We start from the raw sequence: 61632 nt of genomic DNA on the forward strand, positions 1-61632 counted from the left end.
ACAAAAAGAAGTTTTTTGTTTTTTTTTTAAATCCGGTATGTATTCAGACGGACCCATACAAAGATCATACTGTGTGAGATTGTGCCATAGATTCTCCATTGAAATCTGGTTCCACCACCTGGAGGTCACTTTCTATATACACACGTCAATTCCTCAAGTGATTCTTTGCCACCTGTGTCATCACTTCTTCTGGTTGTGAACTACTTATCGAATAAACGTTTCCTCCTTCCTTTTGCCATCTAACTCTGGTCATTTATTTATTTATTTTATCTTTGCCTTGTAAAGAAGAATGAGGCTTTGACAATAGTAGAAGTAGACGATGTGTCAGAATGTGAAACCACCTCAATCTTGACATATCTTGGACTAGATCTGTGACAAAAGGGGATAAAGATTCCAATCCTTAACAAAAGAAATTGCTTAACTTGAAGTACAAGTTCGTGGGGTTAGGAAGCTGATAGGGGAGTTTTTGATTTCCTCCCTGCTCCCCCCCAAAAAAGAGTATTTCTTGAAATCCAAAATGTGAACAATTCACAAAAATTTTAACGGTTTTTCTTCATGATCTATAATGTAATTCAAGATATGTGAGAAGATACATTATTTTTTCTTAAAATATGCTGGTCTTATCATATAAACACGTGTATATTTATTTGCTAGTTTTTCTTTAAATATGTTTGCTTAGATCTAAGTCCTAAGATTTCAGAATTTTCCTTGGAGACTGAGATTGAATACAGTAATAGCCCCATGCTATCTGACTAATTTTTCTAATGCATTACTGTGATTAGAAACTACTCAGAAACTGTTAAAAGCTCCCCATTGGCTTTTGAATGAAGTGTAAATGACTGACAGGCATTTAAAGTCCTGGTCAATCTGGCTCTAGCTTACAAGTCCAGCTTTATTTTATTCTACTCCCTTTCAAATATTCTACATTCTGGCTGAAGTAGAATATTCTCTTTTCTCTATTGTCCTTCCCTCTTCCACCTCCTTTTTGCTTATCCTGTCCCCTTTGCCTAGACTGGACTTTCCAGATGTCTCTCCCCTAAAATCTCCCCTTTCTTCAAGCACCAACTCTCCAAAGTATTCTTTCTCCCCCTCCCCAGATGAGTCATCTCTCCCTCTTCAAATTTTTCATAGCACTTTGCCCAGACCTCTCCGAAGTTAATAATAATTTATTAAGCACACATTATGTGCTGGGAACTGTGCAGGGAGGCCCTGCCCTCAAGGAGCTTACATTCTACCAATTCATAATATTGAGAGCCACTAGAGACCTCAGAAGCCATCTGGTTCAGACCCCTCATTTAACAGATGAGGAAACTGTACTCAAAAACGTTAAGAGACTTGCCTATGGTCACATGACTAATAAATTCCAGTCGTTGTTCTTCCTTTTCCAAGAAGACCAATGGCATCATGGAGCTATGTCTTGACTTCTCATGAATTGTATTTAAGTGAGGCAGAGTTGCACAAAGTCATCAGCCTCACTCTCTCTTTCAGAGTCATCAAAGTACAGCAGCAAAACAGAAGTCAAAATGACTGGTGATGGCCCAGGATGCATTTTGGCATCTTCGATGTCTGACTAAGCTCTAAGAGCTCTGCAGTGCGTGCTTCAGTCATTTTCATGACTGTTGAAACAAGTTCATCTCATTCCCTCATTCCATCAGGGGATGTCTTCGAATGCGTGGGCTAGTCATCCCCCTACCTCACCAATGGGTATGAGGCTTATCAGTTTCCCTCAACCTGATTTAGTCCATCTACCAAGACAGTTTTATAGGATAAGGCTGCTGTGTGTGCTACAGCTTCTTGGGGCACAGGTGGGGAGTAAAAATAGAGAGAAAGGGACAAGATAGTCTCCAGGGAAATGGGAGAAGGTTCTTGTGTAAGCAGTAGAAAGGCCCTATATAACACCCAAATGTTTATAGCAACACTTTTTGTGGTATTGAGGAACTGGAAGCAAAATAGATATCCATCCTGGAGGTGATAATGGGGTGATGGGAATTGGATCCCAAAAGGCAAATACCTTCTCTCCGGAAGCACCCCCAATCTCAGTAGACTCCTGTGAGAAAATTTTCTCCTTGTTATAGGCACATACAGAGTTGACCCTATAATTCCTCAGATAAAGGCTAGCAGTACAGGTACAAGGATGCCTGACCCAAGGACTCTGTGGTGCCTGAAACAGAATCAACTTATCCCATTAGCAAAGCTATCTCTGTTGACTCCCTGAATTTTCCCATACATTTCAGCAGCCCAGACCACTGGAGCCTCCATCCCAGGCACTGGCCCATCCCAGACTACTTGCATATACTTACCACTCCTTAATCCCACCCAGATACTTTCATTGTCCCTTTTGTACATAAGCATCAGCATCTTCCTCATTAGTTTGCCAAGTTCCCTAAGGAACTTTGCCGGCTTCTATTGACTGTCACAATAAAACTTTGCCACTTGACTGGAAGATGGTTTGAGTGTGTGAATTCAAGCCAGATGACACCACCCTGTACCTGACATTTTGGGGTTCCCAGCACCCCTAAACCATGTCAGTGGGACATGAAGCCAGGTCTTCCTGATGAGTCCAGCATAATTTCTCTCTTGTATCATTCTATGTACTTATCCTTTCTTCCATTAAGTTTTAAACACGTTCAGAGCATAGGTAGTCAGATCTAATTTTATATTCCCAACAACCAACATGGGGTTTTATCCATAGTGAGCACTTAATAAATATTTATTGAATGACTGAATGAAGACTAAATAGAAAAGGTTTTCAGATTGTCTTTTCCACTTACTTTCAAAATGAAACCAAATCAAACATACAAAGATTTATTTCTAATGATATCAAATTGTTTTGTCTGCCAAGCGATCTTGGCTAGTTTAATATTTGCCAATAAGATAATCCCAGAAATATTCTGGTGATAATATTTTAGTGGGTTTGCTTAAAAAGAAATAGTTGTTTAAGTGGCTTTCAATGTTATTTTTCTTATCCTGAAGGATTACTTTAAATCATTGCTGCTCAGGTGAGATTTAAAACCCAAAAGGGAGAACCTCCAAAAATGGCTGCACGGTAGGTAATATGTCTCTATCACCCCAATACATACATGCTGCTGATAAAGGTCTCCTCTCATAAGTGAAATTATATGATTTGTCTTTATGCTGCTATGCTTGGCACTGTGCTACAGATTCCCTCAGGGTCTCCACCCCAAAGATACTCTTGATGGAATCCTAATAAAGCTGGCCCCAGCCTCAATATTCTAGCTTCCTAACAGCAGGCATGTCCTGATTTGACCACATAATCTGGCTTTAACCATGCCACAGGCCCCCTAGACCCAATATCCCAAATATGCCCCAGTAGAACAGGAGGCATGTCCATGTGATGGAATTCTAGCCACTGCCCAAAGACCCAATTCTCATATTTCTCACAGAAACAGCAGGTGTGTCCATGCACTCAACCACAACCAAATCCATCTAATCTCACACAAGATCACAATAGCCAGGCAATCAGAAAGCAGCACCACCAGGATGCCCAAACAGGATGTGGACCCCAAAACAATGGAAGGGACTTTCCCTAAGTAGACACCTGTGCAGTAATAGCAAAAGCTGTCCTTTGGGTGAACTTATGGCCTAGAGAGGCTTATTATAGTATCATTATCATATATACATGCCCCTCCAATGGATTTTTTTTCCTATATGCATTATGGGTAATCACATGAGTAGTTCTATCAAGGCTGGGACCCTTTCCCTAATACCTAATCCCTTGACAAACCCCTCTTGCCTTTTTAATGTTACTATTTTCTGTTGTGTAACCAGCACTATTGCACTATAAAATTGCCTGTCTTGTCTTATCAAAGTTGTAGCTTCCTTCTTGGAATTCAGCCTGCTGGAGAGTGTTATTCTCAATAAATGTCTTTGCTTGTGTTGGAGATGGTCTGAGTCTGTGAATTCTTTCGAGACCACTCCCACAACACACCATGAAACCATAACTCTTAAAGACTTGGTCTACATCCTTGCAGAAGAGAAAGTCAGGTTCATATTGGATATGATTTGCAATGTGTTCTCCAATGGTCTTCATGCTCATCATACTAATGTCTTCCTATTGATCTTCTTGAATAATTTTAAATACTTTGAATTTCTGAAGAGGAACCATACTTACCCAGGGCATCCTGGAGGAATTGTTTTTTCCTATATGTCTGTGAGCTTTTAAAAATATATTTCAATAACTATTTCAATATAATTTGTTTCCTTTGTAATTTTATCGATCATATTTTATGCATTTAAAAACATTATTCTGAGAAGAGGTCTATACGTTTCGTCAGACTGCCAAAGAAGTCCATGGGAGAAAAAGGTTAAGAACTCCTGACTTGTAGAGTTTATTTCTATAGATCTCAATCATGAGAATGTTATATGTATAATTTACTAAATTTCAGTAAAAGTTTGACAAAGTTTCTCACTTTATCTTTGTGAGTGAGGTAAAGAAATGTGGGCTAGATAAGAGTATAATTATGTGAATACAGATTTAGTTGAACGACTCAATTCCAGGGGTAACTATGAATGGCTTGATGTCATCTTATAAGGCAGCTACTACTATAGTGTCCCTAGGATTAGTATGTGCCCCTGTACTATTCTGTGTTCCATGTTCATGAACTCTGAATTTTCTTTATCTGATGATAAAAGAGGTAGGGGCAAGTGAAAGTATTTCCATTTTACAGATGAGGAAAGTTCCTGAGGCATAAAGCACCTTTGCCAATCCACAGCAGGTTTGTCCAGAGTCAATTACTTGTGCTGAGTCAGTCAAAGTGACTCCATTTTAAAACTTTGTTTAGGCTTTGAATGGCAGCTAGACTGCATAAGATGGCACATGTGCACTAATCCCATCTCCCTACGATACTGTAATGAGGGAAGAGCTGAGGTGGCACTAACCCGACCTCCTCATAATTATGTGTATTAATAAAAAATACTTTTGCCTTTATATGGAAGTTGTTTTTGTTGTTGAGTTGTGTCTGACTTTTCATGACCCCATTTGGGTTTTTCTTGGCAAAGATACTAGAATGGTTTGCCATTTCCTTCTCCAGCTCATTTTACAGATGATGAAATGGAGGCAAACAGGGTTAAGTGACTTGTCCAGGGTCAACACAGCTAGTAAGATGAGTCTTCCTGACTTCAGGCCCAATCCTCTATCCACTATACCCCCTAATTGCCCCCTTGGAAGTTGTTTACTCCCATCAAGAGAAGCGTGGAGCACTTTGAATTCCCAGGCCAGCCTCACCCAACTGCAAGCTGCCTTGGTGTGCTAAATAAAATCCTTTTAACTTTCTTTTGCTGCATTTGCCTTATTGACCAGGGCAGGGCCCAAACCAAGATTTCTTTTAACAGATTGAATGCACAGAAATGGCACAAGTGCTCTCTCCAGATTCACAGAGCAGTCAGGAAGGACCTTAGAAGTCATCTGGTCCACCCCATTTGTTTTATAGTTGAGGAAACTGAGGTTTCAAGAAGAGAAATGACTTGCCCAAAGTCAGCTAGTCTAGACTTCTTTGTCGGAGGCCTTTATTGCTTGGGCTTAAAGCAATAAAGGCCCCTTTGCCCATTTTGTAGGTGAAGTTAGGTCTCCTTTGCTAGTTGGGTGGAAGGCTACAGAGGGACTTCCTCTTCTTAGGTGAAGAACCATTTCCACCTGAAGCCACAAGCCCAAGTAATGTGTACTTTGGTCATTTCCTTTTAGAGTAATTTGGGTGATGCAGCGTTTTCCTTATTGTTAAATTGCTTCCTTAAAGAAAATTGTCACACAGGATGAGGTGGGGCAGATCATCTTACTCAGTCCTCCTTATCCAAGAAGAGAAAATTCTCTTCCATGTAAAGCCAGAAGATTTCTTCTTTCAGAAGAGATTAGGTAACTCCCACACAAGTTGCAGCAGGCTGCAAGCCTTCCACTAATTTTTTTTGTCAAAAAGGTATGATTATGCTGGAGTGTGTTTCCCACTTTCTTGGTTGTGACCAGGACCCATCTGTAGTGATTTCAGGATCTGGGAAGGAAGACCATCAATCCTCCAAGGTACCCAGCTCTACCGCAGCCTCTCCAGCTCATCTGGAAAGAATGCAATTAGAGATAATCAAGGCCTTCCAGACCTGGAGGATTGGGTGAAGGAATACTTAGCCTGGAGAAGTCTGGGGGAGGGGGAGGAGTGGATACATGATGGCTGACTTCAAGGATCTCAAGGGTCTGAGGGCAGAACTAAGAGCAGTGTGGGACGATGACAAAGAAGCAAATTCAGTCTTACTGTAAGACAAAACTTGCTGGTAATTAGAGCTTACCTACTATGGAGGATGGCTGAACAGCCTCCAGAGGTAGATTTCCCCTCCCTGGAGTTCTTCAAGCAAGGGCTGGATGAATACTTATTCAGTGTGCTGCACAGGGGATTTGTGTTCAGGTACCAGTTGGACTGAATAATCCCTGGGGTCCCTTCCAGTTCTGGGATTCTGTGATTCACCCCTTTGTTCCCTATTAAAATTCAGGTGCTCCTTGTCGATGGAATGATAAGATAATCATAGTTCTCATTTCCACCCATGACTCAATCATTTCATGCACTATGCTAGGTCCTAGGATACAAATACAAGGAATGAATCCCTCATAGTCTTCGGGAATTTGAATTTAATATCATTTTAAACTTTATAAAACTCTTTTTCTCACTGTCAAAATATTAGGAGACACCCTGTTTTCCAGAGCTAAGGCCCAGCAAGCAATCTGTGCCCTGAGTTTGGTATAACAACAATCCTTTGCGCTCACCCTCTGGATGATCTCAGAAATAGCTAAATCCCAGAATCATTTTATATAACTATTGTATTGCTTTGACTAGTACCAAGTGTTCTCTGAGCTTGGACAAACACTTGCTGTACCCATGAATCAAACTTGTCACACCGTTGCTGTTACCACTCATTGTCAGGCTAGAGATCACTGTGCAGCCATTGGTATAAGTACTGAGATCTCCTCACACTAAAGTGGGTCCCCCCAAATAGGGATGGGCTCCAGCACCTGTGTCCTTGCTTGCAAGCTGTTTCCCTCACTTTGAAATTAAACTTTTGTTTGATTCCTGACTCTCCTGTCTCTAGGCTGCTCTGTTTGGCTCGGGGGGCTCATAGGTTAGAGGCTGATTCCTGTCCAGCTGACATCACTGTAACCCAGGAAGAGAAGTCTTATATTTTACATATGAGAAAACTGAAACTCAATTGAGCAAATTGCCTTATCTGCTGTCATGGGGGCTAACAAGTGTCAGAGTCAGGATTTGAACTCATGTCCTCTGATTCCTAGGCTGGCTGTCTTCCCACTAGACCCTGGAAAATGTAAAGGACAGAGTAATTTCTGATACCTTTGGTTCAACTAACATTTAGCTCTTGCTATGTGTCAGGTCTTTCTCTTGGCACTGGGGTTGGAGGAGATATAATATGTAAACAGATAAATATAATGCAGGGAATGTGATAGGGGTTAAGGAGAAATCCAAAGTGTCCTAGGAAATTTTATTTTATTTTATTTTTTTTTGTGAGGCAATCGGGGTTAAGTGACTTGCCCAAGGTCACACAGCTAGTAAGTGTCAAGTGTTTGGTCTGAGGCCGAATTTGAACTCAGGTCCTCCTGACTTCAGGGCCGGTGCTCTATCTACTGTGCTACCTAGCTGCCCCTCCTAGGAAATTTTAAAGAAAGAAGGGCAACAGAGTTCTCTCTTCTCTATTTCATTTTCTCCTCTTAACACTCCAATTATTTATCACCTAATGCCCGTACTATTTCAATAGACCTCTGGTTGATCTCCCTGCCTCCACTCTCTCCCCATTTCAGTTTGATCTCCACTCAGCTACTAAAGTGATCTTCCTAAAGCCCATGTCTGCCCATATCATTCCCCTATTCAATAAACTCTAGTGGCCGCCTATTACTTCTAGGAGGTCAGTTAGGTGGCACATAGGATAGAGTACATGCCCTGGAGTTAGGATGACTTGAGTTCAAATGCAGCCTCAAGCACTAGCTGTGTGACCCTGGGTAAGTTACTTAACTCTGTTAGCATTAGTTTCCTCATCTATAAATGAGCTGAAAAAGGAAATGGCAAACCACTCCAGTTTCTCTGCCAAGAAAACACTGAATGGAGTCATGAAGAGTCATACCTGACGGAAAAACAGTTTCTAGGATTGCTTCTAAGATCAAATATAACATCCTATGCTTGGTTTCATAACATGCCCCCTTCCTACCTTTCCATTCTTCTTAATCATTACTCCTTTCCACATACTCTATAATTAAGTGACCCTGGTCTTCTTGCTGTTTATTGGACAAGGCAAACCATTTCCCACCTCCAGGCATTCTCTCTGGCTGTCCCCCATATCTGGAATGCTCTTTCTCCTCATCTCCACCTCCTGGTTTCCCTAGCTTCCTTCCAGTTTCAACTAAAGTCTCACTTTCTACAAGAAGACTTTTCCAGTTCCTCCTTGATCTTAGTACCTTCCCTTTGTGATTATTCCCAATTTATCCTGTAGATCGCCTTTTCGTATATAGTCATCTCTGTGTTGTCTTCCCCATTAGATTGGGAGCTCCCTGAGGTCAGCGACTGTGTTTCGGCCTTTCTTTGTATCCCCAGTGCTTACCACACTGTAAGTGTGCTATATATATAGCACATGTAAGTGCTGGTACACATATATGTGTGGCACATATAAGTGCTTAGGGAATTCTTGTTGACTTGACTTTTTAATCAATATCTTGTTGACTCAGCTTTTTTTTTTTTTATCAATTATTTAGTTAAAGGTGTAGATAGCATTGTACCAAATTTTCAGATGACAGAAAAAGAGAGGTAACTAAGATCATAGATATAGTTATAGCTAGAGGGGAACTCAGGCTATCCAATCCAACACCCTCATTTTATAAATGAAAATGTTGAGGAGGTTAAGTGATTTACTTCAAATTACAAAGATAGTAAGGCAGCAGAAATGGGATCTGAACTCAGGTTCTTTGACTTTAAAACCAGTACTTTTTCCACTGTAACATAAGCTAATGAATAAAAATGATCTTCTTCCTATTACATTGGACTCTATCCAACGAGATTAATATTAATTGTTTCACTCTGTCTTTTTGTAGGTTCTGTTGCTCCAGAATTTGTTTAGAGGCTTGATTTAATGTTGTTTCCGAGGGAAACTGGGGAGAGCTCAGGCAACTTCCTGGCTTCTCTCTGTCATCGTTCAAGATGAATTTTAATAAAGATAAATGTATAATGTTACACTTGGATTCAGATATTCAAATACACAAGTATAAGATATAGGAGGCAGAGCTAGGCAACAGTTTGTCTGAAATAGATTTGGGGAATTTCAATGTACTGCACACTCACCAAAGGTGTAAATATGACAACCAAAAAATCTGAATGCAATGTTAGACTTTGTTGAAAGTCCTTGTGTCCAGAGCAAAGGGAGAGAAGAAAGGTCTGCTGTACTTGGTTCTGGTGAAATCGTATTTGCACTGTTGTACCCAGCTCTCATGCCTCATTTAGGAAGGCCATTGATAATCTAGGGATGGCCCAGAGAAGAGTGACCAGGATAGTAAAGGGCCTCAAGTTTGTGCTATTGGATGATCAGGTTGAAGGAATGGGGTGGGGGTGGCATTTAGCTTAAGGAAGAGAAGACTCAAGGTGGACATGTTCACTATTTTCAAGTGTACGAAGGATTGTCAGGGGAAGAAAGTTTAGATTTGTTTTGCCTGAACTGGGAAGAAATTCAGAAGCAGATCTCAATTTGTTGGAAAGAAAAACTTCCTAATGATTAGGTCTATTAAAAGGAGTAATAAAAGCTGTTTCATGAAATTGTTCTCTCTCACTAGAAGTCTTAGATTCTAGTCAGCAATCTTACAGTAGAAATTTTTTGAGGGGATATAGGTGGAATAGGTGGCCTCCAAAAAAAATCTGTCCTGATTCTTTATCATTGGCAAGCATTTATTAAGCTCCTACTATGTGCCAAGCACTATGCTAAGCTTTGGGAATACAAAGAAAGGTTATAGCATGAACCTTGCCCTCAGAGCTCACATTCTAATAGGAGAGAAAAAAGATGTATATAGTGTATATACAGTATAAAAGAGAGATCATCCCAGGAGGAAGGTGCTAACCTGGGGAAGCCTCTTTTTAAATTTTTAAAAATTCCCCCCCACTTAATAGTATTTTATTTTTTCCAATTACATTCCATCATGAGTCTTTTGGAATTGTCTTGGATCATTGTATTGCTGAGAAAAGCTGAATCTATCAAAGTTGGTCATCATACAATATGACTGTTACTGTGTACAATGTTCTCCTGGTTCTGCTCACTTCACTCAGCATCAGTTCATATAAGTCTTTCCAGGTTTTTTCTGAAATTTGCCTACTCATCATTTCTTATAGCAAAACAATATTCTATTACATTCACGTACCACAACTTGTTCTGGCCATTCCCCAATTGATGGGCATCCTCTCAATTTCCAATTCTTTGCCACCACAGAAAGAGCTGATATAAATATTTTTGTACATGTGGGTCCTTTTCCCATTTGTATGATCTCTTTGGGATACAGACCTAGAAGTGGTTTTGCTGGGTTAAAGGATATGCAGTTTCATAGCCCTTCGGGCATAGTCAGGAAAGGCTTCTTGCAGAAGGTGGAGTTGTGAGTCTGTGGAATCAGCAGAGTGCAGCATTCACATCCTGTGTCTGACAGCTACTAGCTCTGTGACCCTTGGGCAAATAATTTAGAGCCTGTTTCCTTATCTGTAAAATGGGGAATATAAAGATATATAGTACCACCTTCACAGGGTAGTTTTGAGAATCAAATAACATAATGTATATAAAGAACTTCATCGACCTTAACTGCCATATAAATGCCAGTTATTATTTTTATTGTTCTTCCAAGATTCTCTGAAATCAATTCTTAGAGAAACTTGAGCCTTGCACTCACATACAGACAGCAGCCCTTTGCTGCCCCCTTGTGGTCTTCTGCTCTGTGCCTGATAATTTGTAGCTTTCAAAAAATGGGGTTGACATCCTAACATCTTATCTTCATTGAGATTTGCTGTTTACAAAGCATTTTCTTTACAACAATCTCGTGATCTAGGTAATGCAAATATTTTAATATTTATTTGAATATGAAGAACTGAGCATTAGAGCAGTTAAGTGACTGGCCCATAGTCACACAAGTTACTAGGCCTCTGAACTCAGTATAGGTTGGTCTCACTCAGTCCTATACTTCCATGAACCCGGCTTATTTGTGAGAAAGCAATTGAGTTAATAAAATCATATACTTTTGGCATGAAGTCAGACAGGGCTGCTGCTAGAGGGAGTGAGATTTAGTAAACTATTCCAGGCCCATATATTTTTAGGGTCTGTGACCTCAAAAGCTGCCTGCTTAGTACATTAATTAGGAGGTTCAGTGAAGGTATATATGCCTAAGATGGAATGATAAGAAGAGAGTTTTGTCTAATAGAGACAGTAGAGCCCTGACTAGAAATTGTTGCTTCCGGGACAAATTTGGTAGAACATTTATATGGACGAGCAGTGGCAGATGGCCTAGAGGACAATCCAACCCCAGAGGCAATTGTGCTAGGAGAAGGAGTGGGAACATGTCCTCCTTATTATTATTATTATTATTATTTTTGGCGAGGGCACTTGGGGTTAAGTGACTTGCCCAGAGTCACACAGCCAGTGAGTGTTATGTGTCTGAGGGTGGATTTGAACTCAGGTCCTCCTGACTCCAGGGTCGGTGCACTATCCACTGTGCCACCTAGCTGCCTCGGTCCTCCTTATTCTTATGGGAGAAGTTGAGTCCCAGGGGTGAGACCCTGGGGGTGGTTGATGGTTGACCTGTTCACAGGGATGCAGGGATGGTGGTTTCTGTGGAGAGAAGTATCTTTCTTTCTCCCAATTCTAGCTTCATGCTTTGTTACTCTGGGGCAAAGAAAGCCTGTATTATCTGAGAGGCTACAGTCAAAGACAAGTTGAGTATCTATACCATGTGTGTTATAAGAAAAGCCCACTTTATTTTTTAGCCCATTGTATAGAGAGTTCATTACTAAATGCAGAAAATTAGAATTCTGGAACTAATTTATCCAGATTATTGCTGTTTGGGAGTTTGAACAGTTTATTTTTAGAGCAGAGTCCCTAAGAGGAGCAGGTTAAACTTAGCTATCATTCTGTGTTTTTGCAAACATATGAATAAAGCAGGTGAAATTCAAATCTGTGCCTTTGAATGAAAATTAAGATAATGCACTGGGTTGAAGAGTCTTAGGAAGATGTAGCAAGAGAAGCCATTCTACAAATCTGGAACACAGCTCTGTGATATGAAAGAGTAAGTGTGATTTAGTGGAAAGAGTGTTGGATTTGGGGTTGGAAAACCTGAGTTTAAAACCTAGGTCTGATACTATCTATGTGACCACAGGCAAATTACTTGACCTTCCTAAGCCTGTTTTCTTGCCTGTACATATGGAAGTAATACTACTCATAGAACCTAATGTATAGGGTTGTCAGGAGCAAAGTATTATGTAAGTAAGCGTGAGCCATGTAAATTGGTTTTCCTTTTCATCCCACCCTACATATTTTAGGGGTAGTGCAAAAATGAAGAAACTGTCCTTCCATTGTAGATCCCAGTTCTGGGGAATGATTAGGGAAGACAAAGAGCTTGGAGAAAGAACTTCTGTATCTAGCTCTATAACCTTTAAGGTCAACCCTGGGAAAGGCAACTTCTCAATTCTTTTATTCTGATCAGAGGAACTCATCTCTCTGGAATGCCCCCATGCCCATTTTAGCTGTCACAAAATCCCAAGAACAGAGAGATGAAGCTTCTGACGTTAAGTCCTTACCTTCTTGTATTACCTTAAATATATTATATTACCCTATGTGATTAATATTGACCATTAGTGGTTTAGGAAAGTGGTATCAAACTCAAAACCTTGAGATGGCATATTGACTTAGAAAACCACAAATCAACATTATTTATATTGTATTGTATTTTTATTTATTTTGTTAAACATTTCCCAATTACCTTTTAATCTGAACTAGCTCCACTAGGAGTTTTGTGGATCTGGAGTTTGACACCTCTGGTTTAGAGGGCTGATAAGGCCACAGCTGATTTTCTATATATTTCTAAAATGAAGTGGAGTAAACTTTTTAGATGTTGGCTTAACATAAAGGGAAAAAAACCCCTCAACACTTAAGGCCGTTTGAAAGTGGAATGGACTGCCAAGGAAGGAATGGGAAGGTTCAAATGAATGAGTTCCCTAAGACTGGTGGTCTTAGAGCTGAAACTGGAAACTGGAAAATCACTCATCCATTATGTTGCAGAACAGATTCATGATTTGAGAAGGGTTTGGACTAGGTGACCATTAAGTGCCCTTCCAGCTCAATAGTCTATGATTCTATGATGCTGATTACCAGCTGTACCTACTTTCCAACGGCAAACACAGTCAAATTCACAGTAATCTTCTATGTGTAATAATCTTCTAGGATCTTGTTCTAGAAAGTGCCTTCCCACACAACTAGAGCAAACCATCTAGTCAGTGTTAGAACACTAATGTGTCTTCTGTTAAAAAAGACAAAAGCACCTTGGTCAAAGCCCTATTGTTAAGTCAGAGGCAAATGTTGTCCTGGCCTGTGACCAAAGTCTATAATGATTTGGGATGTACTTTTTAGTCTGGACTGCCAATTACCTTAGATATTTGCACTTAAGATAATGTTTGATAGCACTGCTCATCCTATCCGCTCTTTTTAAAAAAACTTCTCTTTCTCCCTCTCTTCCCCCCTCCTTCTCTTTCTACTATTTTACTTCCTTTTACCATCTCTCTTGCCTATGCCTTAGATCTGCTATTAGCATTCATTAATTCTTCCATTAGATTGTAAACTCTTTGAGAGCAGGTCTTTGTCCTATCTATCAATACTTGACTCAATGCCTCATAAATAGTAGGTGCTTGACCAACTATTTGTTGAATTGAAAAGAATTAGATTGAATTCATTCATGTACTTATTTACTGAACACCTGTTATGTATAAGGCTGGGTGCTAGGCTCTATGAGGGAGACAAAGATGAAAATAAGACATAGGCATATAAGTAACATCCTCTCTGGGCCACTGTGGGCTGTAGAAGGTAGAGCGAAAGTTCAATAAGAAAGATACAAAGCACTTTGTTTGAGAGGATTAGGGAAGGCCTCATTGGAGAAAGTAGATTTTGGGCCAGGCCTTGGAAGATGGATAGGAATGAGATGGATCTGGGATAAAGGTATGGGGAGGATGGGTGCCAGAAGAGACAGGGAACGAGGGCAGTGGGCTATTCCAGGCAAAGAAATAGTGTAGCAAAAGCATGGAGGTAGCAAAACTCAGGGCTTGGTGTGGAGAATGGTGAGCAAATCCAGGTGGCTGGATCCCGCATAGAATGAATAAAAGGGAACAGTGGAAGACAAAGCTAGAAAAGTTTGAGCCACGTTGCAGAATATGTGGAAGGAATTTCAGTAAGCAATGAAGGAAGGAGAACATGGAAGGGTTTTGAGTGAGGCTTGAGAAGAAGGAGGCAGAAATTTAATCAGAGCAGTTCATCTGGCCTCAGGGTTTAGACTGGAGGAACTGGAGGCTGGGAGAACAGTTCAAGGCAGGAAACTGTGACCGAAGATACACGGAGGTGGCAAAGTCGGATGCAATATTTAGGGAGAGATGCCATAGTCTCAGTAGAAGGTTCCATTAACATAAGTCAGGATGACAAGATTTTGTGAAGAAGATGATAAAATAACTTTGTCAAGCTTTCAGTGTCAGCTTAGTCGTTGTGAGAAATAGCATAATTTGGCATGGCTCAGAGGAAAGAACAGTCAGGAGACCTGGATTCAAATCCTGATTCAGCTACTTACTAGCTATGTGACCCTGGACAAGTCACATCACTTCTTTGAGGCGCCATTTCCTCATCTGTAAAATGGGAATCTTGAAGAGTTTGTACTAGCTACCTCACAGGATTGTGGTGTGGAAAGCACTTGAAAACATTCTATCACTGTATAAATGTGAGTTATTAATATTATAGTGACCATCACCATCATCAATGTCCGTGTTATGGAGTTGTGAGAATTTGCTTTGTAGATCTGAAAGCTCTATAAAAAAGGAAATGATGATGATGATGATGACTAGTTTAGTTTTGAACATGTTGAGTTTGGGTGCTTCAGGCAGGTGGAAATGAGAGTATGGGGCTGAGGAGAAAGGTCAGGGTTGAAAATAGAAACTTGGAAGTCAACTCAAAAGTGATACTTGAAGTTGTAGAAGTGAAGGGGTTGGCTAAGGGATACTTGGTAGCTAGAAAAGAGATGTGAGCCAAAGATAGTAGTTAATGGTCATTGCTAGGTCCTTTAGATGGTATTTCTATGACTAGAGAGGTATTTATATCTGCATTTCCCCAAAATAATAAATATTAAATAAATATTAATTAAATAAATAATACTAAATAGTTAAAGGGGAAAAAGAAAGGAAACTTTCAAGAGGTTGGCTAATTGCATAGTAATTAGTATACTTTCATGCTTACTATCCTTTATTCCCTGAAAACTCAACTCTTTATTAAATTAAAACTGCACCACACTAGGAGCAAAGTTTTAATCCACCAAGACATGTTTTAAAGAATCTTCCTCTCATACTTCCTATACCTAATTTGTTTTCTCTGGGCTCCAATAAATTATTTTATATAGGAAGTCCCCATTTGCAGTGCACACACTCCAAATAAATAAATAAATCAGAAGCTTACTGAAGAAGCAGCATGACATGGTGGTAGGAGCTCAGCACTTGGAGCCTGTAGAGTTAAGTGGGTATTCTGGCTTTGACCTGGCTGTGTGACCTTGGGTAAGTCATTTCTTTAACTGTCTCTTGGCTTCAGTTTCCTCATCTCTAAAATGAGGTTAATAAAGGCAATACTTGCCTCCCAGGACTGTTGTAAAGAAAGTGGTATATAAGCCTTAAACCACTGTAGAAATGTAAGCTACATAATTTTCTTGAAGTTGAGCATATCTGTAAAGATATACAAAGTATTAGAAATACACAAATTAAAATAAATGACATGTGAAGATAGAGTGCTATCTGAATCCAGAGAAAGAACTGATAAATAGAAGTATGTATAGAATAATTTTACACACACACACACACACATATATACACATACATAAATATATACATATATATATACACACACACACATATATATATATACAGATATAGATAGAGATAGAGATATAGATATAGATATAGATATAGATATACTTATTTGTGTCCAAAGGTAGCCATCTGGGGGAGAGGGGAAGAAAAAAAAGAAAAAGTAAATTTATATGATAAATTTGTTGTATATTTGGAGGGAATAGCAAGTTGTACATGGTAGATGTGCAGTTTCTTGTGCAATCATCTTTTTATTGTACTGTTATAGAAAGGCTTGCTTTGTTCCATGAATTGAAAATAAAATAAGTTTTAAAAAAAGATATACAAAGTATCCCAAAAATCTTAGTGCAGTTTAAAGCTACTTAAGTTTAAAAGTGCCCTAAGACTTTTGGGACCCTTTGTATATCTTAGATGTGATAGCTTTCAAATAGAAATTCCATTTAATGTCTGAGTTTTCATCGACTATCCTCATCCTACCATATACCCCTCCCCACTTCCTTTTACTTTCTTCTTATAAATAGGATGAGGGCACTCATTAAATTCAGTGCTACTGAAAACTATTTTCACTAATTAATTAAACTAATTTCACTAATAAAACAGAGAGAGGAAGAGGCAGTGTGTAAACATCTTCAAATAGTCTATGCCAGATCCTCTCTGGGCCTTGAGTTTGTATGTAACAGCCTTGACTATATGTTTTACCTTTCAGTGAGTCATGTTCTCTCCCACAATTAGAGTCTTTCCTTGGCTGTTGCTAGCTGGCCTCCCTGCTTCACACTTGAGTTATGCTGATGTTTTTATCTCAAAGGCAGCGGCTCTGCTCTTACTCAGGATAAAACCAGTCTGACAGCTGGACTTCTTCTGGCAGATCAACCCAGGTCCTGGGTGCAAACAGAAATTAAAGAGAGTCAAACAAAAGATAACTGGTATCTTGATTGAATGTACATTAGGTCATAGAAGCATGCAAATTTTAGCGTCTCAGCAGCCAGCTTGAGCCCCCCATATCTGAAGAGAAATCCTTTCTCCAACATCCCTGCCAAGTGCTTATGCAGCTTCTGACTGCAGATGCCTGTGATGGAGAGCCCACGACCCCTTCAGGCAGCATATTTCAACAACCTTCGCTCTTAATTGGCATGGGTTTTTTTCTTGCATGGAGTGGAAAGTTACTTTCTGCATCTTCCCTCTACTATTCCTAATTCTGCCTTCAGGGTCAAGTAGAACAAAGTCTAATCTCTCTTCCCCATGACAACCCTTCAAATACTTGACTATAATAGCTTTATTTGTGGCAGCAGAAAACTGGAAACAATCCTGTATGTCTCATGATTGGTGAATGGTTGAACAAATTATGGTATATGTTGTATCCTCAAGAAATGACAAATATGAAAAATACAAATGAGGAGGGATTGGCCTCACAGATCTTCTCTCTCCAGAGATGATCCTTGAAGGCCTTCATTGTTGTTGACGCTAGCCCAGAGAGGGGGACCCAAGGTCACACAGCGTCAGAATTTGAACCAATGTCCACTTAAGTCAAATCTAGCACACCATTTCACATTGCTTCTTCAGAGACTGCTTCTGGTGATCTCAAAGAACACTGTATTGAGAGCCAAGACACTGGGGTTTCAATTCCCTTTTTGCTTTTGGCTAATAGTATGTTCTTTGGGAAAGTTACTTCCTCTCTGGGCCTCAGTTACCTTATTTGTAAAATGAAGAGATTGAAAGAGACGATGTCTAAGACCCCTTTAAACTCTGTCGCTGGTTCTTTGCTCATACTATCCCTGGGGATGATATCTCCTTATTTTATAGAGAGGTAAGAAAACTGAAATCCCCCCCGCCAAAGTCAGTGACTTTCTCACATAAGTCAGAGCTAGAACCCTGATTAGTATCTAATCACATAAGGTCATAGATATCAAATTGGAGAAGTGACTTGCCCAGGGGCCTACAGGCATTTAGGTGGATGAGTAAGCTGAACCTTTGGTGTCCTCTTGTCCCCCAACTCTCACCTGTGGCTCTAAGAAACTGTCGCATCTGTGGTAGCCTCATTCTAGTAAAACCATCTCAGCAGATGGGTTAAACCAAGTTGGGGATGACTGATAGGCCTCAAACCCATTGGTGAGGTAGAGGGTGACAATCCCAAACACATGAAGACTTCCTTCTGAGGAAGGGTGGATAAAATCAACTTGTCCCAACAGCCATGAAGGTGGCTGAAGCAGGCACTCTGGAGCTCTTATAGCTTGGTCAGATATCAAAGATGCCAAGGTCATTAATTACATCCCAGGCCATTACTACTCATCTTGACTTTTGTCCTGCCACTGGACTTTGATGACTCTGGAAGAGAGAATGAGGCTGATGGCTTTGTGCAACTCTGCCTCACTTAAGTCCAGTTCACGAGAAGTCAAGACATCACCCAGTAATGTCACTGGACCTCTTTGAAAGAAGGACAAACAACAGATGATCAAGTAGTTTTTTTTTTTTTGGTTTATTTATTTATTTTTTTTGGTGAGGCAATTGGGGGTAAGTGACTTGCCCATGGTCACACAGCTAGTACGTGTCAAGTGTTTGGTCTGAGGTCAGATTTGAACTCAGGTCTTCCTGACTTCAGGGCTGGTCTTCTATCCACTGCGCCACCTAGCTGAGGTGGCCCCGATCATCTAGTTCTTTTAATGTCTCATGGATACCAGTGAAGTACTTGGGCTGCAGACCTCTTATCCCTCACACTCAATACATTACCAATACATGATGAGCAAACTATGAATATTTTGTTTATTCTCATCTGTAAAATAAGGAAGTTAAACTAGATAAGCTTTCAGGACCTTTCTAGTTCTTAAATTCCATAATAATAATTCTCATCTCAGTAGCACCTTAAAGGTAAAAATGTGCTTTCCTCACTACAACCCAATGAGGTAGCTACTACAAAGATTATCATGCTACCCCAGTTTTACAGATGAGGAAAGCTGGGACTCAAAGGTCACCCAGTATTTGTCAGACATGGGATTCAAAGGCAAGTTTCTTGACTCCCAAAGCCAGCTCTCTTTCTACTCTAAAACACTGCTTCAAGACACAAGACATCTGTGAGGCTAAGACTCCAATGTGTATCTTACTGGTCTTAGGATTTAGAAGCAATGTTGATATGACTGTTGTAATTAACATAGATACGTCTCAGGAGAGACTGTCATGAGACTTTTGTATGAGTGAAGTCCAGCTATTCTTTGAAGGACTAGTAGTCTTGACTTTCTTCTCAGCAGCTCCATGGCACTTTAGCTTTAAGAGTGATAAGAATTCTTTCAACTTAGAGCTCCATGCTCTCCAAAGTTCTCTGCTGCTTCCTAATGGTCACTGCTTTTGCAGTCTCTTTAGGATTAATGACGTATCTTGTGGTTATTCTCCCTGCAGTTAACAAAATCACTTGGGTATTTTACTGTCCTTCCACCTGATTTGAATGCAGAGTTTAGCAAGTTAAATTAATGAGTTAAAAGCAAAGGCAATAATCAAGAAGGATATATTCATAATAGAAATTTGTCTTTATTTCAAAAGAATGGAAAACATTGAATCCCTAATTTGGAAAGAACTTCATTAGAGGGAAATAGTTACGGTATGCTGAGAAGAGTCCTGGGCCTCCAGTGAGAAGATACAGATTTGAATCCTGGCTCTGGGACTCACTTACCACTTGTGTGACCTTGGATAAGTCTCTTTACCTCTTAAGGTCTCTCTCTGTTTCCTTTTCTATAAAATGAAAAGGATGGACTTGAAAGTATTTAAGGTACCTTCTGGCAGCTAGGTGGTTAGGACAGTGGTTAGAGTGCCCAGCTTGGAGTGAGGAAGACTTATCTTTCTGAGTTTAAATCTAGCCTCAGACACTTACTATCTAGGTGACCCTGAGCAAGTCATTTAGCCCTGTTTGTCTCAGCTTCCTCATCTGTAAAATGAACTGGAGAAGGAAATGGCAAACTACTAGAGTATCTCTGCCAAGAAAACCCCAAATGGGGTCACAAAGAGTTGGACACAATCCCCTAGTCCTATGGAATTATTATAGTTTTGACACTAGGCTAGGGGGAAAGGAGAGGATGTTTGTTAGCTGCTGTAGACATCCTATCATTTCTTGATACACGAGCCAAAGAGAAGCTTGTTCAATATCATGATGGAGATGGATCTCTGGAATGCTACCCAAATACTCAATATTCATATTAAATGCTCTTTGAGCATTATAGTCTCTATACCATTCAATTCAACCAGCACTTATTAAATTCCTACAACATTTAAGGCATTGTTTTAGGTGCTGCGGATTCCAAGACAAAAGAAAAATTATAAGCCACTAAGAGCTTATTTTCTGCTGGAGTGATATGATATGCCCACGTTTAAGTACAACACAAAATAGCTAGTGAAGGAGGCAAGAGAGAGCAGTGGAGTCCTCCAGAAATATTTGAGGAGGGAGAGTACACTGGAAACTGTCTGAAGCAGTGCCCAAATGAAGTCTTGAGGGGAGAAAAAGGCATCTGAAAGAAGGCACGAAGAGGGAGCACATTCCTGGAATGGGAGGATGATTTCTCTGAATACATGGAGGCAGGAGATGGCAGTCCAGTTTGACTGGGATGTAGAGCATGAGGAAAAGAAGAAAGTGAAATAAAGCTTCAAAGGTAGCCTGGAGCCAGACTGTGCAGGACTCTTTATACTCTAAACCAAGGAATTTGTCTTAGAAACAATAGGGATTGACTGAAGGCTTTTGAACTCTGGAGCCACATGGTCAGACCTACATAGGAAGAGGATTTTGGCAACTGCGCAGAGCAATGGTGTCAAACTCAAATAGAAATGGAGGCACGGAGACTCTACATAAGGAGCTTTGAGGGCCACTTATTGTGGTAGAAAATGGCATATGTTTACTTATGTCCTTTTAAATACATTAACACATGAAAATCAGATAGGAAATACATTTTAATCTGGTTTCTGCCACACTCAGGAGTGTCGTGGGCCATGTTTTTTTTTTTGGTTTTTTTTTTTTACATCTCTGGTATATAGAGAATGGATTGGAGAGAAGAGACACTAAAAGTTTAGGAGAACAATTGTAATAATAGTAGCTGATATTTATCTAACATTTTATATCCTATGAGGTAGTGTAGTTATTTTCCCCACTTTACAAACTAAGAAACAGAGGCAGATAGTAGTGAGGAGATTTGCTTAAGGTCACATGGTCAGTTAGTGGCAAAGGTAGAATTCACCCCGGGGTGTCCTGCCTGCCTTCAGATCAAGTGGGCTCCTTTTCTTGCCAGAGTAAGGCATTGATAGTATGGGACTGGCTCCTGAAGGAGACATCATTTGCATTGGGCAGATGTTTCAAAGACAAGAATGCACACTATTAAAAGGCATTTTCTCACTATGCTGAAAGAATTAGAGAAAGGTAGAGACAGGGAGAAGGGAAGAGTTATGCCCCCAACAGTCTCTACATCTTAGCAGCTGTCTTTAGCACCCATAGAGTACTAAAATACCAAAGCCACTAGGCATTCTGCTCAAGTTAGAGACAAAGGCAGGGATGCCCAGGGTCACACAGCTAGTAACTATCTGAGGGCAGATTTGAATTCAGGTCCTCCTGATTCCAGGGCCAGTGGTCCATCCACTTTGCCACCTAACTGCCCTTAGAAGAACAAATGTTTAAAGATAAATGTTGATGCTAGGATCAGAATAATCATAGATTTAGAGTTAGAAGGGAACTTACAGGCCATCTAGTCCAATCCCCTTATCTTGCAAATAAGAAAACTGAGAGGGAATTCCTCCTTCATCTGTAGTGATCACTGTCATTAAAAAAAATTAGGTAAAATAGAAGTTTGCCTGATTGAAATCAGCCACCACAGTTAACTCTTATGATCTGATTCGTTAATATTTCATAGATACCTGGAAGAAGATTCCCAAAATATGAACAATGCAATCATTAAAATCAGTAATGAGAATAGAACCATTTTTCCTTTGAAGGTCATTATTTTTTTCCTGGGAGAGAAAAAAAGAGAAAGAAGAGATTTTAAAAAATATGTAAGCAAATAAGGAGTAAAATATGGTCAGTCTTACTTGTCCATCCCTTTAAAAAATGTCAATTTGTGAATGTTTTATTAATATTTTACAGAGTATCAGATGCCATCTCAACCATATAACCTGGCTTCCATGGAGAAGAGTTGCTTGGGAGAATGGAAAGTATTTTGAGTTTTGGAGTCAGAGGGCCTAGGTTCAAATCCTGGTTCTGCCAGTGACTATGTGAACTTTCACAAATTATTTACCATCCCTGGGCCTCAGTTTTCTTGTGAAAACTCATTCCATGTGATTGCTTTATAGGTGAGATTATTCATCAGCATTTATCTTTTAGTATTCCTAAGAACATTCCTTTCAACAACACTGATGAAGACTGAAGCTTGTCCTGTGCCTTAGCACCTTCCTGTAGAAATGGCCTAAGGAGGTGTCTGAGTTTGTCTAGGCTGGGCACTGTTTCTTTCTCTGGACTCCAAAAAAGTGAGATTTTTGTCCTCAACAATATTCTCTGCTGGGAAATATTTTATAAAAGGCTATATCCACTCTCCTGTTACCTTGCTCAAGGTCAAATGACAGAAACAATAATGACAGTTCACATTTGTAGAGGGCTTTTATGTTTACAAAGTATTTTTCTCACTGCAGCTCTGTCAGATAGGTAGTAAACTCAAAGAATAAAAAAGAATTGGATTTTATACCATGATATTTACTGTCCTTCCTGGTTGATATTCAGGTTCCTAGACATTCTATTTGGGAAGAAGACATTAATGAGGCACTCATCCTTGTGGCCACACACACACACACACACACACACACACACACACACACACGTGCACCCATACACATGCACACAAGCCCCCAGAACAGCTTTGTTATAGGCATAAATTATACCTCATGAGGTAAGGATTGGGTAATTGATCAGGTATTAGTCCAAATGACTGCTTTTCCTTATGCTTTTCCCCAAGAATAGTTCAGTCCCAGTTCCCTAAACTCATAGGGCCCGTAGGGGTTGTCTAGAGGAACTTTCAAAATCTTAAGTGCAGGGGCAGCTAGGTGGTGCAGTGGATAGAGCACCAGTCCTGAAGTCAGGAGGACCTGAGTTCAAATCCTACCTCAGACCAAACACTTGACACTTACTAGCTGTGTGATCTGGGCAAGTCACTTAACCCCAATTGCCTAAAAAAACAAAAACAAAACACAAAACAAAATCTTAAGTGCACTAAACATTTCTTCCCAGGGCAGGTTCTGGGTAGACCAGTAAGTAGCAAAAATTTCACCTGGAGCAAACAAAGTGGGAGTAGAGAGAGGCTTATCTGAGTTGGAGCCTTAGGAGAAGAAGTAACATCAGCACCATTACTGCCACTACCAAAACAGTCACTCTCCTAAACAGGGCACACAGCAAGAAATAATATCCTCAAATAGCCTTTGAGGTCCCTTTGAGCTCCAGACTTATGTTTCTATGGCTAAATCCAACTTTATAATTCATGATTTGAAAATAATACAAGAAATAACTAAAAATAAATTCAACTGAAAGAGAATTCCTTAATATAGTGGCTCACAAGTTGATTTTATCAATTCATATGTTGGCTTTCTATTTTAACTATTTATTAATTTATAACTAGTCGCTAAGCTCAGTTGTTTCTATGCTACTTGAAAGAGTAGAGTACATGTATTAAATTTTTGTGCCCTCTACATTTTGGTGCTCTAAGGAAAGCCCCAGCTGTCCAACCTTTGTTAAGATTCTGCTGTTCTCCATACAAAGAATAGACTCCTTTCTCACTACTGCTTCTTCAAATCCTTAAGTTTCTTCAAAATTAGTTCAGGTTTCACCTCCTCTATGAAGTTGTTTCTGATTCATTGCGATGTTAGTGCTCGCTCTGTCTCTCTCTCTCGCTCTCTCTCTCTCCCCTCCCTCAAATTGCCTGATATTTACTTATCAGCATATAGATTTTATCTTCCAGTGAAATGTAAACTCATTAAGGAAGGGACTTTTTTGGGTTTTTGTCTTTGTCTCTCTGGCACCTAACCCAACACCTTGCAACATACCACATACCAAGCACTTGATGCTTTTTATTGAATCGAAGGATCCCAGTCTGGGGAAAAGGGCCATGAAAAAATTAGCTTAGCTTTCTCTAGAGGTCTATAAATTTCTCTTACTGTTCCCAGTTTGCCCAGTAAAGCCTGTGAAAAATGAACAGAATGATTGAGTCCAAGTAAGACAGAGGATGTTGGGTAGAATATAGAAAACTTAAACCATTCAATCATTTCTTTTGAATAAGGATGCACCTTCAAGCTAAGCCAACTCTCCATCCAACAGAGATATTTTAGACTCCCAGTATTGATGGGAAGCTTAGAGGGCGTCTGATAAAACTCATACCTGAACAGGAATATTCTTTATGATATTCCTGGCAAGTAGTTCTCCAGTCTTTGCCTAAAAACCTCTTTTAGGGGGCAGCTAGGTAGTGCAGTGAATAGAGCACCAGTCCTGAAGACTGGAGGACCTGAGTTTAAATCTGGCCTCAGACCAAACACTTGACACTTACTAGCTATGGTCCCTGGGCAAGTCACTTACCCCCAATTGCCTTAAAAAAATAAAAACCTCTTTTAGACAGTTCTGACTATTAAAAAAAAATTTTTCTGTCTATCAAGATGAAATCTGCCTCCACCTCCAATCAACCCTACTTCTATTCTCTAGACCCAAACAGAGAAGAATAATCTTTTTTATGCATGAAAGCCCTTCAAATAATTGAGAAAATAATGATCGTCCTTACTCCTTTCCCTCAGTCTTCTCTTCTTTAGGTAAACATCCCTAGGTCCTTCATCCTATCTTTTCATGTCATGACATCTTACCAGTCCTCTCACTAAATCCTCTAGAAAAACTCTTTTTTAAATTAAAAAATGACTATTTTCTGTACTTATGTACATTTACGGAAGTAAGCAGTATTTGTGTAGTGGGTAGAAGCCAGTACTTAGAGTCAGGGTGATCTGGATTCAAGTTGTACCTCTGACATATGCTGGCCATGTGACCCTGGGCAAGCCACTTAAACTCTCAATCTTTACTTGTCCCCTGCCCCTACCCCTTAACTCTCTAAGACAATAAGTTGCAGAGTCCCTGCTGGTTTCCACTGGTAGAAGAAATTTCTTTAAAATCATAAGTCACAAAAATCCTAGGATCATGGAATTTAGAGTTGGTAGAGACCTCAGCATCCACCTAATCACAGTAATTTGGAAGGGATTTCTTTTCTATCACATTTTTAATGAGTGGTCAGCCAGCTTCTTGTTGAAGGCACCCAAAGGAAGAGAAACCAATACATTCTGAAGCAGCTGATCCTGTTTTTGGACAGCTCCAATTCTTAGGAAATTTTTCTTGGCATCAAAGCTAAATTTGTCTTTTTTGTTACTTCCACTCACAGATTTTGGTTCTGCCCTCTGGGATTAAGCAAAACTACTTTAATTCTTCTTCCACAAGACAACCAGTCAACTACTTGTGAATGGGGAGGGATGGTCCTTTGAAACTTTGACAATTTTGACGACTGGAAGGGGTTAAGACAAAAAAATTGCTGTGAAGTTTACACTAAGAAAACAGTTACAGAGACCATGCATTCATTCATCTACTAGGAAAAAGTCTACTTCATGGTTTTGTGCTAAGGTTACTCATTTGCATATTCAAGTGACAACTTTGGAGTTGATAATTGAGGAACTTTGAATCCCACAGCTGAATAAATTTACTTTTCATGTTTATGATACAGCAGAGATAAGATTTTGGTTCCTCATCATGAGCTGTAGTGATGCTATTCAAAGTGAGGATGCTTTTCTGAACCAGACAGAGTACAGAGAGTCAGAGGAGAGACCTCGGAGCTTGCAAAAGTGAGGAGTTAACATTCTGAACTGTCACTTATTGTTGAGGAAGTAGACAAGAAGAACCTCAGAGCCCAGCTAAGGGAGCAGAGCTGGAGAGGCTTCTGTCAAACTTAAGCTAGGGGTTTCTCTGTGCTTTCTGAAAGATCATAGTAACACTGTAACTGAGGCTATCAGCTAAGTATGAACCGGGAAATGCTGAAGACAATAGCTGTCATGGAGGAGTAAGAGTAAACTCAGATGAACCAACAAAGAGCTCATCATAGCAGAAGAATAACAAGCAGGAATGTAGTCCAATAGACCAACCTCATCTAGCTAAGATCATTCCCCTGGTTGGTGCTGAACTAATCCCACATAGGTATGGAGCTGTCCAGTTTAGCAGGGGGGCCACTTGCCCAACACAGCAACTATGCCCATCATCAACTTTGAAAGGACAGTTCCTGAGATAGAGCAAGGGTGTCAGTGGTCACTATTCCTGATTTGCGAGTTGCTTTGGCCACATATGTTCCCCACGTGTACTTCATTACCCTTAATTTAAGTTGGCACCCACTCTCCCCTACCCACACTGTGCACATTAATAGGAATATGCCTCATGTTTATGGGTAGAATGTTATGTAGCTGGTATTCCTGTTCTGCTCCTGTTTAGTAAATGTTTTGATTAAGAGTTAATGGAAGGGGCAGGTAGGTGGTGCAGTGGGTAAAGCTCTGGCCTTGAAATCAAAAGGACCTGAGTTCAAATGCAGCCTCAGACACTTGACATTTGCTAGCTGTGTGACCCTGGGTAAGTCACTTAACCTCGATTGCCTCACCAAAAAAAAAAAAGCAAAAAAAAAAGAGTTAATGGAGTCATCTTGACCGATTTGTTCATGAGAAATACACTGGTGAGGGTCCCGTGATCTATAGCGTTAGTGTGGAAGTCACCATCAGAATTAATCCCTACAATCCTAAGAGTAATGAGTTTATTCATCTTCCCTTCTTCTTTGGAACCCCAACCAGTCAGAGTATATGCAGGTTGAGGGGAAATTTAACTTTGACAGGGGAAGTCTGGCCAGGAAGGATGGCAAATTCTTAAGAGTGGAATTCTGAAGACACAAAGGGAAGTTACAGTGATGAGGAAAAACGGAAGTTTTCTAAGTAGACAGATGTGGATGAATAGGAAACCTAATCAGAAAGAACCTGCAGCCTACAGAGGTTCCCAAACTTATTTGGCCTACTGACCCCTTTTAAAAAAATTACTCAACATCCCCCCACCCAATGGAAATCTACTTTTTTTATATCTTTAATGGTTTAAAAAAAATTGCATCATTTAAAAAAATACAATTTTTTTAAAAAAAATGACACATCTTAAATTTAATAATTTATTGTAAATTTGTGGGGTTTTCCTGCATTGAAATTTTGATGATGTAATATTGCCTTATGTAACCATATAGTATTGTATTGTAAACAATTCTTTACATACACATATTCCTGCTGATGCATGCTGGACTTTCCAACAATGCACGACATTCTCACCTGCCAACACTTGCTTAATAAGACCTGTCAGCAGACTTGACCACTGATTGGTTATAACTTGCATTTTGTGTGTTTATTTTGAAAATAATGTAACTACTATGACTTTCACTCTGTTACACAACAGATGACACATGTATGAATGGTTTTTCAAAATTTTTCTTATCTTTTCTTCTTTTTTTATGCTTTCTCCATCCCCTTATTTTTATTCAATGACCTTCAATTGCACCTGAGGCTTCCACTGCCCCCCTGCATCATTCCAATGCCCCCCCTGGCATGGTATCACCCACTTTGGGAATCTCTGGGATACACCCAAGCTATCGATGTTATGAAAGCATTTATCACAGTCCTCTCCATTCCTCCCTCTGCCCTTACTCAATATTCCTTCTCCAGGAGAAATATTTCTGTAATTATTCCTTCAATGAAATGGACTCAAGGATCTTTACTCTCCTGGGTTCCTTGTTCTTTCCAGTTTATTAATGTCCTTTTAAAACTGTGGCACCTCAAATTGAACATAATATTCCAGATGTGATCTGACCAGAGCGAAGTACAGAGGAACTATTATTTCCTTATTCCTGGAAATGACACTTCTCAATGTAGCCCAGGATCACATTAAATTTTTTGGCTGCCACACCATACTGATGACTCATATTGAGTTTTTAGTCCATTAAAACCTGTAGATATTTTTCAGAACAAGCTATTCTCTAACCATGCCTTGCCCATCCTGTATTTGGAAGCTGATTTCTTTGAACCCAAGAAGACTTTGCGTTTGTCTGTACTGAATTTCATTGCATTAGATTTGACCCACTGCTTTGACCCTTCAGGTTCATCTAGGATCTTGTCTGTCTTCTTGTGTATTGGTTATCCCTCTCCACTTTGTCATCTGCAAATCTGATGAATACACCATCTCTATGCCTTTGTCTAAGTTTTCAGCAAGAAGGTTAAGGAGCAAAGCCCAAGCACAGATTCTAGGGGCACTCTGCTAGAGATATCCTGCCAAGTTGCCATTGACTCACTACTGGCTACTCTTTGATGTGACTATTAGAATAATTCTCAATTCATTTAATTGTATTATTGCTTGGCCTACATCTCTCTACCTTCTCCTTAAGAATAGTATGAGATCATATATAATTGATATCACATTGCTTGTCTTCTCAATGAGTGGGGGAACGGCTGGAGAGAGGGTGAGAATTTGGAACTCAAAATACTGAAAAATGAATGTTAAAAGCAAGGTGGCACAGTGGATAGAGTGCTGGGCCTGGAGTTAGGAAGATGCATCTTTGTGAATTCAAATTCAGCCTTAGACACTTACTAGCTGTGTGACCCTGGGCAAGTTACTTCACCCTGTTTGCCTCAGTTTCTTCATCTATAAAATGAGCTGGAGAAAGAAATGGCAAACTACTCCAGTATCTGTGCCAAGAAAACACCAAACAGGGGCACAAAGAGTTGGACATGACTGAAAAATGACTTAACAACCACAAAAAAATTAAAAAAAAAACGGTGTGAGATACTTTAACAAATACTTTGCTGAAGTCTAGCTTTGCTGTGTATACAGCATTCTTGTAATCTACTAGTTTAATAAGCCTATGAAAGAGAAAATAAGATTAATCAGACATAATTTGTTCCTGATAAAGCCATATTGGCTTTTTGAAATTGGTGCTTCCCTTTTATGGCAATATATTAGTAACAGCACAAACTCCAAAAGACCTTTCAAAACAAGCAGGAGATTAAAAAGCAGTCTCTCATATTTCTGTTTATAAGAGCTAGCACTTACATAGCACTTTAAAGTATGCCAAGCACTTTATATATGTTAACTTGTTGATCCTCACAATAACCCTGGGAGGTAGGTGCTATTATTACACCCATTTTATAGATGAGGAAATTGAGATGGTAAGTGACTTTCTTAGGCTCACACAATTAGTAAATGTCTGAGATGGGATTTGAATTCTGTTTTTTCTGACTCTAAGTCCCTTACCCTATCCACTGGGGCACCTACCTGTTTAATCACTCCTAAAATAGCTTAACTCTTACCCTGAATTGTAACTTGGTGTCCACACTCCTTTTAATTTGCCTTTGGCTTGTGACCAAGGACAAATTTGCCATTTCCCATCTTAATGCGAGGACTCATTTCCTTAGCTATCTTTCCTTAAATCTTTGGCTGATAGGACCTAATAAAATAATGTATATAAAAAGCTTTGCAAATCTGAAAATACTATATAAATGCTAGCTAGTATTATTATTGTTGTTGTTATTATTCCAGAATCCTCCTAATCTCTGTCTCAAAAAAAAAATTCATATCACATGGAGCTTCCCTTTTAAGTCCATAAAATCCCATCTTTCTCCAGAATTTTTCTGTTCTCTCTCTGCTCTATAGTGTAATCATTTGGTTAGTTCATTTTCCTGGTTCATAGGTTTCTGGGATGTCATTATGACAGGACATTTTGTATTCAGTAAATATACGTTGCTTGGATTCTTTCATTAAATTTGCAGCACCTCTCACCTTCTTCCAGATAACCAGCTCCCTTATTTATTAACTCATTCATTCGACAGATATTTTCTGCATACAACTTATAAAACACTGTACTAGATGCTGCGAAGAATACCAAGATGGATATGATAAGGTCCCTGCCCTCCAGAAGCTTACAATCTTTTAAGGAGGAATGAGATACATATCCAAATAACTATTTTTACAGGAGAAAATATATTGCCTCAAGAAAAGTATAAATAAAACACTAGGGATTAGCTAAGTGAAAGATCATATCCAGTTGGCAGGATCAGAGAAGATTTTTGTAGAGAAAGGAATGTTGGAACTGGGCCTAGAAGAATGGGTAGGGCTTGGACTGGTAGAGATGGTTGGAGCATAGGAGGAGGAGTAAGAGAAGGAGGGAAAGGGGAAGGGAAAAGGGAGGGGAAGGAGTGAGAAAAGGAGCTAGAAGAGTAAAGGGAGGGAAGAAAGGGAAGAGGAGAGGAGAAGGGTAAAGGGGATGAGGAGGAGAAGGGAAAGGAGGAAACAAATAAGCAAAGGTATGGAGGTAGAAAAGTTCATGGTTGGGAAATAGCTTAAAACCAAGGGACCATTTTCATTTTTTTTTTTAAATAAAAAGCTGAAGCGCTGGCTTGTCCAAGCCCCTCCTAGAAATGAACATGCTAATCCAGATATAGTCTGAGAATCATGAGAACAGAGGGACTATCACCTCTTGTTCTGAGCACTAGGCCAAAGATCCCACTAGCATTTTTGTTAGTCTTCCTGCTGCCTCATTTTGAGCCTGGAGTCATTTGACACCCTTTAGCTTCCTCCATCTTTACATCTGTCTGGTTTTTTTTGACAAGGACATATTTATAGTAGGAAATAAATTCCCAAAAATGTCTACTAGCATTACAGAGTTAACCACTGTTTTCCCCTCACTCAGCAAATTTTCCCCATAGTCTAGACCAGAGGTGTCAAACATGCAGCCCAAGGGAACATATGGCCCACTACACTCTTGAGTATGGCCTGAACTAGATTAAAATGTAATGGGGAAACATTTAAGGAAATAAATAAAAACACAATAGAACATAGATAAAGTTAATATGTGGTTTTCTAAGTCAATGTCCTGCCTGCAGGGATCTTCTCTTTCAGTTTGATACCACTGATGCAGACCATCCCTATCCCCACCCTCAACCCCCTTGACTCCTATGCCTCCCAAAACATTAAAGCATATTCTTTCCTGCCTCTCCCATGTTGGACCATGCAAAGGGCTCTGGATTAGGAATGAGCTGAGTGAGCTGGCAAGTCCATTTGTGGCACTGGTCTGCTGAGTGTGTCCACAGTAAAATATTTTGCTTCTCAGCTCTTGGGTAAACGGAAAACATCTTTGTAGCTGGAAGAATCTTGTAAGGCAATTTGTTCTGAAAGGGCATTATTTGGCAATCAGGGGATCGGCCCAAACTCATCACTTCAGGACATTTCTATTACCTGCTTCCAAAATGGAGTTTTGTGAAATGGAATTCCTATGAATACTATGTCCTTTCAGAAAAGGCAGTCTATGGCCCAGAATTCAATGATTTCATGGAGTCTGACTGGAAAGAGAATGATAACAGTTATGGAGAAGTTATCATAAGAGGCGACGTGGAACAAATCCCAGATCTGCCATTTATTATATTCTTCTTTGAATTATAATTATTTGTACCCATGCTTTTTCTCCCCTACTAGATAGTAAACTCAAGTAGGCAGTGTGATACAATGGAGTCAGAAGAGCTGGGACAAAAGTTGGCCCTGCTAACTAACTATCTAACAGAGATATTTCTTGTTTATCAACAGCTAAGAGGTAAAATATTTTATTGTGAATACACTTGGCAAACCAAGTGCCACAACTGGACTTGCCAGCTCCCTCAGCTCATTCTTGCATGGTCCAACATGGGAGAGGAGGGAAAGAATATCCTTTAATATTTGGGGGTTCTTAGGAGTCAAGGGGCAGGGGGAGGTCTGGATCAGCAGTGAAACCTTGGGCAACTTTCTCAGTCTCTCTTCTGGACCTGTTTCCTTGATTTGTAAGGGCTGAGGCACTAAACCAGATGGCTTCTAACTTCACTTCCATTTCTTTTTTCTTTTTTTTTTTAGGCAATTGGAGTTAAGTGACTTGCCCAGGGTCACACAGCTAGTAAGTGTCAAAGTGTTTGGTCTGAGGCCAGACTTCAACTCAGGTCCTCCTGACTTCATGGCCGGTGCTCTATCCACCACTTCTATTTTTGATGCTATGATTACAAAGATATTTTGTTAGGTCATTCATGAGTATGTGCAAAGAGTGAAAAGGATTCTCTTTGGAGAATTAAACCCCCACCCCCCAACATGTTATTAAATAAGGCTGTATCTGCTAATCTGACTGACCTAGCAAAGTGTTACTTAGCAAAGAAGGATTTAATCTCAAGGTTCAGGTCTAAACTAAGGAGAGAAGATAGCAACAAAGGGGGTTGGACTGTTGCTTGGAGTGAGCAGGATCATGATAACTGATAATGGGGAGAAAGCAGAGCTGCTTAATTCTCATTTTGCCTCTTCCCCCCTCCCCCCTTCCCAGGAGAAGTATCTTGGGACTGGAAAGAACAGAACAAAATTGACTAATCTGGAATCACATGTTTCAGGTTTCAGATCCAGCTCCCTGCTTGGGCTCAGGTCCCAGGAATCTTGGCTTCTCAGGCCTCTCGGCTGAGCCGGAAGGCTGCAACCTCCCTCCTAGAATCCTGCCTGCAAGGTTGCCATGGCTTGATTCTGGATGCAGTAGGGATTACTGCCAGTACCCAAACTGGGAAGGATGGATGAAACAGAATAAGCAGAGACCCCAGGCCCATTAATCAGAGCCATGGGATAAAAAGAGAAGGGGGAAAGTATGCTCCCTTTCCTGTTTAGTTCATGGTGCCCTTGCCGGGTGTGAACTGTGTATAATTCTCACTCTCTGGATACAACAGAAAAGAGCATACAGGAGAAAGAGAGTGAAATTGTCTTAGTCTGGCGGTTTTAAAGACATGGCCTATTCCCATTATGTGGTCAATTAAGGGCAGCTAAGTGGTGCAGTGGATGAAATGCTGGCCCTGGAGTCAGGAGGACTTGAGTTCAAATTCAGCCTCAAATTCAGATGCTTAGTAGCTGTGTGATCCTGGGCAAGTCACTTAACCCTATTTGCCTCAGTTTCCTCATCTGTAAAATGAGCTGGAGAGGAAATGACAAGCTACTCCAATATCTTTGCCAAGAAAACCCCAAATGGAATCATGGAGAGTTGGAACTAATTTGAAATGACTAAACAAACCACAACAATAGCAAAGTCAATTGAAGGAGGCTACTCTCTCCAATGTGGTAGAGGAATCCAAGGAAGCAGGGTGCCTCCATGTTAAGTTATTTGGACATGCTACAAGAAAGCCCACCTCACAAAAGAGAGAAAAAAGAAGCAATTAAGCAACATATTACAGGGCAGTTAGGTGGCATAGTGGAGAGGAAGACTCATCTTCCTGAGTTCAAATCTGGCATCTGACACTTATTAGCTGTATGACCCTGGACAAATCACTTAACCCTGTGTGCCTCAGTTTCCTCATCTGTAAAATGAGCTGGAAAAGGAAATGGTAAACTGCTTCAGTCTCTTTGCCAGGAAAATCCCAAATGGGGTCACAAAGAGTCAGAACAAAACCAACAACCAACATATTGACAGTCTGGCCATATATGTAATGTTCCATACCCACTGTCTCCTACTTTTACAAAAAAATATGTTTTCTAATCTCTTCTTCGGGGCTTAACTTAATCATTATAATTATTCAGTGCTTATTTTATTTTTTTTTTGTGGCTGTCCCTTGTGGATTATAACTATCATTTATCTTTAAGCGTGAAAGCTGATAATGCCAATAGACTTTGGCTTATGCATGATTTGGATTCCTTCCACATGGTTTGTGTAAAAACATCCAATGTTGGGGCCTAGAGAGAAGAGAGCAGAGTGAAAAATAATACCAGAAAGTGAGTGTAACTAGCACTTGTGTTCAGTTTAGCAGCTCTCAGACTGGACTATCCTCCCACTGAGAGAGCCATGAATGACATCTATTGATTGAGCTAGTTCCAACATATTGGGACAAAATGGAACAGCATGGGTCTTTTAAGAGAGAGGACTTTTCCTCAGCCTGGTTGTTTTCAGCTGCTCTAAGCAATTTCCTATTGCTATTACCCAGGGCTTCGAAAAGTAGAAGGCTGGCTAAGACCAGACTCCTGAAATTTATAGTCTCTTCTGCTTTTTGCTGGATGGTGAGCTCCTCGAGAGGATGAGACCAGAGCTTGTTATTTATCTTTGTACATAATAGGCCATGGGTTGCAGGATAACACACCCAGAGTCTGTTCATATGCACAACTATTTCTGCTAGGGTGTGGTAGAATCTTAACCTGTAGTTGGTTTTTGGGCATCTAGGTGGTGCAGTGGTTAGAGTGCCAGCCTGAAGTCAGCAAGACTACTCTCTCTGAGTTCAAATCTGGCCTCACACACTTACTAGCTGCGTGAGCCTGGGCAAGTCATTTAGCCCTGTTTGCTTCAGTTTCCTGATCTGTCAAATGAGCTGCAGAATGAAATGGCAAACCACTCCAGTCAGTATCTTTGCCAAGAAAACCCCAAATGGGGTCATGAAGGGTCAGATATCATTGAAATGACTGAATGACAATTTAATTAAAAAAAAACCATTGTGTAATGATTGCACGTATAAAGCCTATGTCAAATTACTTACCATCTTAGGGAGGGGAGGGAGAAAATTTAGACTCAAAATTTTTGAAAAATGAACATTAAAAATTGTCTTTACATATTTATTATCTCATTATCTACATCTTGTAGTAGTCTACATCCTACATAGTTTTAGGTCTAGAATACAGATAATGAGGAGTCCAGGATGCAGATAATGAGGTAGGGTGGTAGTATAGATAGTCCAGTGGGCAAGAGTATCTTTTTGACCCAGTGCAAAGCCAGTTCAAACTAATAATTCCTTCAGGTGCTGTTTCTAACTGCACCAGGGAGAGAGATAAGGGTCTTGCTGGGGCCCACTCATGAGTAATTGCTAGGCACAGTGTCCTTGGGCTGGGGAGAAACTGCCAGGGATAGTGTTTCCGAGGCTAGGGAGAAACATGGTCATGGAATTGGGGTCCCAGTACAAGCACCCAAGCACCCCATCAGTACTGGCTTGAGCTGGTTACATTTTCAGGCATTTTGTGAGTCTGTAGTTAAATACAGTCAGTAAGTGGCTCCATCAGCTTCTGTACCAGTAATGTCATTTGTTGCTTTAAAAGAATTGCTGTCTACCACAGCAGAGTGTATTTTCAATACATTATTGTCTACCTTAAATGTGGCTTTAATAATAAATATTAAAAATGCACTTAATTGCATTTTGTCTTAAGGGAAGGGAGTCTGGAGTAGCTATGAGATTATTGGAACATTTTCCTAAAATCATCATTTGGCACTATTAAATCATTGATTGAAATTATCACTTGACAATTCAATATCTGAAATAAAATGTTAATCATTTAAAATATTTCTGGATGAAATTTATTCCATTTCTTACTAATTTAATAAAAACTAAACTCAGCTAGAAAATGTTGCTAAAGAACCTGAAATTTTTAAAATTGGTCAAGCACTGGGACTAAGAGGGGTTGGATATAGTTTACAAACTGCTACTGTTGTATGGCATGTACATTCATATTACTATATATGCATTTTTCATGTTTTTCTTATTCTAGTGTGTCAAAGAGATGAATTAACATTAATTTCTTGCAAAACCTTGCTTTAATGATTGATATTCCTGAAGAATTTTCTTTTTTTTTTTAACTGCACTACAGTCAAGATCAACTAATTTTCAGAAAGTACAAAAATTAATCAAACAGACCATAAGAGCTTTGGAAAATTTAAAGATTTGTTCTGGAAAATATGAATCTTAAGTTGAAAATTTGATTGTCGGATAAGTTTAAGGAATTTTCTTTTTCTTTTCTTTTTGGCTAGGCAATGGGGTAAAGTGACTTGCCCAGGGTCACACAGCTAGTAAGTGTTATGTGTCTGAGGTTGCATTTGAACTCAGGTCCTCCTGAATCCAGGGCTGGTGCTCTATCCACTGCGCCACCTAGCAGCCCCCAGATTATTCTTTTAATAAAGAGAATAAATTTAATCCTTTTCCTGGGAATATTACAATATAATTCAACCATGAACTGATGTCTTTTATCAGATAGAAGCAATAATGAAAACATTTAATATTATTTTGATTTATTAGAGCCATCTACTTGGTCTTATGGATAGCTGGTAAAAAATTATATTATTGAAGTGAAATGTTAAAATATGAAATTTTCAGCATTTGGTAGATAACAATGTAGAATCCAGCAATGTTTTTATCCTTGCAACTATACAAAAATCTAAAAACACAGTTAGGACTATTATCATCAGTAGAGCTGAAACTGAAAGTGGTTTCAGTTTAATGTATATAATTTGTAAGATTTAATGACAATGAATTTTTTGGGAAAAGAGTTAGCAGATTAGGGTGCAATTTCATTTATCAAATCTTGGTTGAATTGCAACAGTGGGTTAACATGGTACAAGAGTTCAGCAAAAAACAAGAAAAGCATTCTGTGAGTTATATGGTTTACAATAAAGTTTATACATATTTTATTATTATTTGTAAATTGTATGGTACATGTCCTTTATATCAGTAAAATTTATTATAAATATATATCTATATGTGTGTATAGATAAAGCTATAAATATAAAGGCAGCTAGGTGGCAAGGTGGATAGAGTGCTTGGCTTGGAGTCAGAAAGACTCATCTTTGTGAGTTCAAATCTGGCCTTGAACACTTAGTAGTTGTGTGACCCAGGGCAAGTCACTTAACCCTATTTACCTCAATTCCTTCATCTGTAAAATGAGCTGGAGAAAGAAATGGTAAACTACTCCAATATCTTTGCCAAGAAAACCTCGAATGGGGTCACAAAGAGTCAGACACAGCTGAAATGACTGAACAGCAACAACTACAAAATGGATGTAATAATATTTATTCTATCACCTTCCCAGGGTTGTTGTGAGGATAAAATTACTGTATATGAGTGCATTCTGAAACTCTAAAGTACTATATAAGTAGTTTTATCATTAGATATCAGGACTCTAGCTTTCTGAAGAAAAAGACAAAGCAGCATTCCACTGTGGCTAGGTAAAACTCCAGGGCAATTTGTATGACCCTTGTGTTAGCTGCCAGGGACTTGATAGAATCTGAAAGGAATTTACTCATACAGACCAAACTATCAAGTAGACCTAGGTGAGTTACTGCTATGAGGAGATAAGACTGTTAAAAAGAAGGACTTCTGAGGGCCTCTACTGTGCTGGTTGAGTGTAGTTGTAAGCCTGGTTAACAAAAGAACTGAAAGTGCCCCCAGGTATGTACAGTCTTGCAAAAGAACAGAAAACTCTACCTTTGAGGTAGAAGATAACTTCGATTAACCAAAAACAGCTTTTCAAAATGGCACTAGTTCAGTCAAATCCAGCAGCAAATGGCAATATCAGCTTATCAAAGAAGCCCAGTAGCAGAGGGTCAAATCTTCCCAAATTATTCACGATTTTAATTTTGCAATACAAAGGAGATAACGGAGCTGGTGATCTTTGACCTCCACTCCTATAGCTATTCTCACATTGCTGACTTCCTTATAGATATGAAAAATTATACATAGATTTAAAAATAAAATCTAAAAGCTAGAAGGGATTGACTTCCTGGACATTATCTAGTTATGAAAGAATCCCTTATTTAATAATGGCACTAAGTGGTTGTCTAGGCTCTGCTTGAAGACCACCAATGACCACCCATTGCCCCCAGAGGTGACTCATTCGATTTTTGGTTAACTCTAATAGTTAGTAAAATTTCCTTTATTGAGTCTAAATTTGACTCTGCTTTCTGGGGTCCAGAACAGCAAGTCAAATGCCTCTTCCACATACATGAAGACTGCTACATATACCCTTTAAATGTTCTCTTCTTCAGGCTAAATATGACTAGTTCCTTCAATCTAAACAGGAGTATGAATATAACTATTCAGTCTTTGGATTTGTTCTTATTCATCATATTTCAAATGACAAATTTCAAGATCACAAAAAGGCAGAGTTTGATTTTTAGGGAAGTCATGGTTTATTAATAGTATTTTCTCCCCTGTGGAACCAGCTTGAGCCCCCCATCACCTGAAAAAGTGTGGAATGGCCTGGATTGGTCAAATCAGAAAAAGACATTTTGACCCTCTCTGAGTTAACATACCATAATCTTTTGCATACTCTATGAGTGAACTCAAAAATCAAGCTGACTGGGAGCATTCTCCAGTTTATGACTGATAAAGATCAGGCACCTTGAACCAGACACTATCTTGATTAATGATATTTCTCTTATAGTTTTATGGCATGATCTTGTTAAGACATTACTTTGACACTCTTATTTTATGACATTCTAAAAGTGCCGTCTTGTTCTGTGGAAATTATAATTTTGGCTGATACAGGCATCATGAGGAAGGGAAGGAAAGGTATGGGGGTGGGAGCACTCTCTTGCTTTATGGGTATATAATCTATGCAGCTGAAGTGCTGCTCATTTCCAAGTGACTCTCATGCATGTCTGCCCATATTGAGAGAAATAAACAAGCACATACAACCTAATTTTGTTTGTATTTCTTAGAATGAACTTTTAATGAATATGTTATCTGTGTATAAAAATGTCATCAATTTTTGAAAGATCTATTTCCATCAGCTATTAGAATAAAACACTTTCTTCAATTTAGCAATTTAAGGACTCTATCTACCCTCTAAGAGCCTTCATAAGAATTAGAGATTAATTCTAAGCAGTCAGTATAAATTTTTGCCAAGCCATTTTGACAACCTAAATATCAGAAGAGTTTTTTAATCTATAATAACAACAGTATTCTAAGGATAAGATTTTACTATGTGTGTTGAGTAGGAAATATTTGTTTCTTCATGCCTCACATTTTCATAGTTACTTCCCTTGTCCCGAAGAATTCCTAGAAAGCACTCCTTTGTGAGTTTCAGAATCTTAAGGGAATCTCACCAAAAAATGGCTTCATGGTAATAGAAACTTCCCACATCAAAGGGGATGTATGCCACAGAAAGAAGCAACCTTTCATAAATGAAATTATTTATATTTCTCTTATAAAAGAACTGAAAGCACCTACAGGTATGTACAGTCTTGCAAAAGAACAGAAAACAGTATCTTTGAGGTAGAAGATAACTTCGATTAACCAAAAACAGCTTTTCAAGATGGCACTAGTTCAGTCAAACCCAGCAGTAAATGGCAATATCAGCTTATCAAAGAAGCCCAGTAGCAGAGGGTCAAATCTTCCCAAATTATTCACGATTTTAATTTCGCAATACAAAGGGGAGAATGGAGCTGGTGATCATTGGACTCCATTCCTATAATTATTTTCACATTGCTGACTTCCTTATAGATATGAAAAATTATACATAGATTTAAAAATAAAATCTAAAAGCTAGAAGGAACCTCAGAAATTGACTTCCTAGACATTATCTAGTTATGAAAGAATCCCTTATTTAATAACGGCTCTAAGTGGTTGTCTAGGCTCTGCTTGAAGATCACCAATGACCACCCATTGCCCCCAGAGGCAGCTCATTCCACTTTTGGTTAACTCTAATTGTTAGTAATGATATTTTATGATGAACAAATGATATCCACCTTGAGCGGAGCTGAGTTATTGAGTCACTCAATGACTCCACCCCAAATTCATTCCCAAAGACCTGATCTACATGCATGCAGAAAAGAAAGTCATCTTTCTACTCAACATGCTTCACAATGTGTCACCCAGTGGTCTTCATGCATATCATGCTAATGTCTTGCCATCTCCTCTCTCCAGGAATTTCAAATACTTTGAATGTATGAAGAGGACCCAGTTTTATCCAAAGCATCCTAGAGGAATTATCTACCATGATATAAAATATAACATTGTGGCTAACTGTGAAATAGTGCTCTGAAGAGAAAAGGAAAGACTCCAAGTAGATATTTAGATATCTGGGAAACATAGAAAACTAATTTATTCTTATAGAAGTTAGGAGCTAGGATGAAAATGATGCTATTGTATTTAACCACCTTATAGTGTGTTTCCATGGTAAATTTTCTCGGTGATACTATAAGAGTGGGAATCATGGAACACCATGGTCTCAGAAGAATTATGACCTCAGGTGACCAAAAGGGCAATGGAAAGATATGTGGTGAATGTGAGCAGGCTGTGTGGCTTATCAATGATGACTTGCATACGAGATCTTTTATAAAAGATTTACAGGATATGTATGTCTGGGAAAAAAGAGGTGGGTCAGGGGTGGAATGAAGAATAACAGATGGGCATCTGGATTGTTGTGCCTTGGCAACCATAGAAGATAGAAGGCTTCTAGTGCTTGGCATATATTCTCTATGGAGGATTACCTCTGTGATCAAATATAAAGTCCTTTGGAGTTTAAAACTCTTCACAACCTACCTTTCCAGTTTTCTTATACTTTACTCCCTCTCCACTTATTCTACAATCTAGCTACATTGGACTACTTGCTGTTCCTAACTGACAGTGCTCCATCTCCCATCTCTGGGCTCTTGCACTGGCTATTCTTCATGCCTAGAATGCTCTCCATTGCATTTCTGCCTCTTAGGATCCCTGGCTTCCTTTGTGATTCATCTCAAATCCCACCTTCAGTAGGTGACTTTTTCCAGCTCCCTACCTCCCAGATGCTAGAGCTTTTGTTTTTTCCAATTGCTCTGTGTGCATCATGTGTATGCCTAATTTTTTTTAATATATGTGTAGGCTCCTTAAGGGCAGGATCTGTTTTTTCTACCTTTATGTTTCAGATACTTATCACAGTGCCAGGCACATAATTAAGTGCTTAATAACCAACACACATTTATTAAAAGTGCCAAGCACTGTGCTAAGCACTGTAGCTACAAATAAGAAAAAGAAAGACAGTCCCTGTCCCCAAGGAGTTTGTTATCTAATGCGGGAAGACAATTCACAAAAAGAAGCTACAAAGTGAGAGAAAGGTGGCACCATCAGATAGGGGGAGGGGAATGGGGATGGGGGTGCATAATGTTTCTGGAGTGGAAACTAAGCAAAGTAGCTGATAGTAAATGAAGTTAATTGGAAAAGTCTGAACCCTCTATAAAGGGGGGCCAGGGAGAATTTCATTGTTCCCTTCTCCAATCCTCCAATAGGAAGATTATAAGAAATAAGAAATTATTGTTAATTGACTGATGAATGAAAGGACAAGAATCCCACAGGTAATGGGATTGAATGGGTTGCAATTAGTATTAGTGCCCTTAGTAGTGTGAGTAATGATCATGAATTCACTGAATTATCTAAGTATCTACTATATGCGGGGGTGGGCTGGAGAGATATGTGCCAGACCTGGGGTGGGGAACCTGCAGGCTGGAAGCCACATGTGCTGGGCTAGATTAATTAAGAGCAGCTTGGTGAGCTTTGGTAAATAGATGTGTGCTCTCCCTGATGTTTCTAAAATGCCTGTAATGGACTCTGTCCTTATCTCTGCTCTTCTGAACATTATCTTCCTTTGAGGCTCGGCTTAAGTGCTGTCTCCTCCATGAAGCTTTCCCTCACATTATGAGAGGACCGGTTTTTCTGTGTCCCCACAACAGGTATTAGTTTTTCCTAAAAGGCAACAAGGATGCTTCTTTGATCCCTGACTGTGATAGGCCTGGAGTCAGGAAGACCTGAGTTCAAATTTGGCTTCCGACACTTATTAGTTACCAAACCCTAGGCAATTCACTTAACCTCTGTTTGCCTCAGTTTCCCCAACTATAAAATGAGAATAGTAACAGCACTCACCTCGTGGGGTTATTGTAAGGAACAAATGGAATGATATTTATAATGTTATGCTTTAAAATTGCTTATATATGATCATATATAAATATGCTTATTTATAATTTGTAATGCTTAGCATACTCCCTGGCATATAGTAGGCACTATATAAATGTTCATTCTTTTTCCACCTCCTTCCAGGGCACCTAAGACTGTAAGAAGGTTCACCCAGGGAACTGGGACTTCTCCCACTTGGTTACAGAAGTCATCATATCCTTCCACATTGATCACATAGAGATGAGGGGTGCTGCTAATGCCACTATATACTTTTACATAGCCTTACTGTATTAGGACACAGGAAACCTCCTTTTGTTAGTTGTTTAGAGATTTAGGAATATCTCATTTTGTCCCATTATCAAATCTGAAACTGGTTTGATCTAGGAGCTGGCTTCAGGCCTGCCCCTAGTACATATCCATCACCCTGATTGATTTCCAATATTCTCTGCTTCTTTACTTTGCCTTGAGTTGTGTACATGTTGTATTTCCTCAGTAGAATATAAGTTTCTGGAGGGCAGGGACTGTTTTGTTTTTGTCTTTATATTCCGAACACCTAAGCACTTAGTATGTGCTGAATTTAGTTTCCTAAATTTCTGAACTGAATTACATCCCGAGAAAGTTTTATAATTGTCTTAATATAAGTCCTTTGGGTCTGGGCAGGTTATTTGTGCAATATTTAGTGCATTTTGTAGTTGTTTTAATTTTAAATAGCATCTCTCTATAATTTTTTTTCTGGTTCTTGCTAGTGACGTACAGCAATGCTAACAATATTTCTGAGTTTTTCTTATATCCTGCTATTTTGCTGAAGCTATTCATTGTCTTTATTAATTTTGGTTGATTTTTCTGGGTTTCTAAATAAACTGTCAAATCATCTATAAATATACGTATTTTAGTTTTTTCTTCACCAATGTTTATTGCTTTAATTTCTTTTCCTTGTCTCATTGCTCTTGCTAGCATTTCTCAGACTATGTTAAAATGTAATGGTGGGACTAGGCAGTCTTGTCTTAGTCTATCTTTTGGTCAGAAAATGTCTAATATTTCTCCAGTACTGATAATTCTGTCTTTTGTGTTCAGGTCAATACTGTTTATTGTATAAAGAGAAAATCCTTTCTTTTCCATGCTTCTTAGTATTTTTTATGTAAATAAGTATAGTATTTTTCTCCCTCTATCACCATAATCATGTTATTATTCCTTTAGTGTTTTATCATATTAATTGTTTTCCTAAACACATCTTAATTCCTAGGACAAATAATAAAAAGTAAATGGTATTTATATAACACTTTTAACATTGGTAAAGCCCTTAAAGAAGGAAGGAAACAAGTATTTATTAAGCATGTACAATGTGCCAGACACTGTACTAAGCACATTAAAAATATAATCTCATTTGATCCTCACAATAATCTTGGGAAGTAGGTGCTATTACCCTCATTTCGCAGTTGAGGAAATTGAGGCATAAAGAAGTGATGTAATTTGCCCAGGGTCACACAGGTAATAAGTGTCCAAGGTATCATTTGATTTCAGGTCTACTTGACACCAGGACTGGTACTCTATTCATTTCATCACCTACCTGCCTCTCTCCTCTTTTACATGCATTATCTCATATGAGCTCCATAATAATCATGTGAGGTGTCTAATATTGGTATTCTTATAACGTTCATTTTACAGACAAGGAAATCGATGTTCAGTGATTTGCATATATTTATTAGATAGCTTTCAAGATGCAGCTCTGACATCCTCCTCTGTAGGAAGCTTTTACTGATCCCTGTAATTGCTAGTGCCCTCCCTCCCACATTACCCTACATTTAATTCCTTGGTATATATTCCATTTATTAATTTTATATTTATGCTGTACAGATTTTTATATGCCCTTGCTATTTCCCCCCTTTAGAATGCAAACTCCTTGCAAATAGATTGCTTCATTCTCTGTACTTGTGTCCCCATCACCTGTGTCTGAGGCTTAATAAACACTTGCTGATTGATTGATTGACAAGTATCAGACACAACATTTGAAATCCTCCTAAGTCCAACAGTTTATCCACCATGCCATGTGACCTCATAATCTTTATGAAGTGCCCTATTTCATTTAATATTCTTGCATCAACTGTATTCATCTGTTCTCTTTCTTTGACTTAGCCTTCCCTAGTTTGTGGATAAGAACCATATTTGTCTTGTGAAAAAGTATCCAGTGTTGATTTAATTTTTAAAAATGTTTTACAGCAAGTGTTTGTTTTGTATATATTTGATAGCATTCACTTTTGAATGTATCTGGCCCTGCTTTTTTTATATGGCAATTCAGTGATGGCTTAGTCAATTTTTTTTTCCTGTCATCACTTATTTACTTAGTGTATCTCATATTTTTGTATGTATCTATCCATTTCCTTTCCATTATCAGTTCTGTTTGCTCACAGCTCTGTGCAATAGTCTTTGCCAATTTTCTTTATTTCCTTGCCATTTGTTGAGATTTTCCCCTTATCATTTTTTCATTTTGGTAATTTTGTTTTCTCTTCTCTTCTTTTTGATTAACTTTGTGGATGCTTTTATGCTTCAGTGATTCTATAATGTTATGAATGTAACTCTCTCCAGAGATACAGTACACAGTTCACCAAATATCTTCTAATCCATGGCAACTTTTGTCCATGTCTTCTAATCTCATAAATCTTCCTGCACAGTATGCCAGGGACTTTTCTCTAGAACTTCTCATGGTGAGTGGGTGTCATTGGGGAATACAGGCTGAGTGATAAACTATCTCTCATTCTCAAAACATGGCTGGTCATCTCCTTTTCCATTCATACATCAATGATGATACCTCTCTGAAAGATATATATGTATATATATGCATATATATATGTATATATACATATACACACATATTATATATACAAGAATACCATCCAATTGATTTAAAATGATGGGGAATTGGCCATTTTAGTAGTCATCAGGATTGTAAGTGTTACCTGTGTCTGGCCAAGACAAAGGAGGCAAAGAGTTCTGGCAAGTTGATGCCAAATGACCCTGGAAGATCTTGCAAGATAATATCAAGGGAACTAAGCCCCATATCTGTCATTGGACATGGCATGGCAGTGACGTGTCTATTTCAGGTCAGAACTTTGAGCAGATCTTGGTGTGGGGGTTTGCTAAATGTATTCTTAGAAATGTGGTTTGGGATGCTGTCACTTATATTGAGAGGTAAATGAAAGACTGGCACCACCATAACTGTAGTCAGTCAGTCAATAAGCATGAATTAAGTGGCTAGTATATGGTCATATATTTTCAAGTATCATAGTCATACCCTCTACCACACAGCTGAGCTTAAACTAAATGCAGACCTAAACAAAACAAAACAAAAAATATAAACCCAAAGAAAAGGTCCTTTTCCAAGTCCCTTAAAAATCTTGACTTCAACAAGACTTTTATTTGACAAGACTTTGACTTGGTCTTGTTTCTTGGTTGTCCGTGATTGTGGTGTAATGGAAGGAACACAGGCTTTGGAGTCAGAGGAGCTGATGTCAAGTGCAGGCTCTGTCACTTAGTAGGCATATGATTTTGGGCAAATTATTCTCTTTCTAGGCTTCCAGTTCTTTCACCTACAAAATTATAGGATAATGTATTTACAGCTGTACGGGAGCTTGCAGGTTATTTAATCCAACTTTCTCAAAAACTGAGAGACAGAGAAGTTAAGTGATTTGGCCAGAATCACAAAGTTAGTAAGTGTCTGATGCAGGATTTGAACTCAGGTTTTCCTGACTCCCAGTCCAGTGCACTATCCACTGGGTCAACTCACTACCTCAAAATGAGGGGACTGAACTAGATATTCTCTAAAGTTCTTTTCAGCTTTAAATCTAGATAATTTCCCCACCATCTTTTGAGGCACAAGCCCAAAATAAATGCATTCAGCATTGTTTGGAACTTGGGATTCAAAACAACAAGCAAAGATTCTCTACCTAAATGCAGCACTTGTGGAAAGCAAAACTTTTGAGTAGAGCCTTGAGGCAGATTCTCAAAGGAGATGATGTCTATCTCAACATAGTAGCGTTTTCTAACTACACAAATATGTTTACCAAAAAAAAAAAAAGTAAGGAGAAGTAGATGCAAGGAGAAGGGGAAAATTTTTTTAATTGCCACTTAGTTTTCAAGTCATGTATACTGTTATGAAATGTTACTTTGAATTTTGTTTAGGTTAGGGACAAAGGTGGGGCTGGGGTCCAAGCAAGAGATAGTTCCTCATTTTATCATTATTTGAGAGTCAGAGAGAGATAGATATAGAAAGACAGATGGATAGAGACATAGAGAGAGACAGAGAGAGAAACAGAGAGAGAGAGAGAACCTTAGAATCATCAGCAAGATCTCAAATTAACTCCCACTTCTGACACACTGGGCAAATTACTAAATGTCTCATTTTCCCAGGCAACTAAGACTGTAAGAGCAGGCACAGACCTGCATTATCACAGATTTAGAACTGGAAGGAACCGTGGAGGCCATGGAATCCAAGCCCTCATTTCACAGCTGATGAAAATAAGAAACGGGGATGTTAAATGACTTGTCCAGAATTGCACAGCTAGTAAATTCTGAGGAAGGATAAAAGAAGTTTCCTTGCAAGAGTTTCTTGTACCAGTAAAATCACAGGTTTAGTTCCCCCCACCCCTGAAATTAATGTGTGTATCCATAAATTTCTTTAAGCCCATAAAATAGCTTTTAAAAATCAATCAGAGGTAAAAATGCTTGGATGCATCATTGTTTCTGTTATCTGTAAGAATATTCATTAATTATTACCAATATAGTTAGTACAATCAGTACCAGGAATAAAATCTTTTTGCTTTTGAAGAATGTAGGAAAAATGATTTATAACATTGTTCAGGAGAAATTATTATGCTGTTTAAATCCAGCCCTATGTAATTAAAGGTTGTCCGAATCCAGAATTTTGCCTGACCTCTGTAACTCTCTAGGAATGCTGGAGATGTCTATAAGGCATTTTGGCTTCTCCTAGGTCATAGATCCACCCAAAGTTTTCTAGTTTGGGTCCACCCAAACTTGTTTTTGGGTTCCCTTGTGTTTTGGCTTTGCCAAAATTTTATTGAATGTTTATAGCTATTCATACCTATCTTGATCTACCTTGGTTTGAAGTCATTCTCTTGGCGAAACTGCTTAACTGTGTACCTTTCTTGTGCAGTGACTCTTGTCTAAATCCTATATAATGTAAACCTTTCAGAGCCTGGGGAGAGGGAGCCACACCTCCTCTCTGGCTTGCTTTCCTCTGCCAAATGACCTAATACATTTCTTGCTAAAACTATTTCAGATTTTGGGATCTGTTCTCGTGAAAAACAAGAGCATATTCCTTTTCTGGAAGGGAAAAAAAAAAGAGAGAAGTAAATGAACCTAAGATGAAATATGGCAAAACCTGCCTCCTCACTTCCTAAGGAGTCATTTATGAACACTGAATCAACATTCTGTGGAGTTTCTGCAGCTTATTTTAGGTAATGAAGAAGTTAATTCTTGAGAGTCAGCATGGGGGAGTGGGTAGAAAGTTGGTGTTGACTTGGGAAGACTCCCATCTCTGACACACACTGGCCTGGTGACCCTGGATAATCCACTTAACCCCTTAATGCTGTATCCAAATGTGTGAGTAGTAGGTGTTCTCCCCGCCTCCCCTCCTCCTGCCCCCCCCTCCCCCCACCCCGCAACACACTCAACCAGCCACTTCCAGTTGGGCAATGCTACTATTCTCTCCTCCTCCTCTTCCTCCTCCTCCCAGGGTTTGGGGCTCAATTTTTTTTCTTCCCTACTTATTTATTCTATCTTTTTTTTTTTAAACTGGGACAATTAACTCTTTTGTCTCATGTAGGTTTCATTTATGATTTCTTGAAATGTAGTTCTGAAAAAACCAGACTTTGATAAGGCCCATTGAGATTCAAATGGATCTATTTGACTATGCCTTTTAACCCAACTCACTCTGGCTCTCACGGATTGGTCAAAGATAGGTCCCAGCCCAAGCCTCACTTGCTTATTGTTTGGGTTTTGATGGCTCAGAGTGAGTGTAAAAAGCAATTGTTTGTTCTGGCCTGGAAGCTCAGAGGGTCTTCCCCTCCCAGAATGATTCTTTCCTGAAAGCAAATTGGGTCAACTTTTGCCTCAATTCTTACCTAGCCTTTAATTACTGAATGGGTGTTGACAAACTGAGACCTGAGAAAGATTTTAGCTTAAAAAGGCCAAGGTCTCCCACTGCATCCAGAACCATTGCCAATTGTCCTAACCTATGTCTTGCCACTGGACTCTGGAGGAGAGAGTGAAGCTGATGACTTTGCACAGTTCTGCCTCACTTAAATCCAAGTCACTTGCAAGTCAAGATATCACCCTCATGATGTCATTGGTTTTCTTTAAGAACAAAGGACAAACAACAGCATCTCTGACACTGGCCAGGTGATTTTGGATAATCCACTTAACCCCTTTGTACTCTATCCAATTCTCTAAGACTCTTGCTGATTTGCATTGGCAGATGGAATTTAATTGCCAGGAAGTTCCCTACACTCACAAAATCACATATCTATACTAAACCCCACCACAACCTCAATTCCCAAACCTTTGACTAGAATGTTCCTTATTAAGTCAGCACATGCTCATATTGAACATTCTTTTCTTACTTTATAGAGGGTCATCAGCCAACTCAACTTCTTCCACCATCCCTTGGCAATCACAATGGCTTTCTGATTACTTTTTTAGGAATACCTGCACATACTTTATGAAGTGATCTGTCACCACCAGCATGTTGCTTAATCCCTTCCTATCTCTTTCCAGTAAGAATGTCTATCCACATGCTCCAATGGTCACCACTACTTGTACTCCCCAAATAAGAAGTCCTAATCAATAGCACTCTACTATGAAATCAAGAATAAGTTTCACACTTCCCACATCTGTTACCATCTGGTATTTCTTTCTTGACCCAAATGTCCAAGATGATCTTATAGCATTTTCATGGCCACAGAACAGAAGGCTTTGGGTCCAGCATCCACTGGTTTCTTGTACCTCTTGTTGGATCTAATATAATTGTTGTTGTTGTTGTTCAATCTTTCAGTCATGTCTGATTCTTGGTTACCCCATTTGGAGTTTTGTTGGCAAAGATACTGGAGTTGTTGGCTGCGTCCTGCTCTAACTCAATTTATAGATGAAGAAACTGAGGCAAATAGGGTTAAGTGACTTGCCAAGGATCACGCAGCTAGTAAGTGTTTGAGGCCAGATTTGAAATCAGGTCTTCCTGACTCCAGGCCTGGCAATCTATCCATTGTAACACTGATATAGTTAAGAATATTAATAATAGACCTAATATTAATAATGGGGAAGCTAGGTGGCACAATGGATAGAACACTGAACTTGGAATCAGGAAAACATCTTCATGAGTTCAAATTCAGCCTGATGCTTACTAGCTGTGTGACACTGTGTAAGTCACTTAACCCTGTTTGCCTCAGTGTCCTCATTTGTAAAATGAGCTGGAGAAGGAAATGGCAAACTACTCCAGTAACTCTGCTAAGAAAACCTCAAAAATGGATTCATGGAGAGTAAGACACAATTGAATAACAGTATTAACAATAGGCCTAATAATAGGTCTCTTGCATATCTATGACTTCTTCTTCTTCTCTGGTCTCAACATCTTTTGTCCCTGAGGGCCACTCTCCCATTTCTTGCCCTGTATCCCTTTCTTATAGTTCTTCATGATGCAGGTGATCCTGTCACCAGTCATCCTGGGATGAATGAGGAAGGAGAATTGGTACAAAATTTACACCCACTCATGGCAAACTCTCAGGTGGGAATTTCAGGATCTCAGCCTCACTTTCATAGTTTTTATTATATTTTAGTCAGATTTTGCTGGTGGCTTGTCTCCCTGTATATCACATCCCTTGTTATCACTATGGTTTTGGATACACAGGGCATTGCAGGATAGAGTGCTGCATCTACACTCACATTAATTCTCCCTGTCCACTAATAATGTGCTTAGTTTGTAGTTGCCTGGGGCCACTACCCATCTCTAATTGATAGCATGAAATAGTGCTTGTCAAAAAACACAGATATCTTGCTGCCCATCCAAACTTAAAATCAAGCTCAATATACACAGTGTTCAAAAGAATCAGTGACGGTTCACTTTGAAGTTCAAGACACGAATTTGTGTTGGGATAGTGAGAGTCATTGTCAGTGAGTCCTCTGCTGGTAATGCAAGAGGTCTCTGGTAGCTGTCAGACCCTTTTATAAAATTATTACTGAGTGCTATTGGTTGGCATTAGTGGGTAACACAAAGGATTTATTTGGATCAGCAAACCCTGGTGCCCATGTAATGCAGCTGACCAAGTCTTTGGAGATCTCATGTTACTTGCCCCAGTGATCTCCAAAGGGTATCAGAGGGTGGATGTCTGATTGTTTCTTTTTGTTCTTGTTTCCAGTTATTATTATTATTAATAATAGCATTTATATGGTGCTTTAAAGTTTTTGCAGAGTACATATATATACACGTATGTAATAAATCAACTCATTTGATCCTCATAACAGCTCTGTAGAGTAGATGCTGTTATTATCCCCATTCAGAAGCTGAGAGAAATTAAGTGACTTGCTCAGGGTCATATAACTAGTTAAGTGTCTGAGGCAGGATTTGAATTTAGATCTTCCTGATTCTATGTCCTGTTCTCTGCCATCTAGCAAGCTACCCTTGTCCATATGCTGAAAAGTGAGATAGATCATTGCTAGGCTTAGAAATTACGTCATATTTCTTCATGAATTTTTGGTAGCAGCCATGGAATCCTAAACTTTCATGCTCAAAAGACATGGGGGTCATTATTATTTATGGAGACATTATGCAACCTATGTACTTGATAGATGCTCTGGACACTTTAGCCTTTTTTAAACAATGGCTTTAGACCAGTGGCTTCTAGTTGATTTCACACTTTCAGCCATGTTTCTACTTGACTGAAATATTTCCAAAATCTGGTGAGATACACCACCATCTCCAAGAACTTCCTATCACTGCATAAAATCATACTACTGACCAACAGTTGAAAAAGTGACAAGGACCCCAGAAATCTCTTGAGGACATGTGCTATAGTTGGTAGAATTCTATTAGGTAGACAAAAGCTGTCTTTTCCTTATCTTCTTCTGCCACAGGAATCTGATAGTGTCAAATAGCAGAGGATAAGGCATCCTTTATACAAAGTTGAAATAAAACTAATTATTGCCTCTTTTTAAAAACTTGTTTCTTTCTTTTTTATTAATTAATTAATTAGTTTTTAGCTTTCAACATTCATTTCCACAAGATTTTGAGTTCCAAATTTTCTCCCTATCTTGCCCCTCCTCCCACCCAAAGACAGCATGCATTCTGAATACGCCTTCCCTAATCTGCCAACCCTTCTATCACCTCCCTCCCTTGTTTTATCCCCTTCCCCTTCTATTTTACTGTAGGGCAGGATAGATTTCTATACCTTATTGCCTGTATATCTTATTTCTCAGTTGCATGTAGAAACAGTTTTTAACATTTGTTTTTAATGCTTTGAGTTCCAAATTCTCTCCCTTCCACCCTCCACACCCACCCTCATTGAGATGGCAAGCAACTTGATACAGGTTGTAGATGTGTAGTCATGCAAAACACTTCCATAGTAGTCATGTTGTGAAAAACTAAGTATATTTCTTTTCATCCTATCCCACCCCCCCATTTATTCTATTCTGTCTTTTGACCCTGTCTCTCCTCAGAAGTGTTGCTTCTGATCACCCCTCCCCCAATCTTTCCTCCCTTCTATCATCCCCCCCTCTCTTCTCCCCTTACCCCATATTTTCCTGTAGGGGATAGATTTCCATACTCAACTGAATGTATATATTATTCCCTCCTTAAGCCAAATCTGATGAGAATAAGGTTCACTCATTCCCTCTCACCTTCCCCCACTTCCCTCCACTGTAAAAGCTTTTTCTTGTCTGTTTTATGTGAGATAATTTACCCCATTCTACTTCTTCTTTTCTCCTTCTCCTAGTATAATCCTCTCCCACACCTTAATTTGATTTTTTAGATATCACCCCTTCATCTTCAACTCACCCTGTGCCATGTATCTATCTATCTATCTGTCTGTCCATATATTTTTTCCCCACCAACTACCCTAATACTGACAAAGGTCTCATAAGTTACAAATATCATCTTTCCATGTAGGAATGTAAACAGTTCAACTTTAATAAGTTCCTTATGATTTCTCTTTCCTGTTTACCTTTTCATGCTTCTCTTGAGTCTTGTATTTGAAAGTCAGATTTTCTATTCAGTGCAGGTCTTTTCATCAAGAATGCTTGAAAGTCCTCTATTTCATTGAATGTCAATTTTTTCTCCTGAAGGATTATACTCAGTTTTTCTGGGTAAGTGATTCTTGGCTGTAATCCTATCTCCTTTGACCTCTGGAATATTATATTCCAAGCCTTCTGGTCCCTTAATGTAGAAGTTGCTAAATCTTGTGTTATCTTGATTGTGTTTCCACAATACTTGAATTGTTTCTTTCTGGCTGCTTACAATATTTTCTCCTTGACTTGGGAATTCTGGAATTTGGTTATAATATTCCTAGGGATATTCCTTTGGGGATTTCTTTCAAGAGGTGATTGGCAGATTCTTTCCATTTCTATTTTACCCTCTGGTTCTAGAATATCAGGATAGTTTTCCTTGATAATTTTTTGAAATATGATGTCTAGGCTCTTTTTTTGATCATGGCTTTCAGATAGTCCAATAATTTTAAAATTATCTCTCCTGGATCTATTCTCCAGGTCAGTTGTTTTTCCAATGAGATATTTCACATTGTCTTATATTTTTTCATTCTTTTGAATTTGTTTTACAGTGTCTTGATTTCTCATAAAGTCACTAGCTTCTAATTGCTCCATTCTAATTTTTAAGAAAGTATTTTTTCAGTAAGTTTTTGGACTTCCTTTTCCATTTGGCCAATTCTGCTTTTGAAAGCATTCTTCTCTTCATTGGCTTTTTGAATCTCTTTTGCCATTTGGGTTAGGCTATTCTTTAAGGTGTTATTTTCTTCAGTATTTTTTTTTGAGGCTCCTTTAGCAAACTGTTAACTAGTTTTTCATGATTTTCTTGCATCACTCTCATTTCTCTTCCCAGTTTTTCCTCTGCTTCTCTTACTTGCTTCTCAGAATCCTTTTTGAGCTCTTCCATGGCCTGGGACTGATTCATATCTTTCTTGGAGGCTTTGGATATAGGAGCTTTGACTTTGTTGTCTTCTTCTGGTTGTGTGTTTTTATCTTCTTTGTAACCAAAGTAAGATTCTGTGGTCTGACTCTTTTTGTGGTGTTTACTCATGATCCCAGCCAGTTATTTGACATTTAAACTCTTTGTTAAAGTAAGGGCCTGCTTCCAGTGTGGAGAATGTAGTGTCCCAAGCTTCAGGGGTTTTGTGCAGCTGTTTTAAGAGATACTTCTAGGGACCTCTAAATTTTCAGTTCTTCCAAGGTGGTATGATTAAAGGTGAGGTTTTACTCCTTTACTGGCCTGTGCTGTGGTCTATGAGAGACTAAAAGCACTCTTTTCTGCCTTGGAACTGTGAGGGGGATTCCCTCTCCACTGCCACCACGGGCTCCACCACACCAACACTCCTCCTCACCCCAGGACCTCCACCAAGAACTGTGACCCAGATCCAAGCACCGGCAAAGCAAGAGAATCCTGCCTCAGTGCCAGCTAAAAGATTTGTACAATCCCCCTCTGATCAACTGCTTGATTCCCCCCTCCATCTGTGGGTTGAGAACTCCTGAAGCAGCCACTACCCTGGGGCTGCAGCTGGGACTGGGGCTGGGACCGAGCTTCTCTCTTACCATGGTCTGACAGACCTATCCTATTGTCCTTCTAAGTTGTCTTTGGCATTTGTGGGTTGAGAAGTCTGGAAACCACCACAGCTGCTCATGATTTAGTCCCCTGAGGACTGTTCCAGGTTCGCTGAGGCCTGGTCTTTGCCTGCAGTGCCCATGCTGAACTGTGCTTCTCTCCTATCCTGGCACAACAGAACTTTCCAACTAACCATCCAGGTCGTCTTAGACTGGAAATTTGTTTCACTCTGTCTTTTTGTGGGTTCTACTGCTCTAGAATTTGTTTACAGTCATTTTTTATAGGTATTTGGAGGGGTTTGGGGGAGAGCTCAAGCAAGTCACTGCTTTCACTCTGCCATCTTGACTCTGCCCCTAATTGTTGCCTCTTGCAGCTCACACCAGCAAGTACAAGCAATACAAACAAGCATGTGGATCTAGTAGAAACCCAAGAGCACAACTAAAATGTCTCTGAACCAAGAAGTCTTGCTAATATACCTGGCTAATGAGTGGCTTACTAACATTGTTACCTCAGGACTATGACCTGTGCCCTAAAACCCCAGGCTGGCCATAGAAATTCACATACAAGAATCAAACAACATTTAGATCCCTACATTAAGCCAGACAGTCAGACAAATAAACTACCATGTACGATTCCTGCTTTAACCTATCTGGGAAAAAAAATTCTTGAGTATGCCTGAAAGAGTTAACTCAACAAGACAGAATGCTGGATATCACAAGGACAATAACAAGCAAGGATGAATTATAATTTTTCTCCTATGTGAAATATAGTCCCTTTAATTCACCTTATTTTGTTATTTCAATCATTGGGTGTTTGGTGTACAGTAAATATCTCTGGAATTAGATGGATCTGTGGGAGGATGTTTACTCCATAAGAATATTTCCCTGTCCAATTGACTGTCTCATTACATCAGTAAATTTCTACTGTTGATGCCTAAGATGGAATGCTATAGACTAAAAAGCTTTTAAATATTAATCCTTTCAGAAGATGCACATCATTGGCTCGAAGTGAATAAGGTTTCACGGAGATTAAGTGGAAATAGTAAGCTAGGGCTTCAGAAAATTATCATCAGGAGAACAGAGATCATTTGTTGGGTGAGTCATGTTATATGAAGGAAGGATGTCAGACCCTGGAAGGAATTTTCCAAGGCCAGGAAAATAGTTATTGAATGGCCCATGGAAGATATATAGATTATTTAAAGGCAAAATGAAAGACACGGAGCACCTGCTTTTTTTCCCCAAAGGAGTTAATTGTTCTAGTCATGTACTTTTATTCTGGGGCAATGAATTTCCTGTGATAAGCTTATTTGAAGAACATTGAATGTCATGACCCAAAGAAAATAGCAAACGATAGATGAAGTGATAACGCTGAAGATACAGGATCACATTTGTGGGTATCTTGGCTCTCAGACCAGAATACTCTCCTGTCAAAAGAGCATCAATGAGACTAGTTGCCTGAGGATTCACTTAAGACATATTGTGATGAAATGAGGATACCTTCCTCCCTCCTCCCAACTAACAGTTTCAGAAAGGAAGAATCCGCTATGTTCAGCCTAATAATAATAATAATAATGATGATAAAATTATGTAACTATCTAAGGTTTGCAATGGACTTTGCACACATTGTTTTATTTGTTCCTTACAATAACCCTTTGAAGTAGGTACCATTATTATATTCCCAGTTTTATGGATAACAAAACTGAAGCTCAAAGAGGTTGACTAGATTAGTATCATACAGTAAGTGTAGGATGCTGGATCTGAACGCAGTTCTTCTTAATTGGGAAGTCCGATGCCCTCTCCATCAGGCCATGCTACTTCTCATTCAGCATCTTTCTGGATGATTCCATGGTGCCATCATGCAGGTCTATAGAAAAGTTGCAGCAGTAGAGTAATATCTCCTCTAAAGATTGCATCCCTGGGATTCAGCCTTGCTGGACTTGCTATTCTTTTTTGCCACTCCAACCAATATATAACGAAGGCCTACCATGCGTAAAAAAGCTATTTGATAGTTTGGCTAACAAAAAAAAAAAAGATGGGCAAGGAAGAGTTCTTGCTCTCAGGAATCTGCAATCCAGTTGAGGAAAGAAACGGACCTAGATGTTTAGTTGGTAACCCTGGGATAGAGAGCTGACCGTAAGAGTACCTGTGTGATCTGGGGCAAATCAGCTCATTTTTCAAAGCTTCATTTTCTTTTTCTGCAAAATGATGATAATAATATTCATGCCAACAATTTTGTAAGGTTTTTAGGATGAAAGAATTTTGTAAACAAAGTGCTCTAAAAAAGAGGCATTATGGCAACAATGATTATAGTATCTATTATTAATAAGAGAACAGTATTGTGCTTCTGTATGGTTCATTGTAACTAATTGTATATAGTCACACACCTAACGTAGCATAAGATAATTGCTGAATGGATGGAAGAGATAGTTCTTCCAGGACTTGTCCAGAAGGGCAGTCAGTTTGGGTTGAGTTAGGTTCTGAAAAATGAGTGGGATTTATTAATAATAATATTTATGTAGCACTTCAGAGTTTGCAAAGTACTTTTCATACATTATCTCATTTGATCCTCCCAACAATGTGGGGAATGAGAGACACAAAGTGCCAGTGCAGAAAAATGTAAGAGATGCTCGTAACAATCCAACAGAAGGCGAGTAGTTGGAGATAAGCTTGGAATGGTTGGTTGTAACTAGATCACAGAATGTTTTGAATGCCATACTAGGCAGTTTGTGCTTATTTATTTATTTAGGGAGTAAAGAATGAGGAAACATTGAACGCTTTAGAGGAAGGGGGTGTGTGTGTGTGTGTGTGTGTGTGTGTAACATAAAGTTACACATTAGAAAAACTAGTTTGGCAATGATAGTAGGGGAGGAAACAAGCATTTATTAAGCACCTATTTTGTGACAGGTTTGCCAAGAAAACCCCAAATGGGGTCACAAAGAATTGGACGTGACTGAAACAACTGAACAATGACAACAAATGTGCCAAGTACTGTGCTAAGCATTTTACAAATATCTCTTTTGGTCCTCCCAACACCCCTGTGAAGTAGGTGCTGTTATTACCCCTATTTTACAGACAGAAGTTAAGTGACTTGCCCAGGGTCATACAGCTAGTAGGTATTGAGGCTAGATTAGAACTTCGGTCTTCCTGACTCTAGGGTTGGTGCTCTATCTACTGTGTAATCTAGCTGCCTAAAAATATCTATAGCACTTAAAGTTTTGCCAAACAATCTCCTCACACTTACCCTGAAAGGCAGGTAGTCCATGAATAACTATTCCTGCTTCGCAGCTAGGCAAACAAAAAGTTAAATGACTTTCCATATAGATTTGGTGGTGTAAAGGGTACAAAGCTGACAAGACGATTCTGTAGAAGTGTCAGGACTACCAAGCCGCTGACCTATTAACTTTTGAAGCTCAAGGAACATGAGTGTGCTCCTGCGATAGTAGAGCCTGGGTCTTATGAATAATCAGGACCCCCAGGGACACAAAACAGTCAACCACCCAAACACCTTTCCTGCTGCTGCATCACTGCTCTGTCCTAGACTCTTCTGTGAGTATCACTTCTTCTTTGGTTTAGCCCCTGCCTACTTGTCCATATCCTTTTCATTTATTTCCCAGACCTTGCTGTAAATTCAGCTGCCTTCAAGACTCAAGGTCACAGTCATAGTTAAACAACAATGTAATTAGATTCGATACAAGCATAATAAAATATAAAGCAAAAGACATATATTACAGAATGTAACATTCCACTCAGGCCTAATGGCCCAAACTGCTCCCACCACTCCAGGGCAGGAAAAAATCCCGTTCATGTTGTCATTCATTTCCCAACCCAATGTGTATTTGCTATCCAATGTCTGGATTACAGAGAAATGTATTAGGTAGTCTTAAACACTATGGCTCCTAGCTGTACAGCACAATATATAAGGAGACATGGTCTAAACTCATAATAGATTGGGCATCTTAAAGTTCAGAAATCTCCTTACACTGTGCCAAAAGGGCTATGAAACTGTGTATACCCTTTGATCCAGCAATACCACTACTAGGTCTATGTCTCAAAGAGAGGAAAAAAAAAGGGGAAAGGACCTATTTATACCAAAAAAAAACCCCAAAACCAAAAAACAAAAAAACTTATAGCAGCTCTTTTTTGTGGTTGCAAGAATCTGAAATTGAGGGGATGTCCATCAATTGGGGAATGGCTGAACAAGTTGTGTTTTATGATTTTAATGGAATATTATTATGCTATAAGAAATGACGAGCAGATTATTTCAGAAAAACCTGGAAAGACTTACATGAAATGATATGGAGTTACGTGAGCAGAACCAGGAGAGAACATTGTATAGGGTAGCAGCACTATTGTACAATAAACAACTATGAATGATAGTTATTCTCAGCAACACGATGATCCAAGACAATCTCAAAGGACTCCTGATGAAAAATGCTATCTGCCTCCAGAGAAAGAACTGATGGTGTCTGAATACAGACTGAAGCATACTATTTTCCACTTTTTTTTCTTCTTTCATTTTTCTTTCGGTTTTTCTTTCACAAAATGACTAATATGGAAATATGTTTTACATGATTACATATGTATAACCTATATCAGATTACTTATCTTCTCAGGGAGGGGAGAGAGGAGAAAAGGAAGGAGAGAATTTTGAACTCAAAACATAAAAAAAAACCCAAATGTAAAAAATTGTTTTCACATGTAATTTGGGGAAAATATCAAAATATTATTAAAAAAAAAAAGAAATCTCCTTCTACACTCTATCCCAACTTCAACAATTGTTTGCTTCTCCTCTGTCACCTTTCTTTCAGTCTTCTTTCACTCCTATCATGGCCATGGCCAAGCATCTACCTGTTCTTGAAGTGTCACTTCCAGTGGAAAAGGCTGTTGCTTCAAGGTTCCTTGGGCCAGTGACGCCAGCAGCAAGAGACCATTGTGACTATGTCTCCCTTTCTATTGCCCTTCAAAAAATGGTACCACCTCTGTATCAGTAGCCTTCCAACCCTCCAAACTGCCCTATTGGCCCCTCTAACCCTCAGGCCCCACAATGTATCTTGGGAAGCAAAGCAAGGACATTGAGTCCTGGCAAGGGAGCTAGAACAATTCTGTTACACAGGAAACGAAAGAAAGGCTCATGGTCAGAAAATGAGGTTCTTTTGTGTAGTAGTTTCTATATCTAGGCTTATTACTAATTAGCTCTGCAACCTTGAGCAAGTTACTTCTCTCTCTGAGCCTCATTTTCCCTATCTGTAAGATATCAGGAATAATACTTACTCTGCTAATTCTTGTGAAGGTCAAATGGATTCATGTATTTGAAGGCACCATTTACAAATCGATCTTACTACTAGATAAGAAGATTTTTTTTTAAAAAAAAAGCATTTTGATGACACACAGTGGCAAAATACCAAGACACAACATCTTTAAAATCCTTCTTCTGTGCCATTCCCTGTGTCCTGCTCATTCTGAATACAGAATGCTCTAGGTTATTCAACCCATTTTCCACTGTAGAAGGAAGGGTTTCTGACTATAAATATGTGTGCTTTCTATCTGTTAAGGTATTTACAGCAATACAATAGATATTATTGATCTCAGTGGGGACAGAGGAGGAGGGTCAAGCAGTGGTGCTTCTAGATGAGTAAAATGAAGAAATCCTAAGGAACCAAGAGAGGAACCCTTATCTCATGAGTCAATTGAAAGGCTCCACACTGAGAAGACTTACCATTTTTGTTTTGTTTTGTTTTTAATTTTTCTTTTATATTATAAACTTGACAATCATCAAAATCATAGGTATTTTAATATGCCAAGAAAAATATAGAAGATTGTATATGAAATTATGGACTTCTAGTTTGGATTTTTAGAAAGTACATACTAACAATGTAGTGACATAATTTTTTCTGTCTGTGAACCTTCTAAACATCTTTTTGCCTTCTGTATAATTTTCAATGTTTTATTGATGCTATTTTTTTCCCTATCAGTTCTATCCCTAACCATTAACAGCCTTCAAATAGAAACTTTCCATTAAAAATGTTTTTATAAACATCAACAGATGTGGACATTTCCATGTACAAAGATAAATAGAAAAAGAGAATTCCCTATAAAGCCTAGATGCAGGGGTGGGGAGCCTGTGACTTCGAGTGGCCCTCTAGATCCTCAAGTGGGGCCCTTTGACTAAATCCAGCAGTCTAAAGGCCATACTTGAGGACCTAGAGGACCACACATAGCCTCAAGGCCAGGCTGCAGGTTCCCCACCCCTGGTAGAGTCTCTTAAGTACAGCTTATTTTTTTAAAGTACATTTTCATTCAGCACAGTGGTACCAATAGGGCCCTACTAGTCTTGTTCTCTTCTGAATTTCTTTAATACACTTTTCTTTGTATTTTAAAAACATTGCTTGGAGGTCTTTTTTTTCCCTTCTTTTTTGGGCTTCACTATAACTAACCTCTTATTTCCCATACTGAATTTCTTCTCAACCCTATCAAAACAAACATATGAATAATTAATGGATAAAGACATAAATAAATATATGAATAAATACACATAAGTAAATGAATAAGTGAACAAATAAATAAATAAATAAATAGACTGATGAATGAACAAATAAATAAATAAAGTTCTCCCCTGTAATAAACAAGCATAGTCAGGAAAAACAAATCCACACATTGGCTATTCTGAAAAATGTATGTCTTGTTCTGTACATCTTTTCCATCACCTACCTATCAAAAGCATGATTCTTCATTTGTCTTTTGGAATCATGATTAGTCATTGTTTTGATCAGAATCTTAAATCTTTCAAAGTTGCTTTCCTTTACAATATTGTAGTCATTGTATGAATTGTTCCTGGTTCTGTTCATTTCACTCTTCATCAATTTATAAAGTCTTATCAGGTTTTTCTGAATCTCTCTCTCACACACACACACACACACACACACACACACACACACACTACACACACATATACATATAATGGAGCAACATTACTCCATTATATTTCTTTAAAAATTTATTTTATTTTATTATTAATTTATGAAATAAAACAAGCATTTCCATAACATGGTAGAAAAACAAAGATGATTGCATTTGGAACTGCAAACCTATTACATATAACTTGTTATTCCTTTTAAATATATATTTTCTTTTTCCCTCTTTTTTCTTCCCTCCCCATCCTCCCCAGCACCCACCCTAGAGATGGCTACCATTAGACACAAATACACATATATATGTAAAACCATTCCATATATATTTTTATTTAGCAGTTCTTTCTCTGGATGCAGATAGTGTCTTCCTTCATATGTCCTTTGTAGTTAATTTGGGTATTTATAAAACTCAAAATTACTTAGTCACTCAAAGTTCTTCTTAAAACAATATTGCTGTTATTTTACCACATTTTCTCCATTCTGCTCTTTTCACTCTTCATTATTTTGTGCAAGTCTATCCATGCTTTTCTAAGACCAACGAGCTCATCATTTCTTATAGCACAGTAGTGCTGTAGCTATAGCTAGTAGTACTATTCCCTCATGATCATATACTTCAACTTGTTCAGTCATTACTCAATTGATGGGCATCCCCTCAATTTTCAGTTCTTTGTCACCTCAGAGAGAGATATATTTCATCACCAGTCTTCTAAAATCATGCTAAGTCCCTGAGTGGATCTCATCTCTATACCTCCATCACTAAGCTAGGTACCTGAGCCACAAATGAAAGACTAAGTATAGTGTAGTGGTACAGTACTGGATCTGGAATCAATGGACCTTTAATCTTGGCTCTACTACTTGTTTTTTGTGTGACCTTGGACAACTCAATTCATCTCTCTGAGCCTTAATCTGTAGTGGTCTGTTTGCCTTTCTTTCTTTCTTTCTTCTTTCTTTCTTTCTTTCTTTCTTTCTTTCTTTCTTTCTTTCTTTCTTTCTTTCTTTCTTTCTTTCTTTCTTTCTTTCTTTCTTTCTTT

At 38.9% G+C, this 61632-nt stretch overlaps 2 pseudogenes; both read right to left on the reverse strand.

Moving 5' to 3' along the window:
• Positions 1 to 2789: 2789 nt before the first annotated feature.
• Positions 2790 to 18140, reverse strand: LOC114046979 (annotated as a pseudogene).
• A 14724-nt stretch (positions 18141 to 32864) lies between these two features.
• On the reverse strand, positions 32865 to 53687 carry LOC114046980 (annotated as a pseudogene).
• Between the last annotated feature and the right edge of the window lie 7945 nt (positions 53688 to 61632).

The sequence above is a fragment of the Vombatus ursinus genome, unplaced genomic scaffold (genome assembly GCF_900497805.2).
Source record: "Vombatus ursinus unplaced genomic scaffold, bare-nosed wombat genome assembly UNPS02014786.1, whole genome shotgun sequence".
Taxonomy (NCBI): domain Eukaryota; kingdom Metazoa; phylum Chordata; class Mammalia; order Diprotodontia; family Vombatidae; genus Vombatus; species Vombatus ursinus.